We start from the raw sequence: 72089 nt of genomic DNA, 5'->3' as shown, positions 1-72089 counted from the left end.
CTTCACTCCTGAAATGTGGCACCCACCCTTGGGAAAAGCATACAGATTCCAACCAGAGCAGGACTTTTAAAATTTGTCCAGAGAATTAGAGGACATGTGTTAATGAAGGCAGGGAGGAGCAGAGATAGGACCCCCTGCTGCCTTTTGTGCAAGGCAGCCAACATCAAAGCAGACTTTAGACCGAACGTTACCAACACCTAGAGATGAATTGTGAGAGTACCATAAAAGCCAGACCCAGCATCACTGACATGTAGAGATGAATTACACTGGTCTACGAAAAAAAAAAAAAAATTCTGGCATGGACTTTAACCCCTTTCCAACAGTGGACATTATATTCCATCCATGTGACCTGGGACCTAATTCCCATGGATGGAATATTACATCATAGCGATCAGCGGGGCCCACGTGGTGAGCACTACTGATCGCGGCCGGGTGTCAGCTGATTATCACAGCTGACACCAGGCACAATGTGCCAGGGGTGGTCACGGACCTCCCCCGACACCTTAACCCCTGGCACACTGCGATCAAACACGATCGCGGTGTACCGGGGGTTAAAGGGAAGCGTCGGCAGGGAGGGGGCTCCCTCCGTGCTTCCATGAGCCCTCCACAGCAGCGCAATGTGCAGCGCTGCTGTGGGGGGCTCCTTCCCTGCAGGTCCCCGGATCCATTATGGCGACGGGGACCTTTGGGGGCCTGCAGGGAGTTGGCTTCCTCATGCCTGCAAAGCGCAGGCAAGGAGGAAGCCTGCAGCACTGCCTGTGACAGATTGCTGATCTGTCACAGTGATCTATGATGTGACAGATCAGCGATCTGTCATAGGACAGTGACGTCCCACCTGGGACAATGTAATAAAGTTAAAAAAAAAAAAAGTGTGAAAATAATTTTAAAAAAATCGCTAAATTAAAAAAAAAATCCCTAATTCATTTTTTGGAAATAAAAAAAAACAATAAAAGTACACATTTGGTATCACCGCGTCCGTAACGACCCGCCCTATAAAACTTTCCATTAGTTAACCTCTTTAGTGAACCCCTTAAAAAATAAAAATAAAAAGCGAAGCAAAATTTGATTTATTATCATACTGCCGAACAAAATGTGCAATATCGCGCGATCAAAAAGACACATATAAATATCCATAGTACCGATGAAAACTTCATCTTGTCCCGCAAAAAAGGAGCTACCACACAGCGTCATCAGCGAAAAAATAAAAAAGTTATAGCTCACAGAATAAAGCGATGCAAAAATAATTATTTTTTATATAAAATTGTTTTCATTGCATAAAAGCGCTAAAACATAAAAAAGACATAAATGAGGTATCACTGTAACCGTACTGACCCGAAGAATAAAACCGCTTTATAAATTTTACCGCACGTGGAACGGTGTAAACGCACCCCCGAAAAGAAATTCATGAAACACTGGTTTTTGTTCATTCTGCGTCCCAAAAATCGTAATAAAAAGAGATCAAAAGATGTCACTTGCCCGAAAATGATACCAATAAAAACACCAACTCGTCCCGCAAAAAATAAGACCTCACATGACTCAGTGGGTCAAAATATGGAAAAATTATAGCTCTCAATATGTGGTGATGCAAAAACTATTTTTACAATAAAAAGCGTCTTTTAGCGTGTGACAGCTGCCAAATATAAAAACCGCCATAAATAGTAAATCAAACCCCCCGTTATCACTCCCTTAGTTAGGGAAAATAAAATTTAAAAAATGTATTTATTTCCATTTTCCCATTAGGGTTAGGGTTAGGGTAAGGGCTAGGGTTAGGGCTAGGGTTAGGGCTGATATTAGGGTTAGGGATGTGTTAGGGTTAGGGTTGGAGTTAGAATTGGGGGGTTTCCACTGTTTGGGCACATCAGGTGCTCTCCAAATGCAACATGGCATCTTATCTCAATTCCAGCCAATTCTGCGTTGAAAAAGTCAAATGGTGCTCCTTCCCTTCCAAGCTCTGCCATGCACCCAAACAGTGTTTTACCCCCACATATGGGGTATCAGCCTACTCAGGACAAATTGCAAAACAACTTTTGGGGTCCATTTTCTCCTGTTACCCTTAGGAAAATAAAAAACTGGGGGCAAAAATATGATTTTTGTGGAAAAAAATATGATTTTTTTATTTTCATGCCCGGGCGTTATAAACTTCTGTGAAGCACTTGGGGGTTCAAAGTGCTCACCACACATCTAGATACATTCTTTAGGGGGTCTAGATTCCAAAATGGTGTCATGTGTGGGGGGTTTCCACTGTTTAGGTACATCAGGGGCTCTCCAAAGGCAACATGACACCCACAGACTATTCCATCAAAGTCTGCATTCCAAAACGTCACTAATTCCCTTCCGAGCCCCGACGTGTGTCCATACAGTAGTTTTCTCCCACATATGGGGTATCAGCGTACTCAGGACAAATTGGACAACAACTGTTGGGGTCGAATTTCTCTTGGTACCCTTGGGAAAATAAAAAAAATTGGGCACTAAATGATCATGTTTGTGGAAAAAAAACGATTATTTTATTTTCACACCCGGGCATTATAAACTTCTGTGAAGCACTGGGGGATCAAAGTGCTCACTACACATCTAGATAAGTTCCTTGGGGGATCTAGTTTCCAAAATGGTGTCATTTGTGGGGGGTTTCCACTGTTTTGGTACATCAGGGGCTTTTCAAACGCGACATTGTGTCCGATCTCAATTCCAGCCAAAAAAGTCAAATGGCGCTGCTTCCCTTCCGAGCTCTACCATGCGCCCATAGTCGTTTACACCCACATTTGGGTATCAGCGTACTCAGGACAAATTGCACAATAACTTTTAGGGTCCTATTACCCTTGGAAAAATATGAATTGAGGGTGAAAATATCATTTTTGTGGAAAAAATATCATTTTTTAATTGTACTGCTGTACGTTATAAACTTCTGTGAAGCCCTTGTGGGTTCAAAGTTCTCACCACATATCTAGATAAGTTCCTTGGGAGGTCTAGTTTCCAAAATGGGGTCATTTGTGGGGGGTTTACACTGTTTAGGTACATCAGGGGCTCTCCAAACGTGACATGGCATCCGATCTGAATTCCAGCCAATTTTGCATTGAAAAAGTCAAACGGCGCTCCTTCCCTTCTGAGCGCTTCCATGCACTGAAACAGTGGTTCCCCCCCAAATATCAGGTATCAGCGTACTCAGGACAAATTGCACAATAACTTTTGCAGTCCAATTTCTCCTGTTACCCTTGGTAAAATAAAAAAAATTGAACCTGAAGTATTTTTTTTTGTGAAAAAAGTTAAATGTTGATTTTTTTTTAAATATTCAAAAAATTCCTGTGAGGCACCTGAAGGGTTAATAAACTTCTTGAATGTGGTTTTGCGCACCGTAAGGGGTGCAGTTTTTAGAATAGTGTCACTTTTGGGTATTTTCTATCATATAGACCCCTCAAAGTGGCTTCCAATGTGATGTGGTCCGTAAAAATAAAATGATGTTGCAAAAATGAGAAATCGCTGGTCAACTAACCCTTATAACTTACTAACAAAAAAAAATTTGGGTTCCAAAATTGTGCTGATGTAAAGTAAACGTGGGAAATGTTACTTATTTTTTGTGTGTCGTATCTCTGTGATTTAAGGGCATAAAAATTCAAAGTTGGAAAATTGCAAAATTTTCAAAATTTTTGCCAAATTTCCGTTTTTTTCACAAATAAACACAAGTTATTTGAATGAAATTTTACCACTAACATGAAGTACAATATGTCACGAGAAAACAAAGTCAGAATCAACGGGATCCATGGAAGCATTTCAGAGTTATTCCCTCATAAAGGGACAGTGGTCAGAATTGTAAAAATTGGCCCGGGAGTTAACGTGCAAACCACCTTTGGTAGTGAAGGGATTAAGAACAGTTTTAGACTAATTTGAGGGTGCTGAATTCAAATCTGATATTATAATTTCTCTATCACATCACGTTTTTGTGCTATAGGTATATAGCCCATTTTCATGAATTCCATCAAAAATGTAAGTATTGTATGAAAAGTGCTGGTTTATACGGTTCACTAAGGTAAATTTAGTTTTCATTTAGTCTCCCAATAAATGTGAGAATATCTTTGTTTTCTTTGAACATGCATAATTCCCATTTGTTATGATAAGAAAGTAAACAAACAATTTTCAACGTACAGTGGAGAATGCTTTAACTATATATATGTTCAACTTTTCCTGGTCTTAGTGAAGAGAAGAAAAAGGCTGGAATATTTGATGGACCTCAAATAAGAACACTTATGAGAGACCCAAATTTTATCACATCAATGAATGAGACAGAAGAAAGAGCTTGGAATGCATTTTGTAATGTGGTACAGAATTTTCTAGGGAATAAGAAAGCAGACAACTATGAAGAGATTGTGGAAGAGCTACTAATGAGTCTGCGAAATCTTGGATGTAGAATGAATATCAAGATTCACTATTTGCAAAGCCATTTGGACTTTTTTCCAAAGATCCTTGGGGATGTGAGCGAGAAACATGTGGAGCGTTTTCATCAGGACATTAAAACAATGGAAGAACGGTATCAAGGCTGGTGGGACTCACATATGATGGCTGACTATTGCTGGAGCTTGATGAGAGACAACCCAGAAGCTGTACATCACAGATCAGCCAAGAAAAGAAAGTTCAAATAACTGCCATTTGCCATTCATCTGTGTGCCATATACATGTGTTTTTATATTTTGTAGTTTAATTCTGTAAGTATATTTGATTGGCTGTACATAGAGTTTGTAATCTTTGTTGTTCCTTGATTAAAAATATACAAAATGTAGTACCGAAAATCAAGTGCTTTTATCATAAAAAAACCTTCGATAGGAGTAATTTTCATCAAAAATGGAAAATATCTTGAAATCCTGATGTGATAGCCAAAAACGGAGTTCATATTCTTAATCAGCAGCCAAAATTGACTTAAAATATGTTTTAAAACCTTTTGTCAGAAAAATTGCGTTGACCAGTTATGAGTGTACCGTGCATCTCAGGGTTATGTCCGATATACCAACAGAATCCTGGGAGCCCCCCACATGTACCCCTGCATCCCATAGCCCTCTATCACACCCGGATTCCGTGTGCAGACAAACCAGGAACTAAGGAAGGACTGTGGACCCAGCGCTTCCCTGGGGCCCACATGCTATAAGACATGGTAACTTGACACATATCGCTAACTGCTATCCCCCAACCTGTACCCTAATTTTTATCTGTGCCTCTGGGTGTATTATCTGTATAATAATCTGTATAGTTTTGCAGTTTCTAGTGTGCCTTTCAGCAAATTAAAATATCAATTAATTTTGGGCTGCTCTTTTACCTCGAAACCCTATTTCCCACGTCCGTGTGTCTGGCTAGTACTTATATGCTACCTGTGGTTGGGTTCTAACCTGAATTAAACTTGTTAGCGGAACAGGCTTATTTATAATGAGGAACTGGTGGTAGCATACCTTTCTGGTGTTATTGGGGGATCCTGGCAGTGACAAGTCGGAGGCATAAATATATATTCTCGGCCTGGAATTGGTGATATATATACCACCCTCAATGCAGAGTGCCCTGATAACCAGTACGTGACAGGGAAGCCTCTCTGGTGACTACTTATCCTAGATGCAGTTCCCTGACTGACCTGAGTGTAATGTCACTGGACAGTTGTGGGAAACAGGAGACATGGAACCCGGGCCCCTGAACTGCCACTAACACTAAGGGGGTGCCCTAACGTTCCTTAACTTGGGGGTACACTTAAAGGTAGTGAGGCCCAAGTCTCCGACCTTTCCCTACCTCCATTTCAGCCCTGAGCTAAACACTCAACCCCCTCCCCAGGGGGTGAGACAGGGAATAAAGTAAACTGCACCAAAAAAAACAGGAAAGGGTAATATAGACACCTCGGGGTTAAATAAACTGAAAGACAAGACTTAGCTTGCTCTGCGGCAATGCTCCAGGATAGCAGAGATAGCCACTTGAAAACAGCAGACAACTGGAGAGCCACAGAACTCTGTCAGCTGCTGAACTCCAGCTTAGTTGGTCTCCAAAGAGAAACAATATCACCAACAGTTAGTTGGTGCACCTGGTGAGCTTATGTAGGAAGGTGGGATTGGTTTCTGCCTGCATAGATAATTAATCACAATGCAGTAACACCAGTGGCCACTGGGGGAAAAACTCACCAGAAGACCAACTAATGATGCAGTAACACCAGCGGCCACCAGGGGCAAAAACTAATATTAACCCCCGATGGCCTGAATGGAAAAAAGGTTTAATATGAGAGCCCGGATCTGCCACAGATCCAAAAATGGATTGTGACAGTACCCCCTTTCAATGAGGGGCCACTGGACCCTCAACACCGCACCTCACTGGAAAACCACCTACTGTGAGGACGCCTAGGTCCACCAGAGTTCTCCTTAGCAACCACCTGACTCTCAGGTTTATGGCAAACATGGGCAGATGGAAGTGACAATGTATACTTTGGAGGCACCAAAAATCTCCAGAGCGCTGACCTGGGGAACGAGTTGAGAATGGGCATTACTGGGGGTAAATCCAGCTGGTAAGTCCCTGGGCTGAGAATGGCCGACACCCGATATGGCCCGATCACCTGAGAACTCCAGACCCCAGCAGTACACTTCCACTGGATGTTTTTAGTGGACACCCAGACATACTCGTTCACACACAGGTCCGGACCTGAACATTTATTGTCATACACTCGTTTACCACAAGACGGTGAACTCTTCAAGGAACTGACAACAGAGGCGTCCCCCTGTGTCCACACCCTCACACCCCCACAATTTGCAGAGGGAACCTCCGCTGATCCTTCCTCCTAAGAGGACTACGATTAACCGGGTTGGCAAATGGTGAGGGTTGAGACTAGCCCCTACTCCCTGTCAGCTCCTCTCCTACCCCCAATGGAGAAGAAGGGGATGGTTGTAGAATGATGGCAGAGACATTAGCTCCCGGGCAGCAGCCCTCACATGACTGACCCCAGCGGACTATTTCCCTGGACCGACAATCTATCACCGGGTTGTGTTCCTCCAACTAAGGGAGACCTAAAACGATAGGTGATGGCATATCTCTCAAGATGTAGCATGACAGGGAATCTTCATACTGGGTCCCTATACGCTGATGTATTTTTTCTACAACTTGGGTCAACCTCCCCTGGCTCAGTAGGACAGAGTCAATGGCCTGGACATTTAGGGGTTTGGCCAGTGTACGACACTTTAGGCCTTGGGTCTGGACAAAGTGAGCGTCCACCAAATTGATTCCAGCTCCACTGTCCACAAACACTGGTATGCCCTCAGGTACCCCATCAACCACCACTTCAGCTGATAAAGTACACTGAGAGGGCAAAATGGAGTAAATATTCACTTCCTTCCACACGACCAGGGGGACGCTGCTTCTTAGGTTCTACCGAAGATTTGGCGTGCACTGGGCAGACTCCTATAAAATGGCCAGTCTACCCACAGAAAAAACATGCCACCACACCACGGCGAATCGCAGAAACCCCTTTTTGAAATCAACTGCTCCGATCTGCATGGGTTCCTGTTCTGTTGTGTCCTCCATAGCAAGGACTATAGGGGGCACATATGGTGTATGCCTCTCCCTGAGGCATCTATCCACCTGGATGGCAAGGGACATGGCGGCCCCCAGTGACCTGAGGGTGGCGCACTGCACAAGAGTACCCTGCAACCTTGGGGAAAGTCCCTGCACAAAATGACTCCTAAGGGCAGGGACGTTGCACTGAGTATCCGTGCTCCACCTCCTAAACTCAGCACAGTACTCCTCAGCTGGCCGGGCCCCCTGCTTGACTTTATGGAGTCTGGTCTCTGCTAGAGAGACGCCATCTGGATCACCATACACCTGCGCCAGAGCCGCAAAAAACTGGTCTACTAACAGTAAGGATGGCGAATCGGGGGGCAGGGAAAAAGCCAAGACCTGGAGATCCCCCCTGAGTAGGGAGACAATAATCCCCACGTGCTGATCCTCACTTCCAGAAGAACGGGGGCGGAGCCTGAAATATAATTTACAGGCCTCCTGAAACACTAAGAATTTGTCTCTCCCTCCAGAAAACTTGTCAGGGAGAGATATGTTAGGTTCTGTTTGAGCCTGAGCAGAAGCCCAGATCCCCACCAACTGCTGCAGCTGCTGCACCATCTCACCCCTCAGCACCCTGAGCTCATCAGAGAGAGGCTGAAGCAGTTGGGCTAAGGTCTGAATCAGAGTCATGGCTCACCAGGAAAAAAGAAAATGGGAGAGTTGGTGATAATGTCACGGGGCAGTTGCGGGGAAACAGGAGACGTGGATCAGGGCCCTTGAACTGCCACTAAGACTAAGGGGGTGCCCTGACTTTCCTTAACTTGGGGGTACACTTAAAAGTAGTGAGGCCCAAGTCTTTGACCTGTCCCTATCTCCTGTTCAGCCCTGAGCTTAACACCCAACCCCCTCCCCAGGGGGTGAGACAGGGAATAAAGTAAACTGCATCAAAAAACCAGGAAAGGGTAATACAGATGCCTCAGGGCTAAATAAATTGAAAGACAAGACTTAGCTTGCACTGCTGCAATGCTCCAGGATAGCAGAGCTAGCCACTTGAAAACAGCAGACAACTGAAGATCCACAGAACTCTGTCAGCTCCTGAACTCCAGCTTGGTTGGTCTCCAAAGAGAAACAATATCACCAACAGTTAGTTGGTGCACCTGGTGAGCTTATGTAGGAAGGTGGGAGTGTTTTCCGCCTGCATAGATAAATAATCACAATGCAGTAACACCAGCGGCCACCGGGGGGGGAAAACTCACCAGAAGACCAACTAATGATGCAGTAACATCAGCGGCCACCGGGGGCAAAAACTAATATTAACCCAAGATGGCCTGAAAGGAAAAAAGTTTTAATATGAGAGCCCGGATTTGCCACAGATCCAAAAATGGATAGTGACAGGTAAGGGGGGGGGTGCCAAACAGAGATCTGTGACTGTGTTAGCTCAGTCACTGATTGGTGATGGTGAGGTGATATCCGTATTCCCCTGGTTGGTTTTCCTTACACATGTCTTACCCATTCTGCTCTCCAATGGAAGCAGTGGGGCTTGTGCATATATACTTGTACATGGACAAAGAACATAACAGCTGGCTCTGTGCAGAAATAGAACCAAACCTTTATAGTTATATAACTGAGTAATAAGAAGAAAAGTACGTAGACATTGTCATTCTCAATGTCAATAATGACAAAAATGTGTTTGTTATATGCCATTATAGACATCATACCAAAAGATAATCTCTGTATTCCGTTGACATATTCTATAACCTTCAAAAAAGTTTTAACAAGCATTATGATTATATTACATTTTACTTCTTTGTTTTACTTGCTACTTGCTTTTATCTTGTTACTTGCACACACATAAAAACAATTTTTTAAATTTTGGTAAATAACAGCTTCATTAAAAACTGAAATTAAAAATTAAAATACTTTTTGGCAACTTATATTATAGATCAGTATATCATAACTTTCACATTTTGTATTTTATATTTCTTTTTCGTTTTTCAGATAAACCTAGATTTAGAGAATGTTCCAGAGTTACAGTAGTAGCCAAAAGTTTTTACACTGACACAAATGCTATCTTTCACAGTTTGCTGCTTCATTGTTCTTATATTTATTAATCAGATGTTTTAATGGTGTACCAAAGTAGAATTTTAAGCATTTGACAAATTTTACATTTTTTTGAAGGATACATCAAGTTATGAAAAAACCCCATATTTTCAGACTTGACCCTTATTTTTCAAGATTTATGCAAATGACCTTGTCTTGTTGGATATCAGCTTCTTGGGCCAAATTCTGACTGATGTTAATACATTTTTGCATAAGTGTGTAGAATTTATCAAAATTTGTTTTTTGTTTTTCTGCCTGCTTTTGATTATTGACCACAGGATCTCTATGCTCTACGAGATTGAGATTTAAAGAGATTTATTGGGCATGGACCCAAAATGTCAGTGTTTTGCTCACTGAGCAACTTAGTTATCACTTTGTTTTGTGAAATGATGTTTATAATGCTGTAAAATGCATTGTTCATCACCAAGTTACTCCTGGATCATTGGGGGAAGTTGCTTTTGGAGGATTCTTAGATTCCATTCCTTTTTGTAATATTGTAAGTGAGCTGACTCCCTTGGGTGAAAAGCAACCCCACAACTGAATGGTCTCAGGATGCTTTACTGCTGACATGGAATATGACTTATAGCATTACTCATCTTTTCTCCTCTCGACAATTACTCTTCCAGATATCTCAAAGAGTTTGAATAAGGGTTCCAGATGTCCCAAAAAGTCCTTCTGCTTTTCAATCCCTGTACATTTTTCAGGATGTCAGTTTGTCCTTGAAGTCTTTCTTGAAGAGAAGTGGTTTCTTTGCGGCCATTCTTGACATCAGGCCAGCCTCTAAAAGCCTTGACTTCACTGTGTGTTTGTTAGGCTCACCTGATGAGGTGGAGCCTCTAAGGTCCTCAGGTCTGGGTGGGCACATGGACCCCGGGTATTGATGCAGCAAGCAGGAAGGCACATGACAAGTGAGGACTTATCACACTCAAGAATCTCAGAAGCATGGATGCAGTTGAATCCAGTAGAGATGGAAGAAAGTTAAAATGCAGTATTTATTGTGTTAATAGGCATTAAATAGGTATTAAGAGACCTCTCTGTTTAAAATTCTTGTTGATATGATTAATAATTGATTTAGGGGCAGTCATTTACAAACAGCAATGTCCATGCCCGTAAAGCGCTTTTGGAAAGCACATACTTCTTTGGATGTAACCATGATTCCAAGCACCAGCCCAGTTTTTAGACATCCACTCTGCTCTTGTAATACAATCATCATGATAGAGTGATATCAGATGCTTTGTTCTTATTAAGACTCTTTGCCTGAGAGAAGATAACTGAAATAATGTAAAAATGCAATTTTGTTTCAGGGCTTAAAATCAGTGTAAATGAGCTATTTTTATGATTAAAGAAGTTGAGTAGTCCTTCAAAAAAAGCCTGCAATCACTCAATGTGATAGTAAATTTCTGAATCATGATATTGTGTGGTGCATACTCTCTCAGGATTCCTCTGTATTACCTGTGATAGTGGGAATTCATGTGAACTTGCATATGTGATTTTTCACACTTCCAGCCACATTCCGACTAGACATGTTTGGCAATACAACTGGTATTACAATCGCTTACTTTCGGTCAAGTGATCACCCTCTCTAAACAGCAATACCAAGGAAGCTTGATAGCATCAGAACTGCATGCTGTCAGGATTCAGATGTTTGCAGTCACATGGATTGACTACAGACTTTTATAATAAGTCCAGGTAGGCCCTTTGTTTTTTATGGCAAGGGATGACTTTGCGAAAACTTTAATTTGTGTCAGTCTTAAAACTTTTACACTGACTGTAATGTAGACTTGCACTCCTCATCCCAATGAATATAAACCACTGAAAAAATACAGTGTAATTTGTGAAGAAGTTAGATCGATGAAGACTGCATTATGACTTACCAACAACATCTTGAGAGAATTGCATAAAGACTTAGCAAATTTGATAGCACTCACAGGGATTTTAATGACAAGGCATAAAAGGGGAATGATTTGTAGGTGATGCAAATTCCATTTTGAGTTCTATTTCTAGGAGCATTTCCTTTAGTCTGAATCAGAAGTTAAAAAACCATATACGGTATACAGTATGGGAAGAATCATTATAGCACAAGACTCTTATTTGATATAGTAACATATTCTTATAAAAACATCAAATATTCTGGCGTTTAACCCATTAATGACACCAGGATTTTTCTTATTTCGCTTTTGCATTTTCCTTCACTTCTTCCAAGAATGAATGACTTTGTTTAAATTTTTTATAAATATTTTACTATTTTTACTTTATTTTTTCTCCCGCTAGGGAGTTTGAACCTACTGTTGCTTATACTACTATATACTGTAATATTACACTATTCTAGTATATATTGAAATGATGGTTAATCTATGGAGCTCAGCCTGAAACTGAGCTTTATTTGAGGATAGAGATGGCAGCATGAGATGCTTTAAGCTTGCCACCGACCACCATGGTAATCCATCGGTTCTCCACCATCATGTCGCGGGGAGCCAATGGAAGCCGATGACAGCATGCAGCAGCACTGACGTAATTTATATGCCATGAAACAGACAATAACATTTTGTCACACAACAGAGATTGGAGCACATTTTGGCGGTTATACTTACAGTCAGATGCCAGCTATGTAACACAAGTGGCTCCTGCCTTGTATGAAGTAGGCTAAGCCCTCGAGTCCACTTCATAAGTTCTTTATCAATCTGTGATGAAAATATACATTAAAAGGTAATTAATTAAGGGATTAAGGAAAAGAAATGTGACAGTGCTGCAAAAAATGTATATATACAGTACAGTATTGTGCAAATTTTTAGGCAGGTGTGGAAAATACTGCAAAGTAACAATGCTTTCAAAAATTGAAGAGTTAATAGTTTATTTTTATCATTTAGCAAAATGCAAAGTTAATAAACAAAAGAGCAGTCTAAATCAAATAAATTTGGAGTTAGCTAGATGCTTCCTTGATGAAACTGAACAATAAACAAGTATCTGTCTGTATTTCACTTCATTGAAGACACCAAGAAATGGGCAACTTTGAGAGCCATAAATGCAGCGATCAGTCAAAGAAACCTAGTGCAGCAAGTTAAAGATATACTTTATTATCCTAAAAATCTTTCAAAATTGGAATATGTCCAGCAGTTCTATTATTTCAGACCTGACAGCAACCAATGGGATCCAGCAACAATTATCTACTGTTTAGAGAAATCTGTACAAAAGTGGTCTTGGTGGAAGAATTTCAGTCAAAAAGCCATATTTTCTTCATGGAAGCAAGGCCAAGAAACTCAGCTATGCATGAAAACATAAATACTCTCATGCAGAAAAGTGTCAGCAAGTGCTTTGGACTGATTAGTCAACATTTTACCTTTTTGGTAATGATAGAATGCAGTGTGTTTCATGAAGAACTGTAGAGTGGTACAATAATGAACATCTGCAGGCTATATTGAAGCTTGGTGCATATTGGAGGTTCCGTGTAAGTTTTGGATTGCATTTAAGCAAATGGAATTGTGGATTTGGTCAGGAAGGATTAATGGTTTTCTCAATGATGCAATACGTTCACTGAGCCATCTTATTGACTTCAAATATATTCTGCAGCAGGACAACCCCGAACAAACAGGCAATATCATTATGAAATATGTTCAGAGTAAGGGCTTGTGACCATGTGTATTCTTGGTCCAAGTGAAATCCAACGAAACCTCGACTGGCACCTGGATTAATGTTATGTTATAGGGTTGTGCACGTCAGATTTTTTTTCTAGCCAGTCTGAGGAAAAAAATCAGTGCATGCTTGAGTTTGATCCGATATTCCGTGGAAACCATCAGACTGCATTCGGATGATATCTGGCGAAGATGGAGAAATTGTTTTCACCATCTTCTGTTCAGATAGAATCAGGTCACATTATACTCACACTTGGATCAAGCTAAGTTCAGAGTTTGATCAGATTGAAAATTGCATAATACACGTAAATGAGTGAAAACAGAGTTGTCTGCACCTAACCTTTAAGAGATCAAGTAGCTCTGAAAGTGATGATATGACTACCACCAAGCCCTGATCTCAACATCATTAAGATCAAGTCTGTCTATTATTACATGAAGAGATGGAAGGATTTGCACAAGACTATATCCACACAAGATACAGTATCTATTGTGGAGATGTTAGCATTCAAAGTAATGGTGGCTAATAAGTTAACTTTTATTAAGATCAAGTGGGAGCTATTGGATAGCAAATGATACAAGGAGCAAGCTACACCCAGTGAAAACTTTTTGATAACACCCACTTGGACTTAGGTAAAGAATAGATCGCTCATTAATTGTCAAATATTTTGATTGCTAATTTCTATGTAAAGCGAAATAAAAAAAAATATTCCTCTTTATATCCACTATTGTATAGTGTGTCCAGTTCAAAGTATAAAATCTGATATGGGTATCATATATAGCTCCAATTTCCATTCTATATTTCTTTATTTATTTACTTGCATCCAAATCTTCCTCTCTAATGCACTGCTCTTTTTATCTGACTCATTTGTTTTCTTTCTCCTTTCACTACTCACTTGTTCTGGTCGCGTTTTCTTCCATCATTCTTCTTTTTTTCAAATTGTTCTTGGAGGACTGAGATTTACCTTTGACTGTGGCATTTTTACAAGATGACCCAAGCAATGGAAAGGAGTGGGACAAGCATTTACTTGGAAGGATATGGGGTTAGTTGTAATTCCATCCCCCCCTCTCACCAGTGGTCAGCATTGCTCAGGGAACTAATGATTCAACCCTTGTAGGCAAAAACTATGCTCTTGGAGGACGGTGGAGCGAGTGTTTGGTTTCCTGCAATGCATGTGAAAAAAGCCTGCGAGTTGTGCAATTGGTAGGATAGATTGTAAGGGCCCCGTCACACATAGCGACTCACCAGCGATCCTGACAACAATATCAACATGTCAGGATTGCTGGTGAGTCGCTACATGATCGCTGGTGAGCTGTCAAACAGACAGCTTCACCAGCGATCAGGACCAGAGACGCCGAGCGCGCGGCGTCGCTGTGTACATTATGTATACATTAGTTACCAGCGCGCTGATGCAGGGAGCTGGTAACTAAGGTACACATCGGGTTTCTAAGGGACGTGCATCACTTAGAAACCCTCTGTGTACCTTAGTTACCAGCTCCCTGCATCAGCGCGCTGGTAAGTAATGTACACAGAGGGTTTCTAAGCACAGCGCAGTGCTTAGAAACCCTGTGTTTACCTAAGTTACCAGCTCCTGCTCGCTGGTCGCTGGTCTCCCGCCTGTCACACGCAGCGATGCGTGAGGGCCAACGGGAGACCAGCGACCAAAAAAATGTCCAGGGCTTTCCTACAGCGATCAGCAATACCGGCAGGGGGGCCGGTCGCTGATCGCTGTCACATACAGCGATCTCGCTGGTGAGATCGCTGTTACATCACAAAACTTGTGACTCAGCAGCGATGTCGCTAGCGAGATCACTATGTGTGACGAGGCCTTAAGGCTACGGTCCCATAATGAGCTTTTGGTGAGTATTTAATGCTGCAGAATTTCTGCACCATTTCTGCAACTATTATTTAAATTTGACTTCTTGCGGTTTGTTTTTGTGTGCATTTTCTTAATAAGTGTTTTAATCATTTTTTTCATTAAAGCTTTTTTGTTTTTGATACTTACTGGTATTTGGCATTAAAAAACATGCATTTTTAACACGTTTCCATTGCGATAATGTACAAAAAATGCATGTGCATTTTTTACCTGTGGATATCCCGCATCTAATGCAAGTTCATTAAGAAAATCTACACAGAAAAGTTAATGTACCAGCAAGAAAAATTATCATATTGTGGATTTAAAACACATACCGCAGGTCAGTTTATGCTGAATTAAAAACAGCACAGTGGGCAGAAGAATTCTATAAATCCCATCCACTTTGATGGAACTGTAAGATGCTGTGTTTTTGATGCAGCAAAAGAATGCAGAGTCAAAAATACAACAAAAGCTTATTGTGGGAACGTAGCCTCAGGTTGTCGACATCTAAGAGACATTGTAGAACTTCACCGGAGACGAGATACTCCCCTCGGCTCATGACATCTGTTTCCCTGTATGTACACTTATTTTAGTGGCATGCTAAATCTTCGCCATGTTCTGTCATATACAGCATTAGTGCAGCAATGTCTGCATGCCTAACATGCAATAAGTGAGGTTTATGGTGGTTCTAAATCTGTGCTGCCGAAGGTACGATCACACACAAAGGTAAAGAATGAATGCGGTGCATTGCCTCAATGCATTTCAAGGTTTTTAAACCTCTTCATCAGGACCAAACCACAATGATTGGTTCCGATGAAGATGTTTGAAAACCTGGAAATGCAATGACGTAATCAACCACATTCATGCTTCATCTATGTGTGTGACTGCAACTCGGGCAGCGTGGATTTCGAACCACCATATTCCTCATCTATTTTATCATATATCATTGGTTGTCCTGGAGAAGCCTTTGCATTCTTCTATAGGAGTTGTGACTTTCACAAGCCTATCAGGTGAGTGTAGTTATAATATTTGACACCACTTTATTACCAGTTAAGACCCTATTTGCACTTTTTGTCTCTCCAGTTTTACCTTTTGCTTTAATGCCTAACATAGCATCCAAAATAACATATCATTTTTTTTTCCAAACAGGTGCAATATTACAGCAGTCAATAGCTTGGCTATAGCAGTAATATTCTGGTAATATGCTTGAACTCTTGAGCTGAGTATAGGTATTGTTAATGTTCTGATATTTTTCAAAGATGCGTACAAGTGTAGTCTTTGGGGTGGAGTAGTCATTAATCTTCCAGTTAAACCATTACTTACGAAGGAAAAGGTCACTAAGACATTCACTGTGTCTGCCCCCTTTTACCATATCATTCTGAGAAATTCATACCTTTTTCACAATATTGGGCAATTATATATTCTTACACACAGCTTGCTTCTTGGTTCAGTTAGTATATCAGACTCCAAAATAAGGCCACATACTTTTTTGCAGACAACTCATTTTGAAGTCCAATTTTTACTGGAACATTTTTATTAATAATTCGGAACTAATAACAACCAAAAAGTGTTTCATACAACATGTTCTGTAGTTATTCGAACATAATCATACATTACATGCTACTAAGTTGCTAATCAGGGAAGATGCAAAAAACTGCTAAAGGTGCAGTATGTCTAATATCTTTTTTCTAAGAACAGACACATTCTTGTCCATGGGTTGTGTCTGATTATGTCTGCATTAATATTACCTTCCCAATTAAATACAGTAGCGTACTTTTTGTCTATAATAGCTCCAACAAACATGTTCACTTTAAAAGTAGGTTTACATGTTACAATTCTAAAAAAAAACACACAAAAAAGACTGAAAGACTGAGTTCATCTGATTAAGCTTTACAAACAAACTCACCAAACACATAAAAACATTTTGGAGCAATAAGCAAGTGTGACTTAAGCCCCCGTTACACACTGCGATATTGCTAGCAATATCGCTGCAAAGTCACCGATTTTGTGACGTTATAGTGATATTGCTAGCGATATCGCTGCATGTGATACTTACCTCCAAGCGGCTCCCCCGCTGGTTATCGCTGATCGCGCGAGAACGTCCTGGATCATTCCTCGTCAGTCACTTCCTGCGGTGCTTCCTGTGGCGCCGACGAGCGACGCGTGGAGCCGGGCAGGAGGACGCAGGATCGCCGCATCTGACAGGTAAGTAACGACCCCCGACTGCTGCGATGTCGCTGGTGAGATCTGCCTGTGTGGCAGCTCACCAGCGATCCTGACCGCGTCATATTGCTGGTCGGGATCGCTGGTGCATCGCTAGGTGTAACGGTACCCTAATGCTTAGTGAGTGGCACAGATGCCAAACCTATAGGTAATAAGTGTGTCAATATCTGTGGGGTCTGCCCTCTGGCTCCAAACCAGCCATTCTTGAATTACTGTAGGTGACGTGCAACAAAATCTGACTAAATATAAAAAATCAAATGCCAGCCAATACCACCATGAATATTTTGACGAAACTTAATTTGTATTCTTACTCCATAGTGGGGAATAACTAGCCCCTATTTCCCCTCCATCACCATCAGTGGTAGAATATTTACTACATGAGGTTCATCTTTTCTCCAAGATTTATCCTTTCCCATGATAATTGCTTCTCCTCAAGGACAATTTATTATTGCCCATGGGGTTATTTTCACATGGGATTGGATTCCCTATTGAACTTAGAATGAAAGGAATATTGTGGCTATTACTGACACCGCTGAATAAAATTCCAATCCAGATGAGATGAGTGAAAGATGGTTGTTTAATCTATGCATTTCGAAGTATTCAATTACTTCTTCGGTTGTCACAGTATGTAATATGCCAGTAACATATTATCTTGTACACGCTATATATGGTAAACTATGTGCACAGTCATCAGATGATTTGTACAAGATAATATGTAGCTGATACTGTAATTCTGATATTGACAGTGTATCATATAACAGTAGTAATGAGTGAATTGATTTGCAGTAAATGTTTCTAACAGTCAGGTCAATGATAGGGATGAACAAGCACTACAATTCTCAAATGCTCATTACTTGAACCGAGCAATTACTAATGCTCGCATACTCATTTCGAGTAAAGAGTATAAAGTAAGTCAATGGGAAATCCAAACATTTTTCTAGCAGACCCTACAAGGAAGTCTGAGGGCAGTGAAAAAGCTAAACTGGATGGAGAAAGTGCTGAAAGGAAAGAGCAGAGCATGAGGAAAACCCTTTGAAGCATCTCTGACTCCCAGATAACTGCTGAGAACAATCTTGTCACACCTTTGCTCCACCTTGATCTCTTTACGACCTTAGACATATAGGTACATACAAGGTCGCCTCGCTCCCTTTGATGCAGGCTCCAGCAATGAGCCCACAACTTTTCCTGCATATATCAGCTGATTTAGTCAGCTGACATGTGCCCCGCACAGCCGTGGGTCGCATTGTGATCCACCTGAGGCTGTTAACTTGTTAAATGCCAATGTCAAGTTCCGACATCAGCGTTTAACATGCACGTGCCAGAAGCATGTCACATGACTGCAAATCGCCGATGGGTTGACATGACAACCCAAGGTCTGCAGAAGACCCCTGTGGTTGCCATCATCTAACTGCTATGAGCACTGCCCTGTGATCCTATTGATGGCAGTGAAAAGTAAAAAAAAGTTTTAAAAAATATTTAAAAAATTAAAGTATAAAAGTCTAAATAACCCCCCTTTTGCACCATTCAAAATAAAGCAATTACAAAAAATAGAAATACACATATATGGTATCACCACATTTAGATTTGGCCAAATTAGCAATATAAAAAAAATATATTTTGTCCTATTGGTAAACATTGTAATGAGAAAACAAATCAAAACACCAGAACTAACCCCTTAACAACCGCTAATGCGCCTTTTAACTGCGGTAGTTAAGGGTACTTAAACCACAGCGCTGTTAATTAACGGCGCTGTGGAAAAAGTGTATAGCATATAGAATTGGATTTTCTCCAGGGTCTCAGTTGCCGGGGGTAGCTGTGACCCCAGAGAACATGATTCGGTTCAGTTTTTACCGACTCGGCTCTTGCGATCGCCATTATTAACCATATAATGGTGACCGCAAAAAAAGCCGCAATTTTACTTTCACTTTCTCTCTCCTCTTGTTACGAATCTGGGTTCTATGTTGCCTATGCGGGAATCCAGATTCTCACATTTGTCTCCAGAGGCTAAGTCCTTTTTTCCGGCTTCTAAGCATGCCCACAGGACGAGCTCCCATTGGAGTTCAGGAGTCAGGTGCTCAGGTCCTGCTCCTAATTCCATTGGTTTAGCTCAGGACTCTGGAGATTTCCAGCAGGTTCCGTACGCTATAAAAAGTGTGCATGGCCGTTATGCCATGCGCTAGTATTTTATTCTGCTGCTGTGTGTACGGTGACGGATGCTTGGTCTGGTGACTGACTCATTAAGAAACCCTTTCCCTCGGTTATTACGTTTGTGTGAGTGAGTGGTTTTCTCTTCAGCACCTGCGCTAGCGCCAGCGAGCACAAGCTCCATCTTTCCAGCAGCTTAGCGTCCTGCATCGCGCTTGCGATAATTACGGTTGCAGCTTGTCCTGGTGTGCGCAGTTGCGACGCCGAGCACACATGTACACGGTAAGTCCGCTTGGTTGTAGTGACTGTACTTTAACTACTCCGGTTTCCGGCTACTGCATGTGTGCCGCTGAGATCCTGTGCTGTTAAAAGGCTCAGCAGTACTGTTTTGTATTGTTTTTCCTGGCAGCTCTGTGTTCCTTAACAGAGCTTGCCTTTCAGCACCTGGGTGAGTTAGAACCCTGTGCATATTAGTGCTCTGCCTCTCTCAGCAGCGGGTTTACCATCCTCCGCACGGTGGACCCCGAGTGGCTAAGGCACTTTATTTATTTATTTTTTTAGTGCCTTCCGCCACTCCTAGCATAATACTAGCACCAGGGTCTGGCTGGAGATGGCAGATCAGCAGCAACTGTTGCAGTGCGTACGACAGCTCGAGACTCGCTTGGCTACCCTTGAGAGAGCTCTCGCAGCTTCGCAGGCCACAGATGCTGCTGTCCAAGCACTCACGGACACAGTTGGGCGTATGTTCATGTCCGCCCTTGCACTGACAGTTACCCGCCTCCCGTTACCCGAAAAATATTCTGGGGATGACGCCTCCTGTAGAGGTTTTATCAGCCAGTGCTCGATTCACCTGGAGTTACTGGCTGCGCAATAACCTACAGAGTGGGCCAAGGTGGCTTTTATTATATCCCTACTGTCGGGCAAGGTGCTGGAATGGGCTACGCCATTATGGTAGCGTGGTGACCCAGATATCTGGACCGCAGCTAATCTGCTAACTGCTATCAAGCAGGTGTTTCTTGGTCCACGGGTTACACACGACACCTCTCTCCAACTGCTCGCCTTGACCCAAGGATCAGTCTCGGTCAGTCAATACGCCGTCCGTTTTCGGACACTGGCGTTGGAGTGGTCCAACAAGGCTCTAATTCCTGTGTTCTGGAAGGGATTAGCGGGGCATGTAAAGGATGCTCTCTCCACAAGAGAAATTCCTACTAATCTCGAGGAGTTATTATCATTCTCCTCGCGGATTGACCTCCGTTTTTCGGAGCGTGGTTTGGAGCAAGCTCACTCCAAAAGGAGAGGTACCCCGGCTCCCAAATTTTTTGAGCCTCTGGATGTGTCTGAGCCAGAGGTTCTGCCACCCGAGCCCATGGAGGTGTCTCGCGCCATTTCTGAGACATGTCTGGCTCAAGAGCCCGTATGCGATTGTCACCACCTACTTGCTGCTTCCCAGGAAGACAGTTTTCCGCAATGCTCTGTCTGTGAGCTGGTAAGCGAGACTTGTGTCCCTCCATGCCAGCGGTCTAAAGTCCTTGCGTGGGCACACGCGCCTAATGCGGACGGCTCAGCAGTACTATTTTGTATTGTTTTTCCTGGCAGCTCTGTGTTCCTTAACAGAGCTTGCCTTTCAGCACCCGGGTGAGTTAGAACCCTGTGCATATTAGTGCTCTGCCTCTCTCAGCAGCGAGTTTACCATCCTCCGCACGATGGACCCCGAGTGGTGAAGGCACTTTATTTATTTATTTTTTAGTGCCTTCTGCCACTCCTAACACCTCTGATGTGATCGCACATCAGAGGAGATAGAAATGGGGTCCCCAATCCCCCTGGACCTGGAACCCTACTGCCTCTTCTGGTGGGCGCTGCCATCTTGGTCCGGGAAGAAAATGGCGGGGCATGCGCAGTGCACCTGCCGAATCTGCCAGATGGCAGATTCCATTCATTCATTCAATGTACATTTTGATCACTGTGATAAACCACATCACAGTGATCAAAATAAAAAGAGTAAATAACCCCCTTTATCACCCCCTTAGTTAGGGAAATATAATGAAATAAATAAAATATTTTTTTTTCATTTTTCCATTAGGGTTAGGGTTAGAATTAGGGTTAAGGTTGGGATTAGGGTTAGGATTAGGGTTAGGAATTAGGATTAGGGATTAGGGTTAGTGTTGGGATTAGGGTTATGGTTGGGATTAGGGTTAGGGGTGTGGTGGGGATAGGGTTGGGATTAGGGTTAGGATTAGGGATTAGGATTAGGAATTACGGTTAGGGTTAGTGTTGGGATTAGGGTTATGGTTGGGATTAGGGTTAGGGGTGTGCCGGGGTTAGGGTTGGAGCTAGAATTGAGAGGTTTTCACCACTGTAGGCACATCAGGGGGTCTCCAAATGCGATCTGGCGCTACCATTGATTCCAGCCAATTTTGAATTGAAAAGCTCAAATGGTGCTCCCTCCATTCCAAGCCCAGACGCGTGCCCAAACAATGGTTTACCCCAACATACGGGACATCAGTATACTCAGGACAAATTGCACACCAACTTTGGGCGTCTAATTTCTCCAGTTACCCTTAGGAAAATAAAAAAGTTGGTGGCTAAAAAATCACTTTTGTGGAAAAAAAGATTTTTTATTTTCACGGCTCTGCGTTATAACCTTCTTTGAAGCACTTGGGGGTTCAAAGTGCTCACCACATATCTAGATAAGCTACTTGGGGGTCTAATTTCCAAAAGGGGGTCACTTGTAGGGGATTTCTACTGTTTAGGCACATCGGGGCTCTGAAAATGCAACATGACGCCCGCAAAGGGCAAGTGGGAAGAGTCAGGCATAGGGATGCGTTTAGTGATGCATCTATCCTTTTCCTTGGCATTCCATCCTCAAACTTTTGGTTAGACTGAATGCCTAAATCAAAGTTTAGAGACATACCTCAGATGTTTTTGTCAGATATCCAGGAGGACTGGTCTTCTCTTTTACCTCTGTCTGAGTTTGCTTTAAACCATCGTAGCGTGTTCACTTCTACTGTAAGTCGACATTTTTTGGTGCATATGGATGCCATCCACAATTCTGTACCTTCAGTAAAGATGAGTCTTTAGGAGTTCCTGGGGAAGAACAATTCTCTTCTTCACTCTCATCTATGTGAGAACGAGTTCGGAATTATTTAAAGATTATGGGGAACAAATACAAACACATGGCTGATATGAAATGATTGTCAGGTCTGGTCTTCATGGTGAATGATTTAGTGTGGCTGTTCACCAAAAATATTAAACTGAAAGTTTCCTCTAGGTAACTAGTTCCTAGGTTTATTGGTCCTGGTAAGTTGGTTGTCTTAATGGACCCTGTAGCCTTTTGTCTCAAGCTTAATTATGTTTTACACAGGTCTTTGCTCAAAAAAATTGTTGATCATGTGAAACTGTCACCTTTATCACCACTACTGGTCATTATTGATGGCAATTTAGAATTTCAAGCAGCAAAAATCATTGATTCCCATATGTTTCACCACTCTGTACAGTACTTGGTACATTGGAAGGATTATGGTCCGGAGGAGATAATGTTGGTGCCAGCATCTCAGGTAATGCTAGTAAGTTCATATGATCCTTTCAAATCGCCCATCTGGATAAACTCAGCCCCAAGGGTCCTGTGGCTCCTTGTAGAAGGGGTGATACTGTCACGAAGGGAACACGTCCTCCTGGGAGATCTGGGGTTAGAAAATCACTATGTATTGTGAATCATAGATCTTACATTCAGCATGTGTGTTTGTGTTTCATATTATATGGATTTCATTTCCTTTGGTGATAAAAAGGTCAACAACCCATTTTATGCTGGTTAGAAATTTGCAGCTCCGTCTCACAGCTTTTCTTGACCTGGTCATTTCCTCTTCCTATAAAATCTGGTCAGACCTTCTCTTCTTCACCAGAGAAAGTTTTCTCTTGCTTGCTCCTTTTAGTCACTGTGCTGAGTTGTAGAAATTGTTGCTGCTGGAGATTCTTGCATGCTGTTTTTGGGTGTATGCTTTCCTCATAGTCCTATTCCTATGTAGTTTGTACATTCCTACCATATATACCTCTACACCCTTGGTGAGTGTATTGTATGTTTGTTGTTTTCTGTTATCCCTGTCTGTCTTATGTGTTTACACACTAGCATATCTGTCCCAGGCCTCCAGGGGTATGGGGAGGGGACAGCTTAGGGAATAACAGTAGTAAGGCTGGTGGCCTAAATCTCCTCACCTTTAGAGATACCTTTTGGAGTAGGGATACTTAATGTTCCAGTCCTAGGGATGGAGCAGGGCCCCTTTCCCTAATCACGTTGAGTTAGAGCATGACAGCAGGAGAGGTTTTCTTCTGATGATTCTTCCAAAAAGACCATATTTGTGCATGTGCCTCTGAACAGTAGACCAATGTACCACAACTCCATAGTCTGCTAAAACATTCTGAAGGCCTTTTTTAGTTGAGCAGGGGTTCTAATTTGCCTCTGTAGCAATCCTACAAGCAGCTCTAACTGAAATTTTGCTTGGTCCTCCAGGCCCTATCTTGACCTCAACTGTTCCTGTTTACTGCCATTTCTTAATTACATTTTGAACTGAGGAAAGGGCAACTTGAAAATGCTTTTATGTCTTTTATAGCTGTCTCCTGCTTTGTGAGTCTCCACCATTTTCACTTTCAGAGTGCTAGGCAGCTGCTTTAAATAAAGCAAGGCTGTTATTTTGGCACAGTGTTAGAGAAGGCTGTTTTTTTATAAAGCTAGAAAATTTGCAGCACATGTCCTTCCCTAACAAGCCATAACCCTAACAGGCTTATTAAGGTCTGAAACCTTGGTCAAAGTTATTTGAGCAGACAAATGCATCAACCCATTTTGCCTTTTTCCCCTTTTCATCTGCCCTTTTCCCTTTCAGTAATTTTTTAAATGGAAAAAATGACAACACACACGCACATATATATACATATATATATGTGTGTCTTTTCTTCCTAAAATACAAATAATATGTGTCATCTTTAACTTTATTCCTTTTAGAGATAATTTCATCTTCAACTTACTTAACTGTTCACAATAAAAGTAATTTTGACCAGGGGTGCCCAAACTTTTGCATCCCACTCTATAATGTTCATACTTCATTTGTAATTGAATGTATTCTTCTTTTAAAACATTACAACATATAATTCTTTTTATTTAAATAGAATTGAAAAAATAAATACTAAAGATAAGTGGTATAAACATGCTGTCATTATGCCCTTTCTGACATGGCATTTTTCAGTTATTGCTTTTTCATTTTTTTCTCCCTTTCTTCCAAGAGTCAAAACTTTTTAATTTTGCCATCAACACTGATGCATTGTTTTTTGCAGACAAAAATGATTCTTCAGGTCACTACAATTATGGATATAAAAAAGATGATTTTTTTTTTCATTTACGTGGTAAAATAATTTGAAGGAAATTCCCCCAAAAAATTAATTTTGGGTTTTACCGTATTCTGCCAGCTATAACATTTTCTTTTTTTCTGAGGCCAATTGTTAGGGCTGGCAGATCGCACTACAGTAAATAAAATAAATAATGAAGTGCGATCGTAATCCGGGGTCCACCATACAGAAATGTAAAACTGCTGCTAATGTGAACAATGATGAAGTAAAGACAGCGAGCGAACTCCTTAATAGGACTGTGTTAACTCCACGCAGTATGAACAGAACGCTCAATACACAACTCTGTTAGCTTCATAGAAGGGTAGAGCTAAAGGATTGCATTCGCTCTGTAACTGACCCATGCCAATCGCACATGTGGCCGAAACAGATGCCGAGTCACAAGAAAAATGTAAAAACTAACACTACCTACAAACCCTGTAGACTTCACAGGGGAGCACATCTCTTTGGTTGGATCTTGCCCTGTACATCCACTGTGCTAACCACACACATGTGGGAAACAGATGCTAATCCAAGCGGGTGCAAAAATCCCTAACTGGCTAAAACTCAGGAGGTAACTAAACACACTCACATGCATACAGAGTGGTATCATATCCACTCACACACACCAACCAAAAATGATACTAGCACCTCGGTGTGCGCCTCTGAGAGTCTTTTATACATCAGGCTCATGCCCAGATGGACAGAACCTTGTCTGTGGACCAATCTGGAGCTGCTACATCATCAGAGCAGCTGACGTCCATCTCTAATAGGAAGGCGCCACATCACGGACTTGCTCAGTAAGGTGATCTCTGGACTTTGCCTCCAGAGCGTAAGGCTGCACCTGTATGCCACTGGTTATTAAGTGCTTATCTGGAAAGTCAGCAGTAAACAAACGTATGACATGGACCTGAGCAAGACACTGGGACCGATTCCTGCGTTGAGCAGCAGTCTCAGCGGCTGCCCCCAAATGGGAGACTGCAGGGCCAGACAATGCTTTTGATCCAACCCGTGCAGTGGGAAAACCCCGGTGCCTAACACCAAATTGAAATTTTCCTTATCCTTTAACACATTGTTAGTGCTATCTGGCAACCAATTTTGCTGTGCTGCTGTGCCTGTTGGGTGTTGTTACCTGGAGCTGTTGAGGCTTTGCCTTGCAGCATATGTGCTGGCCATGTTTGGTTTATGGCGCTGCACTTTTAAGGTTAGGGACCCATTAAAAGGTTAGCTGTGATGTAGCAGTGGGCTTCATATGTCTGATCAGAATGTTAGCTAAGAACTTCTGCTCAGTTTTGTAAAATTTTGCTTAGCCACAACAAATTAATCTATACCTTTGGATTTGTGTTTCATGCTTGTTTTAACAATTATTTTATATTTTCATTTTTTGGTTAATGGACATGTGATGGTTTGTTGTAGCATTCTAAGCTACCATTTTTCATAATACCTCAAATACCTGTAATTTTTCATAATTCCATTTTTTATAATATCATAAAATGAATTTTTGAAATTTTGTTTTTTTTACTCATTTGTTAATAAATGTTAGATTTTGTTTGAGTGGACCTTTACAGAAGAATCAGTACCACATAAGTTTATAATTTTAAATGTTATCATTTGTTACTTTTAACATGCAAAAAGTGTAGTGATTAGTGTTGAGCGATACCGTTCGATACCCAAAAATATCGTATCGGATGGTATCGCCCGATACGAAAAAAATATCGGGTATCGCTGATTCCGATACTGGAAGTCCCATTCAAGTCAATGGGACTTCCGGTATCGAAATTTAAAAAAGCCCTTTATTTCCTTGTTGGCTAATTCTACATAATTGAAAACAAATAAGAATCATGTAGAATGTATTGTGGGAGGTGGAGGAGACATTAAAGGCATAGTGGTTTATTCAAATCACATGGCATAGCATTAATTCCAATTTATTTTTTCAAGACGTTCGGAGTTAAAAAGATATTGACTATGTTAACCTTTTTTATATTTTGTCAGATATGTATGTTTCACAACTTCCATGCTCTTCACCTTCTTTTGTACTTCTCCCACACTTTCTCCTTCATGATCCGCAGCAGTAGCATTTTTTTCATCAACTTTTTCTTCACCTTATTCATCTTCTTCTTCTTCATCTTCTTCCCATTAATTTTTTTTTCCATTCTTCATATTCTTCTTATTCAGCTATTATTAATTTTCATATGCTATTTCTTCATCTTCTTCCTATTCTTCTTTTTCTTCATTTTCTTATGGTGACAGGCATTCCTGTAGTACTTATCTATAAAAGTTATAAGATTACACCTTACGTTCTGCCTGTCACTAAAGATTTACAACAGGATTTGTCCACGTTCAGTTTGGCCTGCAGCAGCAGGCATTTTCCAGGGGCACCACGAGAAGGAACGGACTCACCCCCATTTACTGCTTAGTCTTCTTCTGCTTATAATTTTGATTTCTTCTATGCTGATTTTTTAGTCTTATGCTTAATGTTCTTCTGCTTTCTGTTCTTCTGCTTTTGCTTCTTCTGCTTCTTGTTCTTCTGTCTTTTGTTCTGTATCTTGGTGGTTGTCTTCATGTTCTTTGTCCTCTTGGTCTTATTATTTAGGGTCATATTTCTGGTCTTCTTTGGTGTGGTCTTCAGGGTCGTCGTCATCAGGGTCGTCGTCATGGAGATCAATAAGGATTACCAAAGACAATTTCAAAAAGCTTGATCTTGGAAATGTAGCAGAAGGTACAAGAAGGCTGAGAAACTGGCGAGAACCAGCTGCCAGTACTGGAACCCATAGTGGCAGCAGAAGGAACAATAGCCAATGGCACTACTGAGGAACAGCTGACGGTGCTGGACCCCGGTTACTATGCAGGAGGTACCTGTGCTAGAAACCACTACCAAGGACCAGCTGACGTTGCTGGACCTCGGATACCGAGATGGAGGCACCTAGGCCAAAGGCTCTGGTGAGAACCAGCAGACAGTGCTGGCACCCAGATGGGTAGCAGAAGGAACAAGAGCCAATGGCACTACCGAGGACCAACTGACGGTGCTGGACCACGGTTACTAAGCAGAAGGTACCTGTGCTAAAAAGCACTACCAAGGGCCAGCTGACGGTGCTGGACCTTGGATACCGAGATGGAGGCACCTAGGCCAAAGGCTCTGGCGAGAACCAGCAGACAGTGCTGGCACCCGTATGGGTAGCAGAAGGAACAAGAGCCAATGGCACTACTGAGGACCAACTGACGGTGCAGGACCATGGTTACTAAGCAGAAGGTACCTGTGCTAAAAAGCACTACCAAGGACCAGCTGACGGTGCTGGACTTCGGATACCGAGATGGAGGCACCTAGGCCAAAGGCTCTGGCGAGAACCAGCAGACAGTGCTGGAACCCGGATGGGTAGCAGAAGGAACAAGAGCCAATGGCACTACCGAGGGCCAACTGACGGTGCTGGACCACGGTTACTAAGCAGAAGGTACCTGTGCTAAAAAGCACTACCAAGGACCAGCTGACGGTGCTGGACATCGGATACCGAGATGGAGGCACCTAGGCCAAAGGCTCTGGCGAGAACCAGCTGACAGTGCTGGAACCCGGGTGGGTAGCAGAAGGTACCCATCCAAAGCAAAGTAGCCAGGCCGCAAGCCGGCCGCAGTTACCAAAACCCACAGTCCTACAGGGGGTCCATGTCCCATTGGCACTACGGATCCAGCCTTCAGTGCCAGTTCCCGCAGCCCACATAGGAGTCACCTAAACTGCAGGCACCGTAGAGTCGGCTAACCCGGCCGCAAGACGACAGGACAACGGATTGGTGGCATAGTGACCTTGACACTACCCGGAAACAGCAGGCGTGCTGAAAACAGGCTGGGCAACAGGGAGTACCTGTGCCAAAGACACTGCCGAGAACCAGCTGACGGTGCTGGAACCCAGATGGGTAGCAAAAGCTACAAGAGCCAATGGCACTACCGAGGAACAGCTGACGGTGCTGGACCACGGTTACTAGGCAGGAGGTAACTGTGCTAGAAAGCACTATCAAGGACCAGCTGACGGTGCTGGACCTTCGGATACAGAGATGGAGGCACCTAGGCCAAAGGCTCTGGCGAGAACCAGCTGACAATGCCGGAACCCAGGTGGGTAGCAGAATTTACCCATCCAAAGCAAAGTAGCCAGGGCGCAAGCCGGCCGCAGTTACCGAAACCCACAGTCTTACAGGGGGTCCATGTCCCATTGGCACTACGGATCCAGCCTTCAGTGCCAGTTCCCGCAGCCAACATAGGAGTCACCTAAACTGCAGGCACCTTAGAGTCGGCTAACCCGGCCGCAAGACGACAGGACAACGGATTGGTGGCATAGTGACCTTGACACTACCCGGAAACAGCAGGCCTGCTGAAAACAGGTTGGGCAACAGGGAGTACCTGTGCCAAAGGCTATGGCGTGAATCAGCAGACAGTGCTGGAACCCGGATGGGTAGCAGAAGGAACAAGAGCCAATGGCACTACCGAGGACCAACTGACGGTGCTGGACCACGGTTACTAAGCAGAAGGTACCTGTGCTAAAAAGCACTACCAAGGACCAGCTGACGGTGCTGGACATCGGATACCGAGATGGAGGCACCTAGGCCAAAGGCTCTGGCGAGAACCAGCTGACAGTGCTGGAACCCGGGTGGGTAGCAGAAGGTACCCATCCAAAGCAAAGTAGCCAGGCCGCAAGCCGGCCGCAGTTACCGAAACCCACAGTCCTACAGGGGGTCCTTGTCCCATTGGCACTACGGATCCAGCCTTCAGTGCCAGTTCCCGCAGCCCACATAGGAGTCACCTAAACTGCAGGCACCGTAGAGTCGGCTAACCCGGCCGCAAGACGACAGGACAACGGATTGGTGGCATAGTGACCTTGACACTACCCGGAAACAGCAGGCGTGCTGAAAACAGGCTGGGCAACAGGGAGTACCTGTGCCAAAGACACTGCCGAGAACCAGCTGACGGTGCTGGAACCCAGATGGGTAGCAAAAGCTACAAGAGCCAATGGCACTACCGAGGAACAGCTGACGGTGCTTGACCACGGTTACTAGGCAGGAGGTACCTGTGCTAGAAAGCACTACCAAGGACCAGCTGACGGTGCTGGACCTTTGGATACAGAGATGGAGGCACCTAGGCCAAAGGCTCTGGTGAGAACCAGCTGACAATGCCGGAACCCAGGTGGGTAGCAGAATTTACCCATCCAAAGCAAAGTAGCCAGGCCGCAAGCCGGCCGCAGTTACCGAAAACCACAGTCTTACAGGGGGTCCATGTCCCATTGGCACTACGGATCCAGCCTTCAGTGCCAGTTCTCGCAGCCCACATAGGAGTCACCTAAACTGCAGGCACCTTAGAGTCGGCTAACCCGGCCGCAAGACGACAGGACAACGGATTGGTGGCATAGTGACCTTGACACTACCTGGAAACAGCAGGCGTGCTGAAAACAGGCTGGGAAACAGGGAGTACCTGTGCCAAAGACACTGCCGAGAACCAGCTGATGGTGCTGGAACCCGGATGGGTAGCAAAAGCTACAAGAGCCAATGGCACTACCGAGGAACAGCCGACGGTGCTGGACCACGGTTACTAGGCAGGAGGTACCTGTGCTAGAAAGCACTACCAAGGACCAGCTGACGGTACTGGACCTTCGGATACAGAGATGGAGGCACCTAGGCCAAATGCTCTGGCGAGAACCAGCTGACAATGCCGGAACCCAGGTGGGTAGCAGAAGGTACCCATCCAAAGCAAAGTAGCCAGGCCGCAAGCCGGCCACAGTTACCGAAACCCACAGTCCTACAGGGGGTCCATGTCCCATTGGCACTACGGATCCAGCCTTCAGTGCCAGTTCCCGCAGCCCACATAGGAGTCACCTAAACTACAGGCACCGTAGAGTCGGCTAACCCGGCCGCAAGATGACAGGACAACGGATTGGTGGCATAGTGACCTTGACACTATCCGGAAACAGCAGGCGTGCTGAAAACAGGCTGGGCAACAGGGAGTATCCATGCCAAAGACACTGCCGAGAACCAGCTGACGGTGCTGGAACCCAGATGGGTAGCAAAAGCTACAAGAACCAATGGCACTACCGAGGAACTGCTGACGGTGCTGGACCACGGTTACTAGGCAGGAGGTACCTGTGCTAGAAAGCACTACCAAGGACCAGCTGACGGTGCTGGACCTTCAGATACCGAGATGGAGGCACCTAGGCCAAAGGCTCTGGCGAGAACCAGCTGACAATGCCGGAACCCAGGTGGGTAGCAGAAGGTACCCATCCAAAGCAAAGTAGCCAGGTCGCAAGCCGGCCGCAGTTACCGAAACCCACAGTCCTACAGGGGGTCCATGTCCCATTGGCACTACGGATTCAGCCTTCAGTGCCAGTTCCCGCAGCCCACATAGGAGTCACCTAAACTGCAGGCACCGTAGAGTCGGCTAACCCGGCCGCAAGACGACAGGACAACGGATTGGTGGCATAGTGACCTTGACACTACTCGGAAACAGCTGGCGTGCTGGAACCAGGCTGGGCAACAGGGAGTACCCATGCCAAAGACACTGCCGAGCACCAACTGGCGTTGTTGGAGCCCAGGGATAATCATGGTGTAGGCCGAGTACTACTTGGTGGTAGTTTTAGATTATTTGTAGGCTACAACAGACTGTCAACGTGCTCCAATTAGGCATCTGTCTCCACTCTGTTTCCAGGATTTCACGTGACCACCAACACCGCCAGTTTATGCGTACAGCAGCCGTCTGCCCAATACACACGTGTTCCTGGGTTACTGGGGTTCTGTAATGTCAGCAGATCCCCTGATGTGTGTCTGCCAATGTCTCCTGCTCTGTCCACATTCCCACCGCTTGCAGTGGGAAGGTGGACAGCGCAGGAGACAGTGCCGGACACACATTGGGGGATCTGCTCACGTAACAGAACACCAGGAACACAGGAACACGTGTGGAATGCGTGGACGGCAACTGTGAGCAGGAACTGGCGGTATTGGAGGTCAGGCGAAATACTAGAGACAGAATGGAGACATAGGCCAAATCAGAGAAAGTTTAAATATGAAGAAGTTACAATTTGGAGGCAGCAGCAGTTTGCCATCCACACAGCAGGGGATCAGCTGACGTTACCGAACCCACTTTCACATGAACGAGTGTTTTTTTCTGTGTGGACAGCACTTCTGAGCATCAACTAGCGTTGTTGGAGCCCAGGGACAATCAGGGTGCAGGCCGAGGCCTACTAGGAGCCAGGTGTAAAGCTGAGGTATTTTGACTTTGGAGAGAGCAGGACACTTTGCCCTCCACACAGCAGGGGATAAGCTGTCGTTACTGACCCCCACTTTCACAAGAACAAGTGTGTTTTTCTGTGTGGACAGCACTTCCGAGCACCAACTAGCGTTGTTGGAGCCCAGGGACAATCAGGGTGCAGGCCGAGGCCAACTAGGAGCCAGGTGTAAAGCTGAGGTATTTTGACTTGGGAGGGAGCAGGACACTTTGCCCTCCACACAGCAGGGGATCAGCTGACGTTACTGACCCCCACTTTCACATGAACAAGTGTGTTTTTCTGTGTGGACAGCACTTCCGAGCACCAACTGGCGTTGTTGGAGCCCAGGGACAATCAGGGTGCAGGCCGAGGCCTACTAGGAGCCAGGTGTAAAGCTGAGGTATTTTGACTTGGGAGGGAGCAGGACACTTTGCCCTCCACACAGCAGGGGATCAGCTGACGTTACTGACCCTCACTTTCACATGAACAAGTGTGTTTTTCTGTGTGGACAGCACTTCCAAGCACCAACTGGCGTTGTTGGAGCCCAGGGACAATCATGGTGCAGGCCGAGGCCTACTTGGTGGCAGTTTTAGACTGTTTGTAGGCTACAACAGACTGTCAACGTGCTCCAATTAGGCATCTGTCTCCACTCTGTTTCCAGGATTTCACGTGACCACCAACACCGCCAGTTTATGCGTACAGCAGCCGTCTGCCCAATACACACATGTTCCTGGGTTACTGGGGTTCTGTATTGTCAGCAAATCCCCTGATGTGTGTCTGCCAATGTCTCCTGCTCTGTCCACATTCCCACCGCTTGTAGTGGGAAGGTGGACAGCGCAGGAGACAGTGCCGGTCACACATTGGGGGATCTGCTCACGTAACAGAACACCAGGAACACAGGGACACGTGTGGAATGCGTGGACGGCAACTGTGAGCAGGAACTGGCAGTGTTGGAGGTCAGGGGAAATACTAGAGACAGAGTGGAGACAGAGGCCAAATCAGAGAATGTTTAAATCTGAAATAGTTACAATTTGGAGGCAGCAGCACTTTGCCCTCCACACAGCAGGGGATCAGCTGACGTTACTGACCCCCACTTTCACATGAACGAGTGTTTTTTTCTGTGTGGACAGCACTTCCGAGCAACAACTGACGATGTTGGAGCCCAGGGATAGTCATTTTGTAGGCTGAGGCCTACTTCGAGGCAGTTTAAGATAAGACGTTGTTTGAATTTGGAGACAGCAGCAGTTTGCCCTCCAAACAGCAGGGGATCAGCTGACGTTACCGAACCCCACTTTCACATGAACGAGTGTGTTTTTCTGTGTGGACAGCACTTCCGAGCACCAACTGGCGTTGTTGGAGCCCAGGGACAATCATGGTGCAGGCCGAGGCCTACTTGGTGGCAGTTTTAGATTGTTTGTAGGCTACAACAGACTGTCAACGTGCTCCAATTAGGCATCTGTCTCCACTCTGTTTCCAGGATTTCACGTGACCACCAACACCGCCAGTTTATGCGTACAGCAGCCGTCTGCCCAATACACACGTATTCCTGGGTTACTGGGGTTCTGTAATGTCAGCAAATCCCCTGATGTGTGTCTGCCAATGTCTCCTGCTCTGTCCACATTCCCACCGCTTGTAGTGGGAAGGTGGACAGCGCAGGAGACAGTGCCGGTCACACATTGGGGGATCTGCTCACGTAACAGAAAACCAGGAACACAGGAACACGTGTGGAATGCGTGGACGGCAACTGTGAGCAGGAACTGGCGGTGTTGGAGGTCAGGGGAAATACTAGAGACAGAGTGGAGACAGAGGCCAAATCAGAGAATGTTTAAATCTGAAGTAGTTACAATTTGGAGGCAGCAGCACTTTGCCCTCCACACAGCAGGGGATCAGCTGACGTTACCGAACCCCACTTTCACATGAACGAGTGTTTTTTTCTGTGTGGACAGCACTTCCGAACAACAACTGACGATGTTGGAGCCCAGGGATAGTAATTTTGTAGGCTGAGGCCTACTTGGAGGCAGTATAAGATAAGACGTTGTTTGAATTTGGAGGCAGCAGGAGAGTTTGCCGTACACACAGCAGGGGATCAGCTGACGTTACCGAACCCCACTTACACATGAGCGAGTGTTTTGTCTGTGCGGAAAGCACTTCTGAGCACCAACTGGTGGTGTCGGAGCCCAGGGAAAATCAGGTAGTAGGCCGAGACCTACTTGGTGGCAGTTTGCGATTGTTTCTAGACTACTACTAACTGTCAATGTACTCCAATTAGGCCTCTGTCTTCACTCTGTTTCGAGTATTTCCTCTGGCTTTCAACCACGCCAGTTGCTGCTCTGAAATGCCGTCTGCACAACCCACACTTGTTCCTGTGTTACTGGGGTTCTGTAACAGCAGCTTCTCCCTAGAGGTGAGTCAGGCAATGTCTTCTGCTCTGTCCACATTTCCACTACAAGTAGTGGGAATGTAGACAAAGCAGGAGACATTGCCGTGCTCACCTCTGGAGATGAGCAGATGTTACAGGACCCAGGTAACACAGGAACAAATGTGGATTGTGCAGACGGCACTTGAGAGCAGAAACAGGCGGTGTTGTAGGCCGGAGGAAATACTCAAAACAGAGTGGAGACAGAGGGCAAATCAGAGAACATATTAAATCAGAGGTAGTCAGAAGTTGTAGGCAGCAGGAGAGTTTGCCGCACACACAGCAGGGGATCAGCTGACGTTACCGAACCCCACTTACACATGAGCGAGTGTTTTGTCTGTGTGGACAGCACTTCTGAGCAACAACAGGTGTTGCTGTAGCCCAGGAAATAAAGCTCAGGTCATAGAAACATGAACACAACAGGAGACCTGGATCCTGTTGCCAGCCAATTATTTATTCTGGAAGAGGACTGGCAAATTCAGGTGAGATCCAGGCCTTGTTCATTTTCAGAAAAGTAAGCCGGTCAACATTATCGGCGGATAGTCGCGTGCGACGGTCTGTTACCACACCACCTGCAGCACTAAAGACACGTTCCGATAATACACTGGCAGCAGGGCAAGCCAGCACCTCCAATGCATACTGGCTAAGCTCTGGCCATGTATACAGCTTAGAGACCCAATACTTGAACGGGGAAGAGCCGTCTGGGAGTACACTAACAGGGCAAGTAGTCTGTCACCATCTGACGGAAACGTTGCCTTCTGCTGACTGGAGCCGTCTGTGATGGTGTAGCCGTTTGTGGTGGTCCCACAAAACTTTTCCACATTTGGGCCATACTGGCCTTGCCTTGTCCTGCGGCACTGCCTCTGCTACCTCTTTGTGCAGAGCTTCCTCCACTGCCTCTACCCACATGGCTGCTTTGAAAAGCACTACCAGCAACACTTGCGGGGGGAATGGAGAACATGATGACCTGCACAAGTGTTTCTTGGTACTCCCGCATTTTTCGCTCCCAGTTCAACTGTGGTATGAGGCTTTGTAAGTTGTCCCGGTAGCTAGGATCTAGGAGGGTGTACACCCAATAATCAGCCGTGTGGAGAATGTTGGCGATGCGGCGGTCATTTAACAAGCACTGCAGCATGAAATCAACCATGTGCTGCAGACTGCCAACTGGACCGGAAACGCTGTCCCCAGCTTGAGGCAGCATCTCTGCCTGCTCAGCATCACCCCACCCTCGCCGTACACACTGACTACTAGAGCCTTGTGTACCTCCCTCCTCTGGAGAGATGTGTTCCTCCTCCTCCATTGAATCCTCTTCATCCTCCTCACTAAGTGTCCCCTGCCTGGGCCTTTGTGTGGAAGCACGTTGCGCAGACTTGCCAGAAGCAGATGGCATTTCTGACTCCTCATCCTCGACCTCTTCAAAAACCTCCTCACTTAGTGCTTGTAAGGTTTTTTGAAGCAGACAGATGAGGGGGACAGTCATGCTGATTAGTGCATCTTCTGCACTGGCCATCCGCGTGGAGTCATCGAAGGCACGCAAAACTTGGCAGATGTCCCTCATAGTGGCCCACTCAGTGGTGGTGAAGTGTGTCCGGCGCACAGTGGGACTTGTTTGCGCCTGATGCAGCTGGTACACCATTACTGCTGTCTGCTGTTCACACAACCGCTCCAACATATGTAACGTTGAATTCCACCTGGTGGGGAGGTCACATATGATGCGATGTTCTGGCAGGCGGAATCGGCGTTGCCGCAAGTGAGCACACTCTAGGAGAACCTTGTGCAGCAGTGCATCAAGATCCGGATAGTCCCTCAGAAAGCTCTGCACGACCAAATTGAGCACGTGTGCCAGATATGGTATGTGAGTGAGGTTGCCTAGGCCCAGAGCTGCCACTAGATTTCGGCCATTGTCACTCACTACCAAACCTGGCTGGAGATTCGCTGGCACAAACCACACATCGCTCTCCTGCTTGATGGCATTCCAGAGCTCCTGTGCTGTGTGGCTCCGATTCCCCAAAGAAATTAATTTAAGGACGGCCTGTTGACGTTTGGCCACACCTGTGCTCATATCTGGCCTAACAGGCTCATGCAGTGCTGATTCCGAGCAACTAGAGTAGGAGGAGGACTCAATATGTACAGACTGCATTCCTGCAATCCTTGGAGTTGGCAGAATACGTACAGAGCCACTCTCCAGATCTGTACCCGGCTCCACAACATTGACCCAATGGGCAGTGAGGGAAAGTTATCGTCCCTGTCCATGGCTACTGGTCCACGCATCGGTGGTCAGGTTGACCTTGCTACTGACGGCGTTTAGTAGCGCATTTTTAATTTTTCCCTCCACATGCTTTTGCAGGGCAGGGACGGCTTGCCTGCTGAAATAAAAGCGGCTGGGCACATTGTATTGTGGAACTGCAAATGACATCAAGTTCCGGAAGGTGTCAGTCTCCACCAGCCTGAATGACAGCATCTCAAGGGCCAGTAGTTTGGCAATGCCGGCATTCAGAGCCAGTGCTCGGGGATGGTTTGCCGAGTATGGCCGCTTTTTCTCCCATGCCTGTGCTACCAATTGCTGGTGAGTGGCCTGGGAGTGTGCTGATGACTGCGAACGTAGCTCAGTGGGTGGAATTTCACTGGGTCTCTGGACAACAGTGGCAGTGGTTCTTCCATTGCGTTCCAGTGAGGAAGCCGAACCAGCTGTGTGTGAGCTGGAGGAAGAGGCCCCAAAACGAGCTGAAGAGGTGGTAGGTGCTGCTGAAGGTTGGCCTACATCTTCAGTGTGTCTGTGTAACTCCACCTCGTGCTTGGTACGCACATGTTTCCACATATTTGTGGTATTGAGGTTGCTCACATTTTTCCCTCGTTTCACTTTCTGATGACACAGCTTGCATTTGACAAAGCAAATGTCATCTGCAACTGTGTCAAAAAAAAGACCACGCACTGCAAGTCCTGGGAGCGCCCGTTTTGTGTTTTGGAAGAGGATTGCTCCTCATGGGTGCCAAAGTGGAGGCCACAGGCAACCAAATCTGCCCCCGCCCTCTCCCTCCTCTTTTGGCCGTTCGGGGAATCTCTTCCTCAGAGCTGCTCCCACCACCTTCCTGTGGCTGTCGCCATGATGGGTCAAGGACCTCATCATCTCCACTCCCCTCTTCAAGCACCGGCTGGTCCTGGGTTGTCTCGCCAGCACCGTACGCACCAGAAATTGGCAACTGAGTCTCATCATCATCAGATGAGCACTGAGGTGTGCTGACAATAGGCACTGGCCCACCCGCCTCTTCAGATTCAGAGGGACAAAGCAGTTGCGCATCACTGCATACTCCATCTTCTTCACGCTCTAGAATGCTGCTTGGCTGGCCACCTCTTTCCAAGCCAACAGATTCTGAGAACAGAAGTAAAGATTGAGATGGCTCCTGTCCAGGGCTCTCAGACTGCCTGGGCAATTTGGCAGGTGGTGAAGAGACAGATGGTTGCTCTTCAGTGCTCTGGCCTTGGGAGGATGCGGAAGTCATTGAAGTGGATGCGTTAGCTGCCATCCATCCGACAACAGCTTCAATTTGTTCGTCACGCAGCAGTGGGGTATGGCGAGGTCCTACAAAGCTGCGCATGAAGGACTGTTGCCTGGTAAAAGTGAGGGATGCCGGGTCATTGGTGGCCGCAGCAGACACCGAATCCCCACGTCCTCTCCCTGCTGAATCCCCCCATCCTCTCCCTGCTGAAACTCCACGGCCACGACCCCGTGCCTTACTCCCTGCCTTCTTCATCTTGGTAGACTGATAAAGATAGGCAGAAAAGTAAAAAAGGGGTGGCTTAGTGTTCTTATTCCTGAACACCTGCTAACCAGTATAAGAAACACTAATTTGGCTAAGAGTGTGTGTACTACACTTTAATATGATCTAATGTGGCCTACACAACTGTAAAGTGGAGTGTTTGGTGAACTTTATTTCCTTTTTTTTTTTGGGGGGGGGGGGAAGAAAAGGATGTGACCAAAGTTTGAAAGCTATAGTATCACAAACTTTGTGGAGCGATTGCAATGCAGGAAGCTAACCTACAATGCAATTGATGAGGCTCCAAAAAATAGGGTGATACTAGTCTGGCTGGCCCTGAAGGGCACAAGCCAGCAAAAAGGCTCCTCTATCTGATCCTATATAGTGTTTGCAACCAACCAATGACAATGGATGCGGATGGAAGCACACTAATATGGGAACAAAAATCTGGATAAATTAGCTGCAAAAAAAGGACTATGTATGAGGCAGTGACGCACGCTGAGCGGACTACAGCTAGCTGTGGCTGTAGAACACATTGCAACGTGAGCTGCACTCACACACAGAGACCTATCAGACAGCCAAAAACAGTGCAGAGAAATGGGCTATAGCACTGAAAGGCTGCTGAAAGGCTCCGCTGTCCACTCCTTTAGTGTTTGCAACCAATGTATATGGATACGTATGGAAGCACACTATAGAGGAGAAAAAAAAAGCAGCAATAAAAGAAAAATGTGTATGAGGCAGAGACACACGCTGGGCGGCCTACAAGCAGACATGCCTGCAGGACACACTACACAGCGTGGGTCTGCACTCACACAGCACTTGCAGACAGCTATTAAAACAGCGCTGCTGGGCTACAAAAATGCTACAGTGGTGGATTATGTAGCCTGGGTAGAGCAATAGATATTTTTGATGATCGCTATTTCTAACTGTCCCTCACAGTCTTCAACAGCAGCCTGTCCCTAACTGAATTCACAGCAGAGTGACCAGAAATGGCGGCTGCTGCGGTTTTTATAGTGCATCATGACATCATTTCAGCAGCCAATCACAGCCATGCCAGTAGTTAACATGCCTACATGCCTAACAGGATGTGCCAACACATCTGAGGATCCCCATTGGCTGAATCAAATCGAGCTGGCTCCTAGCATTATGGGAACTTCCGATTCCGGTATTCGATATGAAAAAAGTATCGGAACTAAGTATCGGAATTCCGATACAGCGAATATCGGCCGATACCCGATACTTGCGGTATCGGAATGCTCAACACTAGTAGTGATTCAAATATTTTATATTTTTGTTACTGTATTTTTTAGTCCCCTTAGCAAACTTAAATTTGTAGTCATCTGATCCCGTGTACTGTGTTTTTTGGAAGTACATTGAGCAGCAAGGTGGTGTGCTGGTAAAAGGGGGAAAAAAAAACAAAAAAAAAAACTCTTTTAAATCTTCTGCCTGAGCGAGTGTGAACGAGCTGAGTGTGACCTGAGCATAAGTGCAAACTGTGGTAAGTGTGTGACTTGAGATTCAGTGAAGAGGTATTTGGAAAACCTATAACAAATACCTGTGTGAGTTGCTGAATTGTAGGTTGCTGAGTGCTTTCTACCTGTTCAATTTTTGGGGGGCTTGTTTAACCTATTTTTTCTCTCTACAGGGTTAATCTCTTATTTTACTATCTGTGTTTTTAAGGGTTAACTATATTGCATTTAAGTCTTGAGGTGTGACTATATTCACAAGGGGTTAATTAAGGGTGGGAGTTTATACAGTAATTAAGGGTTTATAAGGGGCAGCTGGTTGGGGCTCAACTCCTTTTGGAAGTGCATTGAGCAGCAAGGTGGTGTGCTGGTAAAAGGGGGAAAAAAAACAAAAAAAAAAACTCTTTTAAATCTTCTGCCTGAGCGAGTGTAAACGAGCTGAGTGTGACCTGAGCGTAAGTGCGAACTGTGGTAAGTGTGTGACTTGAGATTCAGTGACTTTGTATTCAGGGAGTTTCCAAGGGAGGCCTTACTGAATTGCTGTTAAATTATATTAATACATTTTTTTTTTTTTTTTAATTTATTTTTACTTATCTTATTGTCTGGTGCAATCCCCATTAGGATGTGCTCCACTATTGCCAATGCCATCCAGTGCACGTCTTGCCGCATGTATGAAATCCTTGAACAGCCGGTCGAGGGTGCATACTGCTGTGCAAGATGTGAGCACGTTGTGCATTTGAAAGCCCAGATAATGGATCTAAATGTGCAGCTGGCAACACTGAGATCCATAGACAATATGGAAAGGAGTCTTCTGCTCACTGAGCAGACGCTCAATGGGATAGATGAGGGGGGGGATGCTAGGTTTGAGCTGCAGGACAGTGAAGCAGCTAGCTGGGTGACAGTTAGAAGGCGGGGTAGAGGGAAGAGCACCAGGGAGGCTAGTCCTGATCTGGCAAACCCCAATAAGTTTGCTAAGTTGGCAGATGAGGGGAGTGTTAGTGCAGGAGTAGCACTGCTGCAGCAAGGCATGTCCTCTGAAAGCCGGAGGAGTGTCTGCTCCAGTAAAGGGGAAATAGGAGAGCAGGGCAGGCCAGACAGGTTCTAGTAGTGGGAGACTCAATTATTAGGGAAACAGATAGGGCAATCTGTCACAAAGACAGGGATCGTCGAACGGTGTGCTGCCTACCTGGCGCTCGAGTCCGACACATCGCTGATCGGGTTGACAGATTACTGGGAGGGGATGGTGAGGATCCAGCGGTCATGGTGCACATTGGCACAAATGACAAAGTTAGAGGTAGGTGGAAGGTCCTTAAAGATGATTTCAGGGAATTAGACTGTAAGCTTAAAGCTAGGACCTCCAAGGTGGTATTTTCGGAAATACTTCCTGTACCACGTGCCACGCTAGAGAGGCAACGGGAGATTAGGGAGGTTATTAAGTGGCTCAGGAATTGGTGTAGGAAGGAGGGGTTTGGGTTCCTGCAGAACTAGGCCGACTTCTCAGTTGGCTACAGGTTCTACGCTAGGGACGGGCTGCACCTCAATGGGGATGGTGCAGCTGTGCTGGGGGAGAAAATGGCTAGAAGGTTGGAGGAGTGTTTAAACTAGGGATTGGGGGGAAGGGTATTCCTTTTATAGGAGGGGAAGAGAGTGCAGATAGAGACCTGGGCACAAATAATGACATTGGGGGTGGGGGTGGCATGGGGGGTGGGGTTAGAACAGTTAATAATTTAAGAAAGAATAGAGGTACAGAGAGATACATAAAGTGCATGTATACTAATGCCAGAAGCCTCGCCAGCAAGACGGAGGAACTGGAGTTAATGTTGTTGGAGCATAATTATGACATGGTGGGGATATCTGAGACATGGCTGGACGAGAACCATGACTGGGCGGTTAATTTACAGGGCTATAGTCTGTTCAGAAATGACCGAACAAATAAGCGAGGGGGAGGCGTGTGTTTATATGTAAAATCATCCTTAAAACCCATCCTTCGTGATAATATATTTGAATCTAATGAAAATGTAGAGTCCCTCTGGGTAGAGATAAGGAGAGGGGGGAAAAATAATAAATTACTGATAGGGGTTTGTTATAAGTCTCCAAAAATAATGGAAGCAACAGAGAATATCCTCATAAAGCAAATAGATGAAGCAGCGACTCAAGGAGAAGTCATTATTATGGGGGACTTCAACTACCCTGAAATACATTGGGGAACCGAAACCTGCAGTTCCAGCAAAGGTAATAGGTTTTTGACTACTATGAGAGACAATTACCTTTCACAACTGGTTCAGGACCCAACAAGAGGGGGGGCACTGCTAGACCTAATATTAACCAACAGGCCAGACTGCATATCAAATGTAAGGGTTGAGGGTCACTTGGGTAATAGTGATCACAAATTAATAAGTTTTCATGTATCCTTCAATAAGATGTGTAGTAGAGGGGTAACAAGGACACTAAACTTCAGGAAGGCAAATTTCCAACGGATGAGAGATGATCTTGGTGCAATTAACTGGGACGATATCCTGAGACATAAAAATACACAAAGAAAATGGGAGACGTTTATTAGCATCCTGAATAGGACCTGTGCACAATATATACCATATGGAATAAACATGCTAGAAATAGGAGGAAACCACTATGGCTAAATAGAGCTGTAAGGGGCGCAATAAGAGATAAAAATAAAGCATTTAGAGAATTAAAGCAAGTAGGTAGTGATGAGGCATTAAATAAATACAGAAAATTAAATAAATTCTGTAAAAAGCAAATCAAGACAGCAAAGATTGAGACAGAGAGACTCATTGCCAGAGAAAGTAAAAATAATCACAAAATATTCTTTAACTACATAAATAGTAAGAAGCTAAAAAATGATAGTGTTGGTCCCCTTAAAAATAGTCTGGGTGAAATGGTGGATGAGGATGAGGAAAAAGCCAATATCAGGGCTAAAAATTCTCCGTTAAATGTCACCTGCTTAACCCAGCAGGAAGTACGGCGGCGTCTAAAAATCACTAAAATTGACAAATCCCCGGGCCCGGATTGGATACACCCCCCGAGTACTGCAGGAATTAAGCACAGTCATAGATAGACCATTATTTTTAATCTTTAAAGATTCCATAATAACAGGGTCTGTACCACAGGACTGGCGCATAGCAAATGTGGTGCCAATATTCAAAAAGGGGACAAAAACTGAACTTGGAAATTATAGGCCAGTAAGTTTAACCAAAACTGTGGGTAAAATCCTGGAGGGTTTTCTAAGAGATACTATACTGGAGTATCTGGAGAAGAATAACCTTATGACCCAATATCAACATGGGTTTACAAGGGACCATTCCTGTCAGACTAATCTGATAAGCTTTTATGAAGAGGTAAGTTCCGGTCTGGACCAAGGGAATGCAGTGGACGTGGTGTACATGGACTTTTCAAAAGCTTTTGATACGGTGCCATACAAAAGGTTGATACATAAAATGAGAACAATGGGGATAGGGAAAAATTTGTGTAGGTGGGTTAAGAGCTGGCTCAGGGATAGGAAACAAAGAGTGGTTATTAATGGAGCACACTCGGACTGGGTCACGGTTAGCAGTGGGGTACCACAGGGGTCAGTTTTGGGCCCGCTTCTTTTTAACATATTTATTAATGACCTTGTAGGGGGCATAGAGAGTAGAATTTCAATATTTGCAGATGACACTAAACTCTGCAGGGTAATCAATACAGAGGAGGACAATTTTATATTACAGGAGGATTTATGTAAACTAGAAGCTTGGGTTGATAAATGGCAAATTAGCTTTAATGGGGATAAATGTAAGGTCATGCACTTGGGTAGAACAAACAAGATGTATAATTATGTGCTTAATTGTAAAACACTGGGCAAAACAGTCACTGAAAAAGACCTGGGTGTATGGGTGGACGACAAACTCACATTTAGCGGCCAGTGTCAGGCAGCTGCTGCAAAGGCAAATAAAATAATGGGATGCATTAAAAGAGGCATAGATGCTCATGAGGAGAACATAATTTTACCTCTATATAAGTCACTAGTGCGACCACACTTAGAATACTGTGTACAGTTCTGGTCTCCGGTGTATAAGAAAGACATAGCTGAACTGGAGCGGGTGCAGAGAAGAGCGACCAAGGTTATTAGGGAACTAGGGGGTCTGCAATACCAAGACAGGTTATTACACTTGGGGTTATTTAGTTTGGTGAATCGAAGGCTTAGGGGTGATCTTATTACAATGTATAAATATATGCGGGGACAATACCAAGACCTTTCTAATGATCTTTTTACTCTTAGACCTGTGACGGGGACAAGGGGGCATCCTCTACATCTGGAGGAAAGAAGGTTTAAGCATACTCACAGACGCGGATTCTTTACTGTAAGAGCAGTGAGACTATGGAACTCTCTGCCATATGATGTTGTAATGAGTGATTCCCTACTAAAATTTAAGAAGGGACTGGATGCCTTTCTTGAAAAGTATAATATTACAGAGTATATACACTAGTTTCCTTAATATTGCGTTGATCCAGGGAGCTAGTCTGATTGCCATATGTGGAGTCGGGAAGGAATTTTTTTCCCCAATGTGAAGCTTACTGTTTGCCACATGGGGTTTTTTTGCCTTCCTCTGGATCAACATGTTAGGGCAAGTTAGGATAGGATATGGGTTGAACTAGATGGACTTAAAGTCTCCCTTCAACCTTAATTACTATGTTACTATGTTACTATGTTGCTATGTATACATCAATGCCATAGTATTGTAGTAGAAAGTAAAAACTAGGGTTCCCTTTGACTGCTAGTCGCTAGCTGGTCTTCATAGGAGCACCATAATGGGCATAATGAGCACTGGGACTTCATCAAACTCCCAGCTGTCTTAGCAACCCATCGGCCTACCTGCAGCACACATTTCTTAACCCCTTTCTGCCATTGGATGTACTATCCCATCCGTGTGACCTGGGACTTAATTCCCATGGACAGGATAGTACGTCGTGGCATTTAATGCTACATCGCGACTTAAGTAGTGATGATCGCATTAAAATTCCAATGCCATCTTACCTTATGGTAGATGGCCTCGGCATCCTGGGGTCTGTCGCCACCCTCCCTTCCTCCCAAGCGCTGTGATTGTTCAAATCGAAATGGCCAATTACAGCGCTTCTCATTGTTTCAGCCAATCGGAGCGGCTGAAACAATGAGTTCCTAGGCTAGGATCGAGTACCAATTGGCACTGGCAAAAACCCCCCAGATTTGCGCGATCGCCAAACGCATCGATCGCGCCAATCACAGGGCACAGCGGCGGTATAGCGCCGCTGTGCTCTGCCTGGTAAAGGCCCAGCAGGGCCTGTAGGAGCTGATTGGCTCGATCAATGTGCCCTGCTGTTGACCTGGCCATGACCTGCCTAGGAATTGTAGCTGTGAGCTCCGAACCTAGGCGGTTGCCATGGTCACCAGACAGATAAGCGATGTTATCATTCGATTCCACCAATGCAAGGTCACAGCAGCGATGTGACCGCTCTGTGACCTGTCCCTGACCTGCCTGTGACCTGTATGACAGCTCTGCAGGTGTCCTCACACTAGCTGAGAATTCCCTAGAGAGCGGTCATACGTCTGGATCTCCTGATGTGCTGGGTATTGTGGTGCCACAGCAGCTTGTAGCATCACAATCCCTGCTGAAGAAAGAAGAAAGAAAAACTCTACAACTGTAAGTATTGCCTGATCCCGATCCCTGCCCAATCTATCGTCACCCCCAATCTATCTTCATCCTTTTGAATCCCCCCTTCCCCCTACCCCCTCTTTTAACCCCCCTCCACCCCCCTTTACGTCACCTCTGTGTGCACATTTAGCAGCTGCCGAGCATTGATTGGTGACGCAGTTCACCGATCAACACTTGTGCTTGCTTTTTTTTCCTCAGCCCCCTTTTGCGCCAACTGCGTATTCACATCCCACAGCCGCCAATCTTTAATAAGTGACATAGGTCACTTATCAGAGCTTGTGCCTGCTCATTTCCTTTTTTTCACCCTCCTTTGTGCCACCTGACTTCAAGCGTAAGTGCTTATCCCTGTCCGATCTATCTTCATCCCCCTTCCCCCTCTTTTTACCCCCTCCATCCCCCTTTGCGCCACCTCTGTGTGCACATTTAGCAGCCCCCTTTGCACCAACTCCGTATTTGCATCCCACAGCTGCCAAACTGTGATAAGTGACATAGTTCACTTATCAGAGCTTGTGCATGCTGATTTCCTTTTTTTTACCCCCTTTGCGCCACCTGACTACAAGTGTAAGTGCTAATCCCTGATCCCTGTCCGATCTCTCTTCATCCCCCCTTCCCCCCCTTTTTACCCCCTCCATCCCCCTTTGCGCCACCTCCATGGGCACATTTAGCAGCCCCCTTTGTGCCAGCTCTGTATTCGCATCCCACAGCCGCCAAAATGTGATAAGTGACATAGTTCACTTATCAGAGCTTGTGCCTGCTGATTTCCTTTTTTTCACCACCCTTTACGCCACCAGACTACAAGCGTAACTGTTAATCCCTGATCCCTGTCTGATCTATCTTCATCCCCCTTCCCCCTCTTTTTACCCCCCTCCATCCCCCTTTGCGCCGCCTCTGTGTGCACATTTAGCAGCCCCTTTTGCGCTAACTCCGTATTTGCATCCCACAGCTGCCAAACTGTGATAAGTGACATAGTTCACTTATCAGAGCTTGTGCCTGCTGATTTCCTTTTTTTTCACCCCCACTTGCGCCACCTGACTACAAGTGTAAGGGCTAATCCCTGATCCCTGTCCGATCTCTCTTCATCCCCCCTTCCCCCCCTTTTTACCCCTCCATCCCCCTTTGCGCCACCTCCAAGCGCACATTTAGCAGCCCCCTTTCTGCCAACTCTGTATTCGCATCCCACAGCTGCCAAACTGTGATAAGTGACATAGTTCACTTATCAGAGCTTGTGCCTGCTGATTTCCTTTTTTTTTCACCCCCCTTTGCGCCACCTGACTACAAGCATAAGTGTTAATCCCTGATCCCTGTCTGATCTCTCTTCATCCCCCTTCCCCCTCTTTTTACCCCCTCCATCCCCTTTGCGCCACCTCCATGCGCACATTTAGCAGCCCCCTTTTGCGCCAACTGCGTATTCGCATCCCACAGCTGCCAAACTTTAATAAGTGACATAGGTCACTTATCAGAGCTTGTGCCTGCTGATTTCCTTTTCTTCACCCTCCTTTGTGCCACCTGACTTCAAGCGTAAGTGCTAATCCCTGTCTGATCTATCTTCATCCCCCTTCCCCCTCTTTTTACCCCCCTCCATCCCCCTTTGCGCCACCTCTGTGCGCACATTTAGCAGCCCCCTTTGCGCCAACTCCGTATTTGCATCCCACAGCTGCCAAACTGTGATAAGTGACATAGTTCACTTATCAGAGCTTGTGCCTGCTGATTTCCTTTTTTTTCACCCCCCTTTGTGCCACCTGACTACAAGCGTAAGTGCTAATCCCTGATCCCTGTCCGATCTCTCTTCATCCCCCTTCCCCCTCCCCCCTCTTTTTACCCCCTCCATCCCCCTTTGCGCCGCCTCCGTGCGCACGTTTAGCAGCCCCCTTTGCGCCAACTCCATATTCGCATCCCACAGCCGCCAAGCTTTGATAAGTGACATAGTTCACATCAGAGCTTGGGCCTACTGATTTCCTTTTTCACCCCCCCCTTGCACCACACCTGAAACACAAAGAAAAAACACAGTATGACAAACGTACAAAAATACTCTGCTGTAAAAAATATATAACAGTAGACAGCAAGTGCTAGTAAAAGATGATAACAAAAACAGGGTATTTAGTTGATACGTTTTTTGCAAAAAATGTATACTAAGCCACTCCACCAATGTTTACTCATCTCGGAGCAGTCCTATCTAATGTATTTACAACCTGATCATGTGAACAGTACCTATATGAGCAGGATTCAGAAAGACGCTTCCTGATGTGGGCACGCTGTGCAAGACTGCTTTTTATGTGCATATCACACAAGAGAAGGGCGGGAATCTCCCAAACTTTGCATAAGCAAGAAACTAATGGATTAAAAACACAAGTGACATGCACAAAAGTGAACAGGTCTGTTGGACAGTGTTCACACCACCCAAAGACTGAAATATATCTTTTTCTAGCACTTGCTGTCTACTGTTATACAATTTTTACAGCAGAGTATTTTTGCACGTTTCTCATATTGTGTTTTTTCTTTGTGTTTCAGTCTTTGCGTGGTGTGAACACTGTCCAACCGACCTGTTCACTTTTGTGCATGTCACATGTGTTTTTGCACCACACCTGTACGCACACCCAGCAGCCGCCACTGAACTTTGATAAGTGACACCGTTCATTTAGCAGAGCTAGGACCTGCTGTTTTAGACTTTTCTTTTCATAGGTATTTTTCTCCCCATTTCCTTTTTTCTTTTATCTTTTTCTTTACAGAATAGTGTGCACCAATCAGTAGCCCCCCACATACACATAGTTATAAATAAAGTACACCCAAGCACCATATTCACAAAAATGTCCCTCTCATCACGTTCGTCCCAACAGCGCTTTTTCAATGGAGGAGGCATATTCTTTCCTTGCCTCTGACACTGATAGCGAGGGAGAGGATCCCACCTTTCTTTATTTTTTGGATACTTCATCCTCTTCCTCTTCCCCCTCTTAATCTTCCTCCTCGGGTCCTGCGGATCCGCCACACAGACGCTCCAGGACAGAAGATCAGGCAGCAACCATCATGCCCAAAGCTGATTCAGCAGACCCTGTATGGACCTGGCCCCCCCGAAAATTACGAGCCACTGATTCCTGATTTTGTGGCAGAATCAGTAATCAACTTTGACACTACTGGCCTCTTAGCAATTGACTTTTTCCATATCTTTTTCTCTGATGATTTTGTGAACCTCATGGTGGAGCAAACTAATATGTACGCTCGTCAATTTTTGGAGCAAAAGGCCAGTTCATTATATTCTAACTAGTCTCCTGTGGAAGCAGTTGAAATGATGCAGTTTTAAGGCCTGGTCCTCCATATGGGGGTACTGAAGAAGCCGGAAATTCGGCAATATTAGAGTGTTGATATTTTATACAACACTCCAGTGTTTTGAATGGTCATGGTTCGGATGCGTTTTGATGCCATCCACAAGTTTCTGGATTAGACCGATAATGCACAGTGTCCTGCACAAGATGACCCCAACTTTGACTGTCTATACAAAGTTCGGCCGGTCATCAAACACTTCAACAAAAAGTTTACTGAAGTGTACGTGCCCCAAATAGACATCTGCGTGGATGATTCCTTGGTCCATTTCAAGGGAAGGCTCGGATTCCGTCGATATCTGCCCAGTAAGAGGGCCAGGTATGGAATCAAACTCTACAAACTTTGTGAGAGTACCTCAGGGTACACTCAAAGGTTTAGAGTGTACGAAAGAAAGGACCCCAGGATTGAACCCACTGAGAGTCCTCCTGTGCTGGGAGTGAGTGGGAAAGGCCAGGGCGTGGTACAAAATGCTGGTCGTGCACATCGTACAAATGGCAATGCTCAACGCATTCCTGCTGTCACGATGTGCACGCCACACCAATACGTCATACTTTCAGTTCCAGGAAGGAGTGGTTAAAGCCCTGATGTTTGGCACTCGAGAAGGAGTGGGCCCCAGTACTTCCGGAACTGTAGGTGCTTGTATAGCACCAGGTCAGCATTTGTTGGGATGGTCCCGCCAACTGGTAGAAAAGGTAAGCCGCAAAAAAGGTGCCGAGTGTGTTACAAAAGGGGAATACGCAAGGACACCATTTAGAAGTGTGACACCTGCCCCGAAAAACCTGGCCTGTGTATAAAGGATTGCTTCAAATTGTACCACACCTCCATACACTACTAATTTATTTCACAGGAAACAGATTAGTTCCAAAGGGGCACATCTAGATACTGTAAGTTCCATTGGGGTCTAGTATCCAAAATGATGTCATTTGTGTTTTTTTTACTGTTTAGGCACATCAGGGGGTCTGCAAATGGAACATGACGCCCGCAGACCAATCCACCAAAGTCTCTATTACAAACGTCACTACTTCCTTTTCGAGCCCCGACATGTGCCTAAACAGTTTTTTCCCCACATGTGGGGTACCAGAGTACTCAAGACAAAATTGGACCATAACTTTTGGTGTCCAATTTCTCCTGTTGCCCTTCGGGAAATAAAAAATTGGGGACTAAAAGATCATTTTTGTGGGCAAAGAATATGATTTTTTATTTTCACGCCTGGGCATTATAAACTTTAGTGAATCACTTTGGGGTTCAAAATTCTCACCACACATCTAGATAAGTTCCTTAGGGGGTCTAGTTTCCAAAATGGGGTCACTTCTGGGGGGTTTCTACTGTCTAGGCACAGGAGGGGCTCTGCAAATGGAACATGACGCCCGCAGACCATTCCACGAAAGTATGCATTCTAAAACGTCACTACTTCCCTTCCGAGCCCCGATGTGTGCCCAAACAGTAGTTTTTTCCCACATATGCGGTATCAGCGTACTCAGGACAAATTGTACAACAACTTTTCGGGTCCAATTTCTCCTTTTACCCTTGGGAAAATAAAAAAATGGTGACTAAAAGATCATTTTTGTGGAAAAAAAATATTTTTCTCACGCCCGGGCATTATAAACTTTAGTGAAACACTTGGGGGTTCAAAGTGCTCACCACACATCTATATAAGTTCCTTAAGAGGGCTAGTTTCCAAAATGGGGTCACTTGTGGGGGGTTTCCACTGTTTAGGCACATCATGGGCTCTCCAAAGGGAACATGGCGTCCGATCTCAATTTCAGCCAATTTTAGGTTGAAAAAGTCAAACTGTGCTCTTTCCCTTCCGATACCTGCCATGTGCCCAAACAGTGATTCTCCCCCACATATGGGGTATCAGTGCACTCAGGACAAATTGGAGAACAACTTTTGCAGACCAATTTCTCCTGTTAGCCTTGGAAAAATAAAAAAATTGGGGACTAAATGATCATGTTTGTTGGAAAAATAGAATCATAGAGTTGGAAGGGACCTCCTGGGCCATCTGGGCCAACCCCCTGCTCAAAGCAGGATTCTCTAAATCATCCCAGACAGATGTCTGTCCAGCCTCTGTTTGAAGACTTCCATTGAAGGAGAACTCACCACTTCTCGTGGCAGCCTGTTCCACTCATTGATCACTCTAACTGTCAAAAAGTTTTTTCTAATATCTAATCTGTGTCTCCTCCCATTCAGTTTCATCCCATTGCTTCTAGTCTTTCCTTGTGCAAATGAGAATAAAGATGATCCTTCTACAATGTGACAGCCCTTGAGATATTTGTAGACAGGTATTAAGACTCCTCTCAGTCTTCTCTTTTGCAAGGGTTAGACAGGGTTTGCAGACCGGTCACCATTCTGGTCGCTCTTTTCTGAACTTGCTCCACTTTGTTGATGTCTTTTTTAAAATGTGGCGCCCAAAACTGGACACAGTATTCCAGATGAGGTCTGACCAAAGAGGAGTAGAGGGCAATAATGACTTCATGTCATCTAGACTGTTTGCTTCTGTTAATACATTCTAGAGTTGCATTTGCCTTTTTTGCTGCTGCATCACACTGTTGACTCATATTCAGTCTGTGATCTATTAGTATACCCAAGTCTTTTTCACATATGCTGTTGCTTAGCCCTATTCCTCCCATTCTGTATATGCTTTTTTCATTTTTATTGCCCAGATGTAGTACTTTGCATTTCTCACTGTTAAAAACCATTCTGTTAGTTGCTGCCCACTGGTCCAGTTTATTTATATCTTTTTGAATCATCTCTCTTCTCTAGTATTAGCTATCCCTCCTAGCTTTGTGTCATCAGCAAATTTAATCAGTTTACCCTCAATTCCTTCATCTAAATCGTTGATAAAGATGTTGAACAATACAGGGCCCAGGACAGGGCCCTGTGGTACCCCACTTGAGACATTCTTCCAACTGGATGTGCAGCCATTTACGACCACTCTTTGGGTATGATCACTAAGCCAGTTATGAATCCACATAACAGTTGCCTTGTCCATTCCATACCTAGTTATTTTTTCAATAAGGATTGTGTGAGATACTTTGTCAAATGCTTTGCTGAAGTCAAGATATACTATATCTACAGCATTTCCCTGATCCACCCAATCAGTGATTCCGTCATAGACGGAAATTAAATTAGTCTGACATGACTTATTAGTTACAAACCCATGCTGACTCTGTTTAATCACTTCATTCTTATCCAGGTATTTACATACATGTTTAATAATTTGTTCAAAGATCTTCCCTGGTATAGAAGCAGACTCACCGGCCTATAGTTGCCTGGGTCCACCTTCTTCCCTTTTTGAAGATAGGAACATTTGCTCTTCTCCAGTCTTCTGGAACTTTTCCTGTTCTCCAAGAATTTTCAAAGATTATGGAGAGGTGTTCAAAAATGTATTCTGCTATCTCCTTCAGTACTCTGGGGTGTAATTCATCTGGGCCTGTAGACTTGAATTCATTTAGGTTAGCTAAGTATTTCCTCACTATTTTTCTATTTATAAATATAATGGATTCTTCTATTCCCTTAATAGGACAGTGAAGAACAGTTGATGTTATGTTTGCTTTCTGAGAGAAAACAGATGCAAAGTAGGAATTTAAAAGTCCGGCCTTCTCAACATCCTGTCTTAATATTTCATCATTTTCATCCTGTAAAAATCCTATAGCATCTTTGACTTTTCTTTTACTTATGACATATCCCCAAAATCCTTTATCATTGCTTTTGACGTCTCTTGCAAGCCTCAATTCATTGTCAGCTTTAGTTAATCTGATTTGTGCCCTGCAGGTTCTGCAGACAGCATTATATTCTTCTTTAGATATGCCTCCCTCTTTTTTTGAATTACCTTATGGCAGTCTCACGGCACTCTGCACTCTATATATGGTCTATTTGTCCCTTCTGTTCTACGGCACATGCGCGAACACACATGCGATCTAGCAATACAGGCAATGAGTTTCAAATTCCCTCATCAGCCTCATGTGCTCCAGTGCACATGTGCGGACTTGTGCGCATCCGGGACATATAGACAGCGGTGTCACACACTGGCCCACATACTCCTGCTGCTTCATCACCCACTGGGGGTTGTGGTTAAGCCACCGTGACCGTGCCTGGATGCCGCTGTTGACAGGAGCTGTGCTTCATCGGCGCATGCGCCAATCATCAACACATGGGCTGTCTTCTCCCACTAATTAGCAACACTCACACATTGGCCAGGGCTCATATTTAAACTGTGCACAACCTCTGCCCGGACATGCCCCTTGAGGAAGCAGGGCGAAACGTGTGTGTCGGGGTCAGGTGACAGGGCTCCTAGTCCACCTTCACATGCTGCTGGTATCCAGGCAATGTGTACATGGCGGCTCACAATGTTCATTTTGCTAAATAATGAATTACATGTAGGGCGCATTATTCCTCTTTGAGACCCCCACATGGTATATCTCTGGTGGAGAATCTAATAGTGGTTGGAGGCATTGTTAAGAGGGTCAAATGTGCTTTGTTTCCTGCCATGAATCCCTTATGTAGTTTCATTGGGCTATTGTATTTACTAAGTAATGTGCACTCTGGGGTATGTAAAATGTGCAGGACTACAATTTTTGAAACATTAAGTACTTGTTGAGCGTCATGTCACTTGCTATGCAGCAACATATGTAAATTATGAGGAGTCAGTCTGTCACTGTTTTTTGTTCCTGACCTCTGCTATGCACTTATGCAAATATTTTTAATGGATAATTAATAAAATTGGTATTTTTTAATAATAATGTTTTGATGCTCATATGTTTTGGGGCTCTAATTCAGCTACCAGATGGTGGATATGTGTTGTAATTTGTGAGCTTATTTACTATTCACGTGGCAATTGGACGATTTACTAATTGAGATTTGCTGTTGTTCTAACAGTGTGCCTATTGACTATGGATTTTAAGGCCAGAGAAAGTTCCTGGCTGGCCAAGGCGACTGATGTATTTAAAAAGGGTGCAGGATCAAGCACGGGTTCAAATTTTATTAACAGTCAAGAAACTAAAAAAATACTGAATTTGACTCCATAAGAAAACAAAAGTTTGGTGGACAAAAATGGCCTTACAGAACTATTGGGATCAGAAAATAATTCCACGGGGGTTAAGAGTCAAAGTACACTCGTCTTTTGATTTGGAGGATGATGGTCTGATCCAGAGATGGATAAAAGCGGCTAGCACCTGTTCTCTAGAATTTATTCATATAATTATAGAGAAAAATACTATGACTCTGGCTAAACTTGAGGATGAGATTTTGGAACTACAAAAAAAACTCCAGACAGAAATGACGGCTGCCAACTTTCAGGAAGCCATCTCCAATTTGGAGAAGGATATGGAAAAATGGGAAACAAAAACAATCAGTATGGATAAATTCAATAAATATGAACATGATAATTCGAATTTTGCGACAGGGAAGATTTTTCGGTGGCAAATGAAAAAATTCTACTAAAAGGGGTTTTTCACGAAGTTCCTCTGTTCAATCCATTTCCTCTGTCAGTGAGAGAGAGAGTCAAGCCTGTTGTGAGTTCATTTTCCCCTTCACCATTGATGTCTGATGAACTCCCTCTGCTGGTGAAGAGAGGTAGTGAAATTGATTGGGTTGGGAAGAACCTGTCATCTGAACAGGTGGATCCTGATTGGACACCCGGAATCACTGAGTGGATATAGGGCAGCCGACGCCCTACAGGGGTGCTGGTGATCCTTTCTGCTCTGAGCTCTTGCAAACCAGTTCAGTACCTGTCTTCTGAAAGCTAAGTATTTGCTCTCTTCTTTTTCCATGAGATATTGTCTGTTTTCTTAGTGTTTGTGCTCTGCCTGCCCTTGTTGGTACAGGCTGAGCTCCATTTTTGTCTCTGGTCAAGTTGATCTTTTGCTCAGTCTTCAGAATATACCTGAGTGCTGATATAGTGATTTTGAAGTCTAGTGACTTCAGGGCCTTTTTTCTATCAGACGTGTTGGTCATTATTTTGGCAGAATTTTTGCGGATTGCAGCCAGCATCTTTTCTGTCCTTTCCTATTTAGTTTGTTGGGCCCCATCGTTTGCTCAACCTGTCTTTCTGTCTGTGTTTGTGTTTTCATCTGCTTTTCACCGACAATACATGTTGGGGGCTGTCTATTGCTTTGGGGTCTGCTCTGGGGCAGTTTAGATTTCCCCTTTCTTTCTTTAGGCTTATTTAGTTCTCCGGCTGTGAACAAGGGGTCTAGGGCACCGTAGGAACCCCCCATGACTATTGTTAGCTGTGTGAATAGGATCAGGGGTCTGCAATCCGATAGCTACCAACCTCTCTGGTTTTCTGGACTTAGCTTGTATTTTTGTTTTTTCCTCCTTCGGTGACTCATTCATAACACAAGCCCCCCCGATTTTGATGCTAGGCCTCGTACTAGGCAATTTGGAAAGAGAGATCAGCATTTTTTCAAAAACCGACGTGATAATCAGCTGAAGGTAATCAATCTGTCTCAACATCTTTTAACGGATACTCAGATTTCTCTGTTGCAAAAGGGGCTAACTTTTTCTGTTTCATCTCACTTAGACCCCTTCACGTTAACTAAAGATTTACATTTATTCTCAAGCAAGTTGGTACTACAGAAGATTCATGCAAAACCTGAGCAACTTGACCTTTTTCCTACAAGAGAAGAAAAGGAAGCCTTGGCCAATTTACATTCCCTTTTAGATGAACAACCAGTGGAGGTGAGCAATATCCCAAGTCATCTAATTGGTAAATCGAAAAAATTCCCCCCACTTTCCTCAGTACCAGCGGTTGATGTGTTCACTGGACTTGTGTCTAGGGACATAGCATCACTATCATTACAATGGAAAAGGGGGTCAAATTTGACGAATCAAGAAAGGATGGCTTTGTCTACAATGTAATAATGGGATGATGTGGTGTTCAAGATGGCCGACAAGGGTGGTAACATTGTTATCTGGCCAAAGATCACGTATATCGGTCAGGCTGAGAAACTGTTAAACTGTCACGGGGGCTTAGTTCAACTAAGGCTGAAATACCCGGGGCCCCTGTGGTGTCCCTTTACTAGGGGAAACCCTGTCTGACCCTCAACCCAGGGTTTTTGCTGAAGGTGCAAATGCCTGAGCCTCCGACCTTTCCTTATCTCCTGCTCAGCCCTGCACTTAACCCTCCACCCAGTGAGAAGTCACCACCAAAGCTCCCACACAAATAATGACAGACAGGGAGAACTTAAACTGCACTGCGCCGCACACACACAGGAATAAACAGTAATGTGAACAGGGCACAACTAAACACAAATATGGGAAGGAGAAAGGATAACGACGGATCATACGACACCAGATATGAATCTCTCTCTCTTGAACACCTCCACTCCAGACCGGAACCACTTGGTATGAAACACAAGCTATAATCGGCGACGCCCATAGGCCAGCATGACTATTTAAAGACCGTGGGCGTGACTAACCATCCAACCTGGTCTCCAGCAGGATTAACCCCCGAGAGCCTGAAGATCAGGCCGGCGCCACTGAGGCTATAGTGGCTGGAGGTGGAACTACCTCTGCCTGCCGGATGCTGTGGTGTGAACAGCGTCCGACATGACAGTACCCCGTCTTCTACGAGGGACCCCAGGGCCCTCAAGACTCATAGGACCCGGCTTGTCCGGATGACGACGGTGAAAAGAACTGACCAGCCGATCCGCATGTATGTCTGAGGCTGGAACCCAAGACCTCTCCTCTGGACCATACCCCCGCCAGTGCACCAAATACTGAAGAGTACGGCGTACTACTCGAGAGTCCACTACCTTGGCGACCTCGAACTCTAACTCGCCATCCACCATGACTGGAGGTGGCATAAGCGTCGTGTCCACCAAGCCTACCACCTTTTTCAATAAAGCCCTGTGAAACACGCTGTGTATCTTGTACACCGCGGGAAGTTCCAACCGATAAGCTACTGGGTTAATGATGGCAGAAATCCTAAAAGGCCCAATAAACCTTGGACCCAGTTTTAAAGAAGGGATTTTGAGTTTTATGTTCTTCGTAGCTAACCACACCCATTCACCCACACACAGGTCCGGACCTGGCACGCGTCTACTGTCAGCCACCCGTTTGTACCTGGCACTCATGCTCAACAAACGCTGTTTCACTCGCCTCCAGACTGATGACAATTGGGCTCCTAGCTGATCCTCCTCCGGGACACCCCCGGAGTCACCCTGACGTAAGGTACAAAACTGAGGATGTTGACCGTACACACAAAAGAATGGAGACTCTCCTGATGACTCTTGGCGGTGATTATTTAATGCGAATTCGGCCAGAGGAAGGAAAGTAGACCACTCCTCCTGGTTGTCGGACACAAAGCATCGTAAATACTGTTCTAGATTTTGGTTCATGCGCTCAGTTTGTCGATTAGACTGTGGATGAAATGCCGATGAATGTGACAACTTGATCCCCAACCTTGAGCAAAAAGCTTTCCAAAACCTCGCCACAAATTGCGTACCCCTATCAGATACTATGTCAGACGGTACTCCGTGGAGTCTGACCACCTCCTTCACAAATACCTGAGCCAACGTCTTAGCATTGGGCAAAGAGGACAACGCCACAAAATGCGCCATCTTTGAAAAACGGTCAACCACCACCAGGATGACCGTGTTCCCTGCCGAGGCTGGCAAGTCAGTGATAAAATCCATGGAGATTTCTGTCCATGGCCTATTGGGTACCCCCAGAGGCTGTAGCGTGCCAGCAGGACGGGTTCGGGGTGACTTAGCCCTAGCGCACGTGATGCAAGCTGCCACGTACGAGACCACGTCCTGCCGGATTTTGGGCCACCAGAAACGACGCGATACCAGCTCTAAGGTGCCCTTCACCCCTGGGTGACCAGCCAGTACCGAATCGTGGTGTTCCTTCAACACCTTAGGCCGAAGATGCAGGGGTACAAATGATTTGTTGGCGGGAAGTCCTGGTGGTACCTCCTCTTGGGCCTCGGCAATCTCCGCCTCTACCTCAGTCGTGAGAGCCGAGACCACTACCCCTTTCTGGAGGATGGGTACCGGCTCTTCCCGAGGTTCTCCCCCCGGAAAACACCTAGACAAAGCACCCGCCTTGGTGTTTTTAGCCCCGGGACGGTACGTCACAAGAAAATTGAAACGAGTAAAAAACAATGCCCAGCGAGCCTGCCTAGGAGACAGACGCTTGGCCGACTCCAGGTAGAGCAGATTCTTATGGTCGGTGATAACTGTGACCTGGTGAGCCGCCACCTCCAAGAAGTGTCGCCATTCCTCAAAAGCCAGTTTGATGGCCAACAACTCCCTGTTGCCGATATCATAATTCCGTTCGGCCGGCGACAACTTCTTGGAGAAGTAGGCGCATGGATGCATCTCGCTCAAGGACGAGCCTTGAGACAGTACTGCCCCCACTCCCACCTCCGACGCATCAACCTCTACCACAAAAGGTTTAGACACGTCTGGTTGCACCAGAATGGGGGCTGAAGCAAAACTATTCTTCAGACGCTCAAATGCACGTATAGCCACCTCAGGCCAGTTCGCCAGATCGGCACCCTTTTTTGTCATGTCCGTGAGCGGTTTGGCGACAGTCGAAAAGTGTTTTATAAATTTCCTATAATAATTCGCAAACCCAAGGAACCGCTGGAGTGCTTTCAGACTCTCCGGCCTCTCCCATTGCAACACCGCTTGCACCTTAGCGGTGTCCATTTTAAAACCAGCTGCGGACACAATATATCCCAAAAAGGGCAACTCCTGGACAAAAAATAAACATTTTTCCAGCTTAGCATAGAGCTGGTTCTCCCGGAGCAACTGTAACACCTGCCTAACATGCTGCAAATGAGTGTCCCGATCGCTAGAATAAATGAGGATATCATCCAGGTATACAATCACAAATCTCCCCAGGACATGAGCAAAGACATCATTAATAAAATGTTGGAAAACGGCAGGCGCGGTGGTCAACCCAAACGGCATAACCAGACTCTCAAAATGACCCTCAGGAGTGTTAAACGTCGTCTTCCACTCATCCCCCTGACGGACCCTTATGAGGTTATACGCCCCCCTGAGGTCCAGCTTGGAAAACCATTTTGCCCCCGCTACCTGGTTGAACAAATCCGGGATCAACGGCATTGGGTAGGGATCACGGATAGTAATCTGGTTTAACTCTCGGAAATCCAGACACGGGCGTAACCCCCCATCTTTCTTCTTAATGAAGAAAAACCCCGCGGCTACAGGCGAGGACGAAGGCCGGATGTGACCTTTGCTCAGACTCTCCGCGATGTAGTCTTTCAGAGCTTGTCTCTCAGGACCAGAAATATTAAACATCCTGGCCTTAGGTAATTTGGCCCCGGGTTTTAACCTAATAGCACAGTCATAGGCTCTATGTGGAGGCAGTTCTGAGCAACCCTTCTCAGAGAAAACATCCGCGAAATCCTGCAAAGCCTCCGGCAGGCTGGGCGTCACGGCGGACACACATGTGGCCAAGCAATTGTCTTGGCAGAAACCACTCCATTGTACTATGTCCTGAGTTTTCCAATCAATTACCGGGTTGTGCCTGGACAGCCATGGAAAACCCAGGACCATTTGAGCTGGGAGATTACGGAGGACCCTACATGTAACCGACTCAGAATGTAGGACCCCAATGTGGAGTTTCACCTCTGCCACAAACTCAGTAATCTCCCCTTGAGGGAGGGGAACAGCATTAATGGTCACCACCTGTATGGGGGGAGGAAGTTTTTCAATCTTAAACCCGGCGGTGTGTGCAAACTCCTCATCTATGAGATTGGTGGCGGAACCGCTATCCACAAACACTGATATAGGTAGCTCTCTGCCGGCGACAATAACCTTGGCAGGGAGCATACATTGAGATACCATCATGGAGGATATGCATACGCTCAGTTGGGTCTCCTCCATACCCTCTGAGCTTAACAGTTTTCCGCCGGTGTGACCCTCTTAGGTAGTACCGGGCAAACGTTAACATAATGACCTCCTTTACCACAGTAGAAACATGCTCCGGACTTCCGGACTCCCGGAGCGCGAGGCTGAACCTGTGCCACGCCAGCAATCTGCATAGGTTCAGGGGACTCATCTACTTCAACCACACCTGCACCTCTGTTTTCCCCCAGAGGTAGCGTCTCCTGTGCCCCCTGAGGAAAACGGCGATCAATACGTATCACCAAACTCATGGCAGACTCCAATGATGCCGGAGTCTCATACATCAGGAGGGCTTGTTTCACCCTCCCTGATACCCCATGAATAAACTGGCTCCGCAGTGCTGGGTCATTCCACTGTGTGTCTACAGCCCAGCGGCGAAATTCCGAACAATAGTCTTCTGCCAAGCGCTCCCCCTGGCGGAGGGCGCGGATTTTAGATTCCGCTAGAGCCAGTCGGTCAGGGTCATCGTAAATGAGCCCGAGGGCAGAAAAAACATTATCGACCGAATGAAATGTAGCAGAGTCAGGTGGTAAGGAAAATGCCCATGCTTGGGGGTCACCACTCAGTAATGACAACACCAGCCCTACTCGCTGGGCCTCATTACCTGAGGATATTGGCGGCATGCGGAAGTATAATTTGCAGGCCTCCCGAAATACGGCAAATTTGCTGCGATCGCCTGAAAATCGTTCTGGCAGCGGAAACTTCGGCTCTGCACCGATACCTGCAGATGCCGTTTGCACCTTTGCTACTACCAGGCCCTGCTGCTGAACTGCCCCATTCAACTCGGAGACCTGTATGGACAGCGCCGCCAACTGGCGGGTTATGGAATCTAATGGATCCATGGACTCCTGAAAAAATGTGGGCCGATTATAATGTCACGGGGGCTTAGTTCAACTAAGGCTGAAATACCCGGGGCCCCTGTGGTGTCCCTTTACTAGGGGAAACCCTGTCTGACCCTCAACCCAGGGTTTTTGCTGAAGGTGCAAATGCCTGAGCCTCCGACCTTTCCTTATCTCCTGCTCAGCCCTGCACTTAACCCTCCACCCTCCACCCAGTGAGAAGTCACCACCAAAGCTCCCACACAAATAATGACAGACAGGGAGAACTTAAACTGCACTGCGCCGCACACACACAGGAATAAACAGTAATGTGAACAGGGCACAACTAAACACAAATATGGGAAGGAGAAAGGATAACGACGGATCATACGACACCAGATATGAATCTCTCTCTCTTGAACACCTCCACTCCAGACCGGAACCACTTGGTATGAAACACAAGCTATAATCGGCGACGCCCATAGGCCAGCATGACTATTTAAAGACCGTGGGCGTGACTAACCATCCAACCTGGTCTCCAGCAGGATTAACCCCCGAGAGCCTGAAGATCAGGCCGGCGCCACTGAGGCTATAGTGGCTGGAGGTGGAACTACCTCTGCCTGCCGGATGCTGTGGTGTGAACAGCGTCCGACATGACATAAACAATAGGAACTGTTATAAACAACTCACCTTTAAGCCAACCAGTAAATTTCAAATGATACTGGTGGAAATTATTGAGTCGGCACTTGAACAACATGTCATCCCGAAAAAATTGGTGGATTTGATAAAAAACTTGAAACCCAAGCTACCAACCTTTTATCTAATCCCAAAGGTTCATAAAAATGTCCATGACCCTCCAGGGAGACCAATAGTCTCCAGCAAAGAGGGTTTGTGTGAAGTGATATGTGACATCATTGATCACTTCTTGAAACCATTGGTGGAGGAACTTCCATCTTGTATCAAAGACACAACAGCTGCCTTGAATCATTTGAACCATGTCCACTTAAATGCGGACATGGTGTTAATAACAGCAGACGTAGAGGCGCTCTATAATTCAATCCATCATGAGGACGGAATTAGGGCAGTCCAATGGTTTTTACTCGCAAGCAACATCCCAAAACCTATGGCTGAGTTATTGATTGAGTTACTGGAATTTGTTTTGAAACATAATGCGTTCACTTTTGATAAAACATTTTTTTTGCAGCAACAAGGTATGGCAATGGGGGCATCATGTGCCCCGTCTTATGCGAATTTGTTTTTGGGGTATTGGGAGCGGGAAATTTTCTTGAGTGAAATGATTCCCAGGATGAACCATATCCATAATTGGAAAAGGTTCATCGACGACGTTTTGTTTATCTGGGAGGGACCAATAGAAGATCTGGAACCACCATGAAGAGTTTGAATGATAATCAATATAACATTCATCTCACTTATAAATTTGGTCATTCCATTGATTTTTTGGACCTTTCTATTTCAGCCTCAAGGGTGGGGTCTCTTTCTACTACCATCTTTCGTAAAGAAACGGCTACCAGTTCCTTACTCCACGCCAACTCTTTCCATCCCAAGTCCTTAATTCAAGGAATTCCCATTGGACAATTTCTGCGGGTTAAGCGAATTTGTTCTGACAACCATCTGTTCGAGGTACAATCTAAGGAACTGGCTCAGCGCTTTGAGGAACGTGGCTATAGTCACAGAAGTATCTGTAAATGTTACAACAGAGCAAGGAAGACTCCAAGGGACGTTATTTTATGTCAGGCACGCAAGGGCCATCAGGGTGATAATAAGGTGAGGTTCATAACCCCTTTTCATAACCAGTGGAATGAATTTAGAGATGTCATCAAATGACATTGGAATGTCTTACTTACAGACCCAATCTTGGGGAAACTACTTGACCCATATCCGTTTATGGTGGCAAGATGAGCACAAAATTTACGGGACCATTTGGTACATAGCCATTTTGAGTCGGATAGGAAGAAATCAATTAGTGAGAATATTGGTTTCTTTCCTTGTGGGTTATGTGAGGCCTGTGTCAATTTGGTGAGAAGCAACACTTTCGACAATCATGATAGCTCACAAGTGTTAGAGATTCGAAGACACATTACATGCTCCTCAAAAGGAGTAATATACCATGCTTTATGTGTCTGCAAGAAGGTATATATTGGTTTGACATCTCGCAAACTAAAAATTCGCACAAGAGAGAATTGTCTAGACATTGAAAAGGCCAAATCCACTAGGGATGATACAACATTGAAAACGCTCCCTAGACATTTCAAAAAATATCACAATTGCAAGCCCCATGGTCTGAAGATTAAGGGTATCGACATAATTTCTTTGAGTTCGAGGGGAGGTGATATTGGTAAGGAGTTGGGCAAACTTGAATGTAAGTGGATCCATAGAATGGGCACGCTTAGCCCATTGGGTTTGAATGAAAATGCTGGGTTTGGAGCTTTCTTATAGGAGTTGGTTTCTGTGTTGCTTCTAGTTCAGGGGCTTTTTATTGGTAGATTCTTGACTTTTTTAGGTGGGTGTTGTTAGGTATTTATATATGTTTATATGTGTTTATATTTGCATATTTGTTCTTATTTTGTTTTTTTCCATTTTTCATATTCCTGATATGGGCCTGATGGAGTTTGTCATATTTCTACTGAACTTGTCCCGATTGAGAAGAGTTTCTTTGGGAGGTTGTTGTGGAGGAATTTCTGATAATGTCACAACATCCACGCTTTCCTGGTTGTGACCGGAGTCTGGTCGGAGGAAGAAATTCCGGAACACTAAGTTTAACATGGGACCTTCAAGCCACATGAGATATCGGACGGGACATTCTTCCCATTTTGTTCCTGATGTGGGGATAGTTTTGATAGTCAGGTTACTAAAAAAATCTGTTAGTGGTTTTAGGGTTGTTTTAGGTAATTGAGGTTTTTTCAATGATCTGTTTGGTCATTTATGATTGATCTATATTTAATAGAGATTATTTCTTTTATTTGTGGTTATTTGAAATGGTGGATTGATTATTCATTATTTAATATTGATTATTTTTTCCCACATTAACTCATTTATCAATTCTTATATAGTGAATCACCATATTATATATCCCTATGGACTATGAATATGTAGTTTACATTTGCAACTTTGCACATTCTTGGGGTGACGGTGGGTGCCGGTTTTGAATTGCCTTATGGCAGTCTCACGGCACTCTGCACTCTATATATGGCCTATTTGTCCCTTTTGTTCTACGGCGCATGGGCGAAGACACGAGCGATCCAGCAATACAGGCAATGATTTTCCAATTCCCTCATCAGCCTCATGTGCTCCAGTGTGCATGCGTGGACTTGTGCGCACCCGGGACATACAGACAGCGGTCTCACACGCTGACTCCACATACTCCGGCCGCGTCATCACCCACTGGGGGTTGTGGTTAAGCCACCGTGACCGCGCCTGGATGCCTCTGTTGACAGGAGCTGTGCTCCGACGGCACATGGGCTGTCTTCTTCCACTAATCAGTAACACTCACACATTGGCCAGGGCTCATATTTAAACTGTGCACAACCTCTGCCCGGACATGCCCCTTGAGGAAGCAGGGCGAAACATGTGCGTCGGGGTCAGGTGACAGGGCTCCTAGTCCACCTTCACATACTGCTGGGATCCAGGTAACGTGTACATGGCGGCTCACAATGTTCATTTTGCTAAATAATGAGTTACATGTAGGGCACATTATTCCTCTTTGAGACCCCCACATGGTATATCTCTGGTGGAAAATCTTTTAGTGGTTGGAGGCATTGTTAAGAGGGTCAAATGTGCTTGGTTTCCTGCCATGAATCCCTTATGTGGTTTCATTGGGCTATTGTGTTTACTAAGTAATGTGCACTCTGGGTTATGTAAAATGTGCAGGACTACAATTTTTGAAACATTAAGTACTTGTTGCGCGTCATGTCACTTGCTATGCAGCAACATATGTAAATTATGAGGAGTCAGTCTGTCACTGTTTTTTGTTCCTGTACTCTGCTATGCATTTATGCAGATATTTTTAATGGATAATTAATAAAATTGGTATTTTTTAATATTAATGGTTTGATGCTCATATGTTTTGGGGCTCTAATTCAGCTACCAGATGGTGGATATGTGTTGTAATTTGTGAGCTTATTTACTATTCACGTGACAATTGGATGATTTACTAATTTATCTAAAGAACATGTACCTATTAGAGTTTATGTGCTTGTTTATATGTCTGTGTTTTTTGGTGGATTGTATGAAAATTACCAATACTAGTCTATGGGTTCGCAAACATTACAGTTAGCACACTACTAGCATCGGTGTGCAGTCCGTGTACTGTCCATGATTAACATTTCAAAAGTTAGGAGAAGCTTTGTAATTAATTTATTTATTCATATGTGAAAAGCACTGATGAAACTCTAAGGCTGGCGTCACACTAGAGAGGAATATGGACGAGTGAGAGGCGTTAAAAAAACACATTGCACACGGACCAATGATTCTCTATGGGGTAGCTCCCATCAGCCGTATTTTTCTCGCGTATTTTCTACGGTCCGTGGCAATCGCAGCATGCTGCGATTGTCAGCATATTATGACCGTAGTACGCCAATGCAAGTCTATGGGTGCGCAAAAAAAATGCATTACACACGGACCACCCATGTGACTTGCGAGAAATACGAAAGACTTTTCCTGGTGACAGGAAATGGGCCAATCCATCATCAGGAAGCTTAAACATGCAATTTAGCTCAAAAAGCTCTCCAGACATCCAGGAAGTACACCTCCACGGAGTCCTGCAGCGTCATGTCTAGCCACATTAATGTGGAGCTGCTAATTGTATTGGTCCAGGAAAGGCGCAAACTTTGGGACCAACGAGATGCCCATTATTCTGACCGGGGCCGCAAAGAGGTGGCATGGAGGCGTATCTGTGTGCACATATTCCCAGACTATTCCCAACGGCCACGTGAGGAGCAACAACAAATTCGTAAGTAATTGTCATTTTTACCAATCAGCTTAAAGGCCAGAACTGAGCTTTTTTAAATGTAGCCCCTACAATCCTAGACTGTGTATGTAGGTACCCCTGTTTGCTAAAGAAAAATTTAGATAAAAACCATCCCCTACTAGGCCACATGACTATGTGAAATATTAGGAATATTGCTTGGCACAATTCACAAAGGTTACAGTTCCTTTTCAATTCACATTGCAGTTGAGGATGGGATGAGACGCTGACGCAGCATCCGCGACCAGTACCGGCGGGAAAGACAGCAGAGGGCCAGGAGTGGGGCAGAAGAACCGACCAAGCGGAAATACATCTATTTTGACCACTTGGCATTTTTGGCACCCAGTATGGATCTCAGACCTTAAGTACAGACATCACACCACATGACACATATGCTTTTTCGGGTCAGAGCTACATTTGTTTTTTTGTACATTTCCTAACAGAACTCAGTCCAACCTCACAGAGAGGGAGACAGGGTCAGATACTGAGCCCATTATAGACCCGGACGGGGGATGTGAAGAGGTGGCTGGCCCATCTTATGACCGGAGCTTTTGCAACCCCCAAGCTCCACCAGCATCAGGCCCAGCATCAGTTTCTGCACCTGGTCCAGACCCAGCAGAGCCACCAGCAGCCAGCAACTTAGAAGACGCTGGCAACAGCAGCAGCCCTACTGGCCATGTTGAGGGGTCCCCCCAGCCTGCAGCCATAGGCCACCGTGGGAGACGGAGAAGGGACAACACTGCCTCTGATACCCGGAGGCATGTAGACACAGGTGTCCTAAATTACCTGTCCAGGGCTGCCCAGGATGAGGGTGAAGAGGCATATTCCCGAAGCCTTGCCCTGTACCTCCGTCCCCTACCCCGTGAGGTGAGGCTACGTGTGCACGGATCCATTCAGATCCTAACTTGATGCATGCACACACCCCAATGACCCATATGAGTTGTTTGAGTATCTTGAGAGGTGGCAGCTCTCAACCCATAACTGTCTCTGCCTTGTCCGACAACCAGCTGTGCATGCTCAATTAGGATCTGAGTGTCTGCCTGCACGTGTGCCTACACCTCCACCCATTCCCCCCCAAACCATCCTTAGCAACAACAGGGCCAAATGGCAGCCTATAGCCAACCTGCCCAATATGGCCACTTGTACAGACCTGGTGTTGGAGGCTGGCCCCAACCTGGGTTTGGACAACATGGTCACATTGGGGGGTATGATGGACATGGCTACAATCAGCCACAGGATTATAATCGACAGTATCCTTATGGTTTCTATGGTGCGCAGCTGCAGGAACATGGCCACATCTTCCCACAGGGCCAAGATCATCCACCCCAACAGGGTGATGGTCAAGCTGGGCACCCCAACCCCCAACAAAGAGATGAAGGCCTCCCGTCATCACCTCCGCCAAGCTACCAGCTGTTATAAAATAGCTAATTGTTTTTTAAATTTTTTTTGTTGGCATTTATAATTTCTTGTTACCTCTTTGTGTGTCAAAAAATGACAATGTTATATACAGAAAAGGCTAAATGGCCTGGGCAATATCTGCCATATGACAAAAATATGGTACACCGTATTGTAAGCTATTTTTTGCATTTATAAAACATTTGAAAATGCATCTTTGGCCTTCTTCCTGAATTATTTTAGGCATTCGAATAAGTAAGTCAACTTTATCACATATAAACAGACAACACAAATCAGAAAAGACCAAACCCAAAAAATTATATACACACACATAAGAACATCACAACATAGATACAGCCTGATCTTGCCAGGTAGTAGAACCATGAGGTGAAACAAAATACTGGGTGAACACATCACGTACTTTGAGTCCTGAGAGAGGACGCCGTAAAGGGAGCACATGTGGCCTAGGCCTAGCCCCACTGTCCACCACACCTTCAGTCACATCAGATGAGAAGCGATCATGCAGTCTAGTGAAGTTATGGAGGACCACACAAGCTTTGATGACCTCATTGACGTTGGCTTCAGTCAGCTGAATGGCAGACTGGAGGACACGCCATTTGGCACAAAGAATGCCGAAGGCGCACTCCACCAGTCTTCGGGCACGTGAAAGGCGCACATTAAAAATCCTGCGCCAGTGGTCAAGGTTTCTGCGCGGGTATGACATGCCTGGTCAATTGGAAGGCTTCATCCCCCACTAGGACATAAGGCACCGCTTCTTGATTTAAGTCTGCCAGCTGCCGTGGTGGTGGTAGGTCCAACAGGTTATTGCGCAGCTGCCGACCCATAATGGAAGAATTGAAGACTCTAGAGTCTCCAGTTCTTCCATAAGCCCCAATGTCTACAATTATAAACCTGCAGTTCCTGTCAACCAGAGCCAGCAAAACTACAGAAAAATATTGTTTATAATTATAGAATTGGGACCCTGAGTTCGGCGGTTTACACACACGGATGTGCTTCCTATCCAGGGCTCCAATACAATTGGGGAATTGGCAGTGCAACTCAAATCCCCTGGCAATCCTCAACCAGTCTCCCATCTTGGGCTCTGTCATGACCAGATGATGAACTCTGGACCAGATTTCCGAACATGTAGCACGAACGATGCCGGATATTGCCGATCGCCCAATCTAAAACTCCAGATGGAGTGCTGCATAAGAAAGGCCAGTTGAGAGGAACCTACAATTAAACTAATGTAGAAAATATATACATTAAAATACATGCTCAAGGATTCACACATTACATATAGATCACCACAACAGTGTGTAAGTATGAAGCTAGGCGAACAATACATATACACATGTCCCACGGCTATGTAATGTGTAATAACACATCAAAGTGTTCTAAGTTTGAGAGCATATATTTGGTACCAATACTTAATGTTTCTTGGCCAAAAAGGGGTTACTGAGTAAGAGAATTATTTGAGAAAATAGTCATCTGCATACATTCTGTAGCTGAGAAATACATACTGTAATGTAAGGAGAAGGCGCTCCTCCGCAGAGATATATTTGTGCATCCGGGTGTCCTGGAAGGTGATCCCTGGGCACACTGTCTCCAACAAAACATCAAAGGTAGAAATGGTCATCCGACAAAAGAAGAAAAACTTGTCAGGATGTGTCTTCAGAGCTGCATAAAGCCTGTGAAAATTGCCTTTATTGAGGCGTTGTCTCAAATGCGGATGCACCCACATTTGTCTCCTCCTCCTCGGATCCACAATCACTGGGTATGGCTGGCCAAAGCGCCTGGACAAAACCCAGTTGAAGAGAACACGGTCAGTTGGGGTGAACTTAAGTGTGTCAGACATGTTTGCTAACAACCAGGATGACACCAACACAAGCACATCACCAAAATGGGCAGATTGGAGGCTGCCACCTGATGTTGAGGCAATAAATAGGGTTGGTGCTGATGATTTAAATTATGTGCAGGCCTCAAAACCGTTAAATGTCCATTTTGCAAGGTTGCAGGAAAAAAGGTATACGGATCACATACGGATTACATACGGATGCTTACATGAGAAAAATACGCGCCCACACCCTGACAACGGATGACATACGGAGCTCTATTTAGGGACCATTTATGCATATTACGGACGTAAAATACGGTCCGTATTTTTCTACCTTGTGTGTGACTCCAGCCTAATAGTAAAACCAGTCCCACTGACAAAACACTGAAGAAGCTCAAATCTAAAACACGGATGACATGTAAAAAACACTGACGTCTGAATGAGGACTAAATGCCATGGTTAAAGATTGACAATGACATAATGTGAAGGGTTAAAACTAAAATCAAAGCTGAAATTTCATTTTCTCCATTCTCTGAAGGTTTCGTTTCTCCATTTTTGTTGCTTTAAGATACATTTTTTGTAATTGGGATGAAAAGTTCAGGCTGTCATGAAACCAGACTGTTCCTCATCAGGTGCAAGATAAGGGACCCGGGGGTGTATTACTCTGAAAAATATGCCATTATACTACTTTCTATGATGGACATATATGCAGGTTCTGGTTTTCTTGCAATATTATTGGCTTATAAAGTGAAATGATGCTATTGGTAGTTGAGAACTTTGCATAATTAAGCAAAATATTATAAAAGAAGTGACTAAAATAAATGGGACTAGAGATCTGTCTTGATCCTCTCGTACAGAGACCCCCATCTCCATTTGGTTATTCCCAGTTGCTAGCAACACTGGAATAATTTGGAAATCACTTGATCAACCATGAAGGGTTAATTTAACCCTCTCCCTATCAGCTGGCTGCCCAACGTTGGGACCCCGAATAGGGACGCCTCTGCCCCCGGAGGACAACAAGACAAAGGACCCTCGAAGTGGACACAGGTGCTGGAAAATTGGGACGGATCATCCCCACGACAACCACGGTAAGTTGGCAGTTATACTGTTCAGACTGACCGTTGGTGTGGTTTTCCTGTGTCTGTTGCTGCAAAGAGGATCTGAGGTTTGTCCTTGATGGTGGGGTGATTCATGGGTGGAATCATATAGAGGTGCAGTCCCATTGGGGGCCCAGTGCTTGAACCATACCTCATAAGGGATGGACACCTCGGATTGACCAGTGATTGTGACTCTCTTTATAGTCAAAATATCCTGAAATCCTGATCACTGTTAGTATCAGGCATGGTGATGTGATCGAAGATTGGGTAGGATAAGTAACTCAGCTATATATAGATATATATAACCAGAGGTGTCCGGAGGGATAGTCTGAGACACCCTCCTCCTTTTACTGAGTACCGCATGGAATTTTGGGCATCCCAGAGGGGGATTATTGACCAAGTGGAACAGAGACTGATACGGCAGCCAGTACTGTGCACAACTGAAGTAAGGATATTTAGCTCTAAATGAGAGAATCTGTGGAAGGAAAAGAAGAATTTTGTGGCTTGGCACATGAATTGTGTCATGAAGGTGTTAGGAAGAACAGAGGAAGTGAATTCTGATTGTTTCTGTTACTACTATGTTGAAGAAAAAAATTGTCTATTATGACAGGGACTGGATGTTTTGTGGTTCAAGAAAGTGACTGTGTTGTGAGAAAGTGATTGATTAAGAAGGAACTAAGATTGAGACTAATATGTCAGGTAGACAAATAGATAAAAGTGATGATTCGAAAGACGAGGTCTCCCTGCTAGATGATAAGGTCCCTCCCCAGGAAATCAAGTCTCTCCTCCTGACTGTAAGCTCTGTGCCCCTTAACCCCAAGGCACCAATAAATCCTGGACTACCAAAGCAGCCCCCACCCTATGATCCTGCTGGGTGGATTTGTGCTGTATGCAGAGTTACTAATCCTCAGTGGAGAGAGGTCTGTTACAATTGTGGCACGAGGAGACCAGGAGTAGCAGCCCCCACCTTTCCTTTATTAAACGCTGATGGTACCTATTATCATCAGCCGCCAGCCTCAGTCCCCGTTATGCCTAATATTGTTAGTGGTTATGAGTATCCACCCCCTTGACCCCATCCCAAATAGACACCCTTTGCAATCAATTACCCGATCCAGAGACTTCCCCCATGGCTTTCTATAGGCAAATGACAGATAATCGAGAGTAATGTGCCGACTCCGGACGATGCATTAAAGTAGAAAAAAAAAGTTTCCAGAAGAAATTAACCTGATCCGTATCAGCAGAGGAAAAAAAAAGCAAGCTAGCAGCCAGCAGCTGCTCCAGTAATCCCAGCTCCCCCTCCCACATCGGCCCCACCGCAGCTCATTCACACACAGCAAACCCCAGTCCCTCCCTGCCAATTCTTGTCTGCAATGCTGGTGCTGTGGCCGACTCGGTCACTTTCAGAGAGACTGTCACTCTCCCGCTGATAGATGCTACCCTCAAGTTCCCTCTTCCAATTGTAATCTAAATACTGGGAATCCTAGAGGATACCCCGGTTACGGACAGCCCCAAAATTCTGAAAATTGTCCATACTGAAGGGGTGGCCAAACAGGGTTTGCCATCACAATGTCCTCCACCAAACCTGGGGCATGCTCATCCGTAATGCTCCCTGTAGGGGACACCCTTGTTGAGTTCATGGTAGACACTGGGGAGGCCAATTCTATCAAATCATCAGATGTACCTACGGATATCCTTATTCACTTCTCAGATCAAGAGCTTGTTTCAATCGGAGGAGATGGCAGACTGAATAAACATACTCTTACAAAACCCATCCCTGTGGGACCCTTCCCTGAGGTTACTGCTCAGTTTGTAATCTCTCCCACATGTCCAGTAAATTTACTGGGGGCAGATTTATTGTCACAGTTCTGCTCCAGAATACAATTCCAAAATGATGGTCAGATGGTTCTTTCGTTACATAACCCCTATGCAGATGAAGACAGTGAGGAAATCTGTATTTTGCATGCCTTTCCCACAGTTATGCCATAAGGGGCCCAAAACAGTCCCAACCAGTTTGCAAAAAAATATGAGCGAGTGTCTTTTGCCATTGCTGCCACTGTTAGCCTCCTCAATCATCTGGCAGCACTGAACTGTCGGGTTTCGGCCTCGAGACTTCAGTTCTGCCTTGGTCAAGTGATATTCTTGGGTCACTGTCTCCTTCAGGGTGTCAGACACATCACAGAAGAAAGAAAAATAGCTGTCAGCTCCCTTCCTTTCCCAAAAGATGAAACTGAACTCCAACGTTTTCTTGGACTATGTACTTATTGTCGTCAGTGGATACCGGATGCATCCCACAAAATGCAACCCCTTTACAATGCCTTGAAAGACGGTATAATGAATTATAAGGAAAGATGGCAGTAGTGTTGAGCGATACCTTCCGATATC

This window comes from Dendrobates tinctorius, unplaced genomic scaffold, assembly GCF_039654945.1.
Source record: "Dendrobates tinctorius isolate UK_male_01 unplaced genomic scaffold, ASM3965494v1 ptg000060l, whole genome shotgun sequence".
Lineage (NCBI taxonomy): Eukaryota > Metazoa > Chordata > Amphibia > Anura > Dendrobatidae > Dendrobates > Dendrobates tinctorius.
This window is presented reverse-complemented; position numbering follows the sequence as displayed.